The sequence below is a fragment of the Mirounga leonina genome, unplaced genomic scaffold (assembly GCF_011800145.1).
Source record: "Mirounga leonina isolate KUSES-001 unplaced genomic scaffold, KU_Mleo_1.0 Mir_154, whole genome shotgun sequence".
NCBI classification, from domain to species: Eukaryota; Metazoa; Chordata; class Mammalia; order Carnivora; family Phocidae; genus Mirounga; species Mirounga leonina.
In genome coordinates, this window is record NW_023270389.1 from 51922 (window position 1) to 120026 (window position 68105).

The 68105-nt window shown below is 49.9% G+C and overlaps 6 protein-coding genes across 16 annotated transcripts in view; all 6 read right to left on the reverse strand.

Moving 5' to 3' along the window:
• Positions 1 to 14361: 14361 nt before the first annotated feature.
• Positions 14362 to 15522, reverse strand: S100A6 (S100 calcium binding protein A6). 2 transcript variants are annotated; one of them, XM_035009600.1, is made up of 3 exons: positions 15424 to 15522; positions 14930 to 15088; positions 14362 to 14591 (listed from the first exon to the last, which is right to left on the reverse strand). In XM_035009600.1, exons 2-3 carry the CDS (start codon positions 15065 to 15067, stop codon positions 14457 to 14459), a joined length of 273 nt encoding a protein of 90 aa, XP_034865491.1. In that variant the 5' UTR covers positions 15068 to 15088; positions 15424 to 15522; the 3' UTR covers positions 14362 to 14456. The 2 variants fall into 2 exon arrangements, with proteins under 2 accessions (XP_034865491.1, XP_034865490.1); XM_035009599.1 differs by lacking the exon at positions 15424 to 15522 and adding an exon at positions 15227 to 15349.
• A 703-nt stretch (positions 15523 to 16225) lies between these two features.
• S100A5 (S100 calcium binding protein A5) lies at positions 16226 to 22128 on the reverse strand. 3 transcript variants are annotated; one of them, XM_035009465.1, is made up of 4 exons: positions 21873 to 22128; positions 21464 to 21569; positions 18678 to 18827; positions 16226 to 16778 (listed from the first exon to the last, which is right to left on the reverse strand). In XM_035009465.1, exons 3-4 carry the CDS (start codon positions 18813 to 18815, stop codon positions 16635 to 16637), a joined length of 282 nt encoding a protein of 93 aa, XP_034865356.1. In that variant the 5' UTR covers positions 18816 to 18827; positions 21464 to 21569; positions 21873 to 22128; the 3' UTR covers positions 16226 to 16634. The 3 variants fall into 3 exon arrangements, with proteins under 3 accessions (XP_034865356.1, XP_034865354.1, XP_034865355.1); XM_035009463.1 differs by lacking the exon at positions 21464 to 21569; XM_035009464.1 differs by lacking the exons at positions 21464 to 21569; positions 21873 to 22128 and adding an exon at positions 20035 to 20135.
• A 145-nt stretch (positions 22129 to 22273) lies between these two features.
• S100A4 (S100 calcium binding protein A4) lies at positions 22274 to 24436 on the reverse strand. Of its 2 annotated transcripts, none has more exons than XM_035009466.1 (3): positions 24338 to 24436; positions 23332 to 23487; positions 22274 to 22559 (listed from the first exon to the last, which is right to left on the reverse strand). In XM_035009466.1, exons 2-3 carry the CDS (start codon positions 23470 to 23472, stop codon positions 22395 to 22397), a joined length of 306 nt encoding a protein of 101 aa, XP_034865357.1. In that variant the 5' UTR covers positions 23473 to 23487; positions 24338 to 24436; the 3' UTR covers positions 22274 to 22394. The 2 variants fall into 2 exon arrangements, with proteins under 2 accessions (XP_034865357.1, XP_034865358.1); XM_035009467.1 differs by lacking the exon at positions 24338 to 24436 and adding an exon at positions 23595 to 23712.
• A 1611-nt stretch (positions 24437 to 26047) lies between these two features.
• S100A3 (S100 calcium binding protein A3) lies at positions 26048 to 26762 on the reverse strand. The gene is made up of 2 exons (XM_035009468.1): positions 26622 to 26762; positions 26048 to 26209 (listed from the first exon to the last, which is right to left on the reverse strand). The coding sequence occupies exons 1-2, from the start codon at positions 26760 to 26762 to the stop codon at positions 26048 to 26050; spliced, it is 303 nt and encodes a 100-aa protein (XP_034865359.1).
• Positions 26763 to 38036: 11274 nt separating this feature from the next.
• Positions 38037 to 42826, reverse strand: S100A2 (S100 calcium binding protein A2). Of its 6 annotated transcripts, none has more exons than XM_035009606.1 (3): positions 42477 to 42826; positions 39107 to 39254; positions 38037 to 38277 (listed from the first exon to the last, which is right to left on the reverse strand). In XM_035009606.1, exons 2-3 carry the CDS (start codon positions 39245 to 39247, stop codon positions 38125 to 38127), a joined length of 294 nt encoding a protein of 97 aa, XP_034865497.1. In that variant the 5' UTR covers positions 39248 to 39254; positions 42477 to 42826; the 3' UTR covers positions 38037 to 38124. The 6 variants fall into 6 exon arrangements, with proteins under 6 accessions (XP_034865497.1, XP_034865495.1, XP_034865496.1 ...); XM_035009604.1 differs by lacking the exon at positions 42477 to 42826 and adding an exon at positions 41337 to 41520; XM_035009605.1 differs by lacking the exon at positions 42477 to 42826 and adding an exon at positions 40798 to 41069.
• A 23239-nt stretch (positions 42827 to 66065) lies between these two features.
• The window catches only part of S100A16 (S100 calcium binding protein A16), a 5862-nt gene continuing 3822 nt past the window's right edge, over positions 66066 to 68105 (reverse strand). Inside the window, exons 1-3 of one of the 2 annotated variants that reach the window (XM_035009607.1) lie at positions 67953 to 68070; positions 67103 to 67280; positions 66066 to 66820 (exon numbers count right to left, since the gene is read on the reverse strand). In XM_035009607.1, the coding sequence (XP_034865498.1) occupies positions 66662 to 66820; positions 67103 to 67255 (312 nt within the window). In that variant the 5' untranslated portion in view covers positions 67256 to 67280; positions 67953 to 68070 and the 3' untranslated portion in view covers positions 66066 to 66661. Of the gene's footprint in view, positions 66821 to 67102; positions 67281 to 67952; positions 68071 to 68105 lie in introns of those variants that run through there. The other variant, XM_035009608.1, reaches the window with a different exon arrangement.

Here is a 68105-nt window from a genome sequence, read left to right on the forward strand (position 1 = left end):
TCCAAGATATTTTCTGCAAACGAAATTGTATGCAGGAGCCAGAGATATTGTTAACCTTAAAAATAAAAGTAAAAATAAAAAATATTTCACCAGCCAAGGATGGGCTTATCTGGGATTAGCTGAGGTGGCATCATGGACAAGCAAGCTTGGACAGCAAAACCCAAAGCAGGTCTGCAGAATTAAGAAGAGAACTGCCCTTTTATACAAGAAATGGGGGAGTTGGGAGGGACCCTTGTAAAAAGTACACGTAAAATAGTGGCTTCTCAGTGGCTGGGCTGTGGCAGCCTCTCGGTGGCTGGGCTGTGACAGTCTCTTTCCCTGCTCCCACAGGCCCTGAGCACTCCTTCTAGAAAAAGCAAAGAAGCAGGTACAGACTTACCAGAGTTGAGAAGGCATCCCTGAGGAGAAGGATGAGTGAGATGTGTGCACCTGGGCAAAGACTGATCCCTTTATGGGGTTCAGCCTGGCTCTTCCCAGGGGCTGGGAACCCTGAGTCCATATTTGCTATCTGCATCCTGGAGCATTACCCCACTCAGATGGGTGGAACATACCTAGGAGGGTGTGTTCAGCATTTTGCAGAATCCCAGGCCTCCAGGTCTTGCGCCTCCTAAGGGACCTCCCCTGAGCCTCTCCTGTTCCCAAATTGATCTGGGGCTGGGAGGCCAGTGGGACATGTCACAGCAGGACAGAAAATAGGTTAGAGAAAACTGGGTTTCTGGACCTAAGGAAGGTGGAATTTCAGACTCTGGAGGCAGCATGGTTTGTTTTGCTCGTCACCCATCCTTCTACAGATTTGCTCTGACAACTAACACTAACTTATTGAGTTCTTAAATGTGTCAGGCATTAAGGTACCTACTGTACCCACTTTCCTCCTTAACCCTTACCACCCTATAAGGTAGGTCTGTCAAATTCACAAAATACACAGAAAAGAGGACAAGGGAAGAATCCTGAAAGCATCAAGGGAAAAAAAGTCCTTAACCTAAAAGAGAAGACAGATCAGGTTCACAGCAGATCTGTCCACAGAAACTTGACAGGCGAGAAGAAAGTGGCAGGATATACCAATGTGCTGAATGGGAAAAATATGCAGCCAAGAATACTTGATCCAGCAAGCTGTCATTCAGAATAGAAGAAGAGATAAAGAGTTCCCCAGACAAACAAAAACTACAGGAGTTCATGACCACTAAACCAGCCCTGCAAGAAATATTAAAGGGGACTCTTTGACTGGGGGGATAAAGATCAAAAGCAACAAAGATAAGAAAGGAACAGAGAAAATCACCAGAAACACCAACTTTACAGGTAATACAATAGCACTAAATTCCTATCTAGCAATAATCACTCTGAATGTAAATGGACTAAATGCTCCAATCAAAAGACATAAGGTATCAGAATGGATTAAAAAAAAAAAAAAACAAGACCCATCTATATGCTGCCTACAAGAGACTCATTTTAGACCTACAGACACCTGCAGATTGAAAGTGAGGGGATGGAGAACCATCTATCATGCTAAAGGACAACCAAAAGAAAGCCAGAGTAGCCATACTTCTATCAGACAAACAAGACTTAAACCGAAGACTGTAACAAGAGATGAAGAAGGGCATTATATCAAAATTAAGAGATCTATCTATCAAGAATATCTAGCAACTGTAAATATTTATGCCCCCAATTTGGGAGCACCCAAATATATAAATCAATTAATAGCAAACACAAAGAAACTCATTGATAACAATACAATAATAGTAAGGGACTTTAATACCCCACTTACAACAATGGACAGATCATTTAAGCAGAAATTCAACAAGGAAACGATGGCTTTGAATGACACACTGGACCAGATAGACTTAACAGATATATTCAGAACATTTTCTCCTAAAACAGCAGAATACACATTATTTTTAAGTGCACATGGAATGTGCTCCAGAATAGATCATATATTGGATCACAAATCAGCCCCCAACAAGTACAAAAAGATTGAGATCATACCATGCATATTTTCAGACCAGAATGCTATGAAACTTGAAGTCAAACACAAGAAGACTTTTGGAAAGAACACAAATGCATGGAAATTAAAGAACATCCTACTAAAGAATGAATGAGTTAACCAGGAAATTAAGGAAGAAATTTTTAAAAATACATGGAAGCAAATGAAAATGAAAACATGACAGTCCAAAACCTTTGGGATGCATCAAAGGCAGTCTTAAGAGGAAAGTATAGAGCAATACAGGCCTACCTCAAGAAACAAGAAAAGTCTCAAATACACAGCCTAAACTTACACCTAAAGGAACTAGAAAAAGAACAGCAAACAAAGCCTAAAGCCAGCACAAGAAGGGAAATAATAAAGATTAGAGCAAAAATAAACAATATAGAAACAAACATACAAGCAAAAACAAACAGGGGAAAAAAAAAAACAGTAGAACAGATCAATGAAACTAAGAGCTGGTTCTTTGAAAGAATTAATAAAATTGATAAACCCCTAGCCAGATTTGGGACACCTGAGTGGCTCAGTTGCTTAATCATCTGCCTTCAGCTCAGGTCATGATTCCAGGGTCTTGGGATTGAGTCCCACATTGGGCTCCCTAGGAGCCTGTTTCTCCCTCTGCCTGCCTCTCTGCCTGCTTGCATGCTCTCTCTCTGACAAATAAAAATAAAATCTTAAAAAAAAAAAAAAACCTAGTCAGACTTATCAAAAAGAAAAGAGAAAGGACCCAAATAAATAAAATCATGAATGAAAGAGATCACAACCAACACCACAGAAATATAAACAATTATAAGAAAATATTATGAAAAATTATATGCCAGGGTGCCTGGGTGGCTCAGTCAATTAAGCATCTGCCTTCAGCTCAGGTCGTGATCCCAGGGTCCTGGGATCAAACCCCAAATCAATCAGGGTCCCTGATCAGTGGGGAGCCTATTTCTCCCTCTCCCTCTGCCTGCTGCTCCACTTACTTGTTCTCTCTCTCTCTCTGATAAATAAAATCTTTAAAAAAATTATGTGCCAACCAACTGGGCAATCTTGAAGAAATGGACAAATTCCTAGAAGCCTACAAACTACCAAAACTGATATAGGAAGAAATAGAAAATTTGAACAAACCGATAACCAGCAAAGAAATTGAATCATTAATCAAAAAATGTCCCAACAAACAAAAGTCCAGGGCCAGATGGCTTCCCAGGGGAATTCTACCAGATATTTAAAGAAGAGTTAATACCTATTCTCAAACTGTTCCAAAAACTTGAAATGGAAGAAAAACTTCCAAACTCATTCTACAAGGCCAGCATTACCTTGTTTCCAAAACCAGACAAAGACCCCACTAAAAAGGAGAATTACAAGCCAATATCCCTGATGAACATGGATGCAAAAGTTTTCAACAACATACTAGCAATTTAATTCCAACAGTACATTAAAAAGACATTCACCACAATTTATTCCTGGGCTACAGGGGGTGGTTCAATATTCACAAATCAATCAATGTGATATACTACATTAATAAAAGAAAGAACTGGGGCACCTGGGTGGCTCAGTCAGTTAAGCATCTGCCTTCAGCTCAGGTCATGATCCCAGGGTCTTGGGATGGAGCCCCACATTGGGCTCCCTGCTCAGAGGGGAGTCTGCTTCTCCCTCTGCCCCTCCCCACTGCTTGTGTTTTCTCTCTCTCTCTCAAATAAACAAATAAAATCTTTAAAAAAGAAAAAAGAAAAGAAAGGATAAGAACCATATGATCCTCTCAACAGATGTAGAAAAAGCATTTGACAAAATACAAGATCCATTCTTGATAAAACCCTCAAGAAAGTAGGTATAGAGGGAACATATCTCAACATCATAAAAGCCATATACAAAAGACCCACAGCTAATATCATCCTCAATGGGGAAAAACTGAGAGCTTTTCCTCTATGGTCAGGAACAAGACAGGGATGTCCACTCTCACCATTACTATTTAACATAGTACTGGAAGTCTTAGCCTCAGCAATCAATAATAAAAAGAAATAAAAGGCATCCAGGGGCGCCTGGGTGGCTCAGTTGGTTGGGCGACTGCCTTCGGCTCAGGTCATGATCCCGGAGTCCTGGGATCGAGCCCCACATCGGGCTTCCGGCTCAGCGGGGAGCCTGCTTCTCCCTCTGACCCTCTCCCCTCTCCCCTCTCATGCTGTTTCTCTCTCGCTTCCTCTCTAATAAATAAAGAAAGAAAGAAAGAAAGAAAGAAAAGAAATAAAAGGCATCCAAATGAACAAGGAAGAAGTCAAACTTTCATCGTTTGCAGATGACATGATACTCTATGTAGAAAACCCAAAAGACTCCACTAAAAAATTGCTACAACTAATACATGAATTCAGAAAAATCGCAGGATATAAAATCAATGTGCATAAATCTGTTGCTTTTCTATACACCAATAATGAAGCAACAGAAAAAAGAAATCAAGGAATTGATCCCATTTACAATTGCACCAAAAACAATATGATACCAAGGAATAAACCTAACCGAAGAGGTAAAAGAAATATACTGAAAACTACAAAACACTTATGAAAGAAATTGAAGAGGATACAAAGAAATGGGGAAAAAATTCCATGTTCATGGAAACAAAGAACAAAAACTGTTAATATGTCTATACTGCCCAAAGCAATTACACATTTAGTGCAATCCCTATCAAAATACCACCAGCATTTTTCACAGAGCTAGAACAAACAATCCTAAAATTTGTATGGAATCACAAAAGACCCTGAAAAACCAAAGCAATCCTGAAAAACAAAAGCAAAGCTGGAGGCTTCATGACCCCAGACTTCAAGCTATATTACAAAGCTGTAGTCATAGAGGCGCCTGGGTGGCTCAGTCGGTTAAGTATCTGCTTTCGGGTCAGGTCATGATCCTGGGGTCCTGGGATCGAGCACCACGTCGGGCTCCCTGCTCAGCCAGGAGTCTGCTTCTGCCTCCCCTCCCCTGCCCCCTCCTGCTCTCTCACTCACTCTCTCTCTCTCTTTCTCTCTCCAGTAAATAAATAAATTATTTAAAAACAAAAAAAACAAACAAAAAGCTGTAGTCATCAAGACAGTATGGTATTGGCACAAAAACAGACACATAGATCAATGGAAAGAGTAGAAAACCCAGAAATGGGCTCACAACTATATGGTTAACTAATCTTCAACAAAGCAGGAAAGAATATCCAATGGAAAAAAGACAGTCCTTTCAACAAGTGGTGTTGAGACAACTGGACAGCAACATGCAGAAGAATATAACTGGACCACTTTGTTATACCATACATAAAAATAAATTCAAAATGGATGAAAGACCTAAATGTGAGACATGAAACCATCAGAATCCTGGAGGAGAACACAGGCAGCACAGGCAGCAACCTCTTTGACCTTGACTGTAGCAACTTCTTACTAGACATGTTGCCAGAGGCAAGGGAATCAAAAGCAAAAATGAACTACTGGAACTTCATTAAGGTAAAATCTTCTGCACAGGGGAGAAAACAATCAACAAAACTAAAAGGCAGCCAACAGAATGGGAGAAGATATTTGCAAATGATATAGTTGATAAAGGGTTAGTATCCAAAATCTATAAAGAAACTTATCAAACTCAACACCCAAAAAACAAATAATCCAGTTAAGAAGTGGGCAGAAGATATGAATAGATATTTTTCCAAAGAAGACATCCAGATGACTAACAGACATGAAAAGATGCTCAACATCACTCATCATCAGAGAAACACAAATCAAAATCACAATGAGATACCACCTCACACCTGTCAGAATGACTAAAATTTACAACAGGGAACAACAGATGTTGGCAAGGATTTGGAGAAAGGGGAATCCTCTAACACTGTTGGTGGGAATGCAAGCTGGCACAGCCACTCTGGAAAACAGTATGGAGGTTCTTCAAAAAAAAAAAAATAGAATTACCATATGATCCAGCAATTGACTACTAGGCATTTACCCAAAGGATACAAAAATACTGATTTAAAGGGGTACATGCACCCCAATGTTTATAGCAGCATTATCAACAACAGCCAAACTGTGGAAAGAGCCCAAATGTCCATCGATTGATGAATGGATAAAGAAGATGTGGTATATATATACAATGGAATATTACTCAACCATCAAAAAGATGAAATCTTAACATTTGCAAAGACATGGAGTAGGAGGACCCTGGGTTCACCTCTTGCAGCATGGCCACCAAGAGAACACCCACGTCAGCACAAATAACCCAGAAAGTGACCGGAAGACTGGCAGAACAGACTCTCCACAGCCGGATATAGACAAGAGGCCACAACAAAGCAGATCCACCCACTCTGATAATGCTCTTGGCAGGATCCCATCCAAGCAGTGCCACAAGCCTAGCAGTGTGTGTGCAGCCCAGACAAGGGCCAGCACAACTCCCGAGTGAGTCCTGCTCCAGGGAGAGGGGAAGATACCACACACCAGGGGCGCCTGGGTGGCTCAGTCGGTTGAGTGTCTGCTTTTGGCTCAGGTCATGATTCCGGCATCCTGGGATCGAGCCCCGCATCGGGCTCCATTCTCAGCAGGGAGCCTGCTTCTCCCTCTCCCTCTGCCTGCCTGTCTGCCTACTTGTGATCTCTCTCTTTCTGTCAAATAAATAAATAAAATCTTAAAAAAAAAAGATAACCACACACCAGTCTGACTGTGACCCCAGCAGTGGGCTGGGGGCAGGCAGCTAGTCTGACAGCAGGCCCCACTCACCATCAAAAGCTTCTCAGGGGACAACACAGGGAAAGTGCCTGCAGTTTGCTGCTACTGCATCTCTGGCAAATGCCTGGTCTGACTCAAATTAAGCCCAAGGCAGCCCCAGACTGGCCCACTACCACCATGGGCACCAGACTCTGCCCACAACGGGCAGAGAGCCATCACAGGCTGCACTGAAAGCAAACACAGCTCCACCACAACAATAAGGCACCCCTGTAGCAACACACATAGGAGACACTCCTGAAGCACCATTTTCTGGTGAAAAGGAGACATTGCACTGTGGGGCACTACAGGACCTCTTCTTCATAAAGCCACTACTTTCAAGTGCAGGAGACATAGCTGACTTTCCTAACACAGAGAAACAGACACAGCAATAGATAGAATGAGGAGACAGAGGAATATGTCCCAAATGAAAGAACCAGAACAAAATCAGAGCAGGAGACCTAAGCAAAACAGAGATAAGTAATATGTCTGATAGAGAATTTAAAGTAATGCTCATAAAGATATTCACTAGAATTGAGAAAGGAGTGCAGGACCTCCATGAGACCCTCCACCAAGAGATAGGAGACCTAAAAAAAAGAACCATTTAGAGCTATTGGACTCACTAAATGAAAATAAAAATAGACCACCTGGAATAAATAGGAAACAAGAGGAAATAGAAGAACGGATCAGCCACCTGGAGGACAGAGTCATGGAAAGTAATCAAATTGAGCAGATGAGAGGGGAAAAAAAATACGCAAAATGAGAATAGACCCAGGAAAAAAAATACGCAAAATGAGAATAGACTCAGCGACACTGTCAAGCATAACAGTTGCATGACAGGGATCCCAGAAGAGAGAGAAAAGCAGGCAGAAGATTTGTCTGAATAAATAATAGCTAAAAACTTCCTGAATTTGGGGAAGGAAAGAGAAATCCAGATCAAGGAGGCAGAGAGCCCCCAACAAAACCAACCCAAAGAGGTCTGCACCAAGATACAAAGTAAATAAGATGGCCAAAAGCAGTGATAAAGAGAGAATTTTAAAAGCAGCAAAAGAAAGGAAAGCAGTGACGTACAAGGGAAACCCCACAAGGCTATCAGTGGATTTTTCAGCAGAAACTTTGCAGGCCAGAAGAGAGCGTCATGATAAATTCAAACACTAAAAAGGAAAAAATCTACAGTCAAGAATACTCTATCCAGCAAGGCTTTCATTCAGAATAGAAGGAGAGATCGAGTTTCCCAGAAAAACAAAAGTTAAAAGCAAAACCAGCCACATCCCTGTCACACATGATGCCATCGGCCTGTGGGTCCCAAATTCACAGTCCCACTGCCCTCCTGCCCAAGTCAGCATGTACTGCCTGCCACCTGCTCAATTTCAAGTCAACACGCCTTCACCTCAGATTGCCAATGGCTCCAACTGGCACTCTTCCCCTCAAATTCCAGCCCCTGTGCTCAAGTTTGTGCACAAAAGTGCTCATAATTTTAACAGCAGAATGAAGCAACCCAAATAGTGACATTAATTCTGTGGAATATATAATGGATAAAAGGAGTGTGCTAGGCTGAGAACATCTCAAACAAGCACATCAAAGAACAATACATACAGCATGATTCTGGTTACATTCTGGTTACAAAGGAAACAAACTCAGGAATAATAAAACAAGACAAAAGCAGAGAAGATGACAAACAATAAGAGACTCTTAATCATAGAAAACAAACAGAGGGTTGCTGGAGGGGAGGACGGTGGGGGGGCAGGGTAACTGGGTGATGGGCATTAAGGAGGGCATGTGATGTAATGAGCACTGGGTGTCATATAAGACTGATGAATCACTGAACTCTATCTCTGAAACTAATAATACACTATATGTTAATTAATTGAATTTAAATTAAAAAAAGAAACCCCTCCAAAATTAATTAATTACTTAATTAATTAATTAAAATGACCTCAGCATTGGGGTGCCTGGGTGGCTCAGTCAGTTAAGCATCCAACTCTTGATTTTGGTTCAGGTCGTGATCTCAGGGTTGTGAGACTGAGCCCTACATCAGGCCCTGCACTGGGTGTGGAGTCTGCTTAAAATTTTCTCTCTCCCTCTCCCTCTGCCATTCCCCCCACCCCCCATTCCCTCTCTAAAAGTATATATATATATATGTACTTATTTGTTTATATATAAATATCTCATATTAGATATTTATATGTATATATATCATATATATATAATGGCCTCAGAAGAGAGTACCCTAAGGCACCTGGTGGAAATGAATGCAAATTTGCTGTAGAAGAACCCATCTTTAACCTAGACACTTGAAAAATATCCACAGATAAAATTTCCAGAAACATGAGCTCACAGTCAAAAAATTACAAAACACACAAGGAAATTAGGCACCATGAACAAGAGCCAGAAGAAACAGAGACAAGAATTTGCCCCCAAAAAGATTCCAATATTGAAACATTAGCCACAGAACATAAAATAACTATGTGTAATATGTTTAACAATAAAATGAGTTGACGGCACCTGGGTGGCTCAGTTGGTTAAGCGACTGCCTTGGGCTCGGGTCATGATCCTGGAGTCCCCGGATCAAGTCCCACATCGGGCTCCCTGCTCAGCAGGGAGTCTGCTTCTCCCTCTGACCCTTCCCCCTCTCATGCTCTCTCTCTCTCATTCTCTCTCTCTCAAATAAATAAATAAAATCTTTAAAGAAAAAAAAATGAGTTGATATATTAGCAAAGAGCAAGAGACTATAAAAATACCAAGTATATTTGAAGAACTAAATAGAGAAATGAAATGAAATAAAATATAAATTAAAATAAAATATAGGGGAGCCTGGGTGGCTCAGTCGTTGGGCGTCTGCCTTCGGCTCAGGTCATGATCCCAGCGTTCTGGGATCGAGTCCCGCATCAGGCTCTCTGCTCCGTGGGAAGTCTGCTTCTCCCTCTCCCACTCCCCCTGCTTGTGCTCCTGCTCGCTCTCTCTCTCTCTGTCAAATAAATGGATGAAATCTTTAAAAAATAAAATAAAATAATTAAATTTTTAAAACTGGATGAATGGGTTTAACCACAAACAAGAGACAGTTGCAGAGACAATTAGTGAACTATAGAAGAAATTACCCAGAACGTAGTACAGAAAGACAGAGAGATGGAAAACATAAATGAGAGGTCAAGAGATAGGGAGGAGAGAATGAAAAGCTCTAACATGCAGAGTTCCAGAAAGAAAAGAAAGGAGAGGAGAGGAAGAAATAATAGAGCCAAGGAAATATTTACAGAAACAATGGATGAGAATTTTCCAAAACTGAGAAGAAACACCAATTCACAGCTTTGTAACAACTGAATGAACCCCAACTAATGAATCTCAAGCAGGTTAAATACAAACAAATCCAATTCTAGAGATGTAATAATGAAACTGTAGAAAAACAAAGACAAGAGCTTAAAAGTAGTAGAGCAAAAAGAGGAATAAAGGACTAAAAATTAGATGACAGCTGATTTTTTCAAAAACAAAAATAAACAACAGAAGAAGTGGATAATAAATGAGCAGGGAGAAAACTCAACCCACCAAAAATATCTTCCAAGAACAAGTGCATAATAAGGAAAAACAAAACCTAAGAGAATTTGCTACCAAAAGATAAGCAAATATTTAAGAATGAATTTCAAACATAAGGAAAATTGAACAAATGAGTGGTAAGATGTGTGGCTGAATATAAATATATATTAACTAGTGATGCTGACTTGTGGAGCCAAAAAGAGAAAAACAATGTACCTGACAAAGATGGTGCATAAACCAGGGAGAGGTGATCAGAATTAGGTATTTTAAGGTTCTTCCTTCAAGAGAAGGAAAAAATACTGAATACTTTACACTAATGAATCCAATATGCATGTGAATATATCCAAGGTAACCACCAAAATAACAGGAATAGGCTTACATACTAATTAGGACAAAAATGAAATGGGTGAAAAATCACTTCAGTCAATTATGATTGGAAATGGAAATATAGAAAATGAGGGGAAATAGAAAGCATAAAATAAAATGGTAGAAATAACAAATACATAGTAATTTCAATACATCTGAATGAATTCAATAATCTAGTTAAGAAAGAAAGACTATCTGATCAGATTTTTAAATTTCCATGTGCTGTTTACAAAAGACAAATCCAAAGCAAAAGGACTCTAGTCAATAATAGCAGAATGAAAAAAGATACACCATGCAAATATTAACCAAACAAAAGCTGATTAATATAAAATGCAACATGCAAAGAGCATTATTAGAAATAAAAAAGTCACATATTAATTTTAAAAATCCCCCAAAGATTAACAATTCTGAACTTGTTTGCATTTAATAATTTAATTTAATAAAACTCAAGGTTTTTGTGCCATGATTCTTAAATCTTAGATGTGTTCCGAAAATCATTTCGTATACTCTCAATATATAATTAAGACATGTAGGAAAAAAAGATGAAGAAATGGCCAAACTATGTCACGATAAGATGCACACTAGGGGTGCCTGGCTGGCTCAGTAGCAAGAGCATGCAACTCTTGATCTCTGGGTTGTGAGTTTGAGCCCCTGGTGGGGTGTAGAGATCACTTAAATAAAGAAAATTAAAAAAAAAAAAAAAAAAAAGATGCACACTAGTGAACTGGCAAAGGGATGGGAGGGCCCAGCTCTGATCTAATGCCCAAGTAGAGGCTCTTACCTCACCGTAACTCAGACTTTTCACTCATTAAATGGGGCTAACAATACATACTACACGCAGATCTTCTGAGGATCACAAAAGACAATGGATGTGAAAGTGTCTTGTAAAAATAAAAGTGCTACACAAATGTAAAGTGGCGTTATTCTTAATAATTTCAGATTTGCTGGGCAGGGAACAGAGAGCTACATCCTGTGACTCAGTCCTACCCCTCTTCCTGGGCCCACCCCAGCTTACAAAAATGGGCTTCACACCGTCAGGACCACAGGTTGAAGGATTAATACCAATTATGCATGGTGAGGGGGAAAAGAGTCTCAGCTAGGGGGATGGGGGTCACACAGCCTCTTCCACCGTCCCACCCGCAGGTGAACTGGCTCCCAGATCAGCCTCAGCAAAGGGACAGAGTATGAATGAAGCAACCCCCCCCCCCCCCCCCCCGCCTCACATCTGAACCTCTCTCTCTCCTCTAAGCCCAGACCCCTACTCCACAGAGTGAGCTCAAAGGGTTCACTTCAACTTTACATCAATTGGAGTCAAACACAATAAAAATGAACGGTCCGTGCACCTCTCCACCCCCAATTCCACCCACCAGATTCCATTGGAAATGCTGCTTCCTCCCACCACCACCACCCCCCAAAAAAACCTTTAAAATCATACCTTGGGGGCACCTGGCTGGCTCAGTCAGTAGAGCCTGGGACGCTTGGTCTCGGGATTGTGAGTTGGAGACCCACACTGGGTGTAGAGATTACTTAAAAATAAAATCTTTAAAAAAAAAAAAATCACACTCTCAAAGCAAACAGAAAGACTTGCTATTTATTTGGGATTTGTTTTATTTTTTTAAATCCATGTTCCACTACTGCGGAGAAGCAGAAGCTAAAGGACAAGCCTCTTTATTTAGCAGGTGGACTATGCACGTTTGTGGATTCACTTCAGCCTCCAGAGCTCGCCTGGCCAGAGCAGCTCCTCCCTCGGTGGAGGGGGAGGGGGTCTTCACCTGCTGAGACAGCTCCTCCTTCCTCTTTGCACCGAGGTCTTTTCGCCCCTGAAAGGGGGTTAGAGGTTCAAATTCTAATTGTCTTTGCAAACCGCCTTCCTTTCATCCACTCGCTCACGCTGGTGTGTCTTAGACAAAGTTGAGTTGCTTTATGGAGCCAAAAGATCCCCCTGCTGACATTCCCTGGGCGGGCAAATCCTGTCTCCCCCCTTCATAAGAAGAGCTCCCTGAGAACCAGAGCTGCGGGTTCCATCAAGACGGGCCCCTCCCCAGGGGTTCAAGAAAACCAATGCCATTCTCCCCCCAGCATTCTGCTCTCTGCCCACACGAGGGCGCACGCTCCACGCCCCAAATTGCCCACCACTGTCGGCGGGGAAGGTACTTTGCCAGAGGGAGTTAAATAGAGCCGACCAAGGCTTTGGACAAGGCTCTTCGGCCTGGGAGCAGGAAGCCCTGGGTCTCTCCTGCTTCCCGTCAGGGCCAGTTCCTACTCCCTGCGGGGCAGGAGGGGCAACTGGGGAGGAGGGACTAGTTGCCCTTTCTCGACTGTTCACTCTTAGCAGCCCCATGGAGAAGGAAGACAATTCCACAAAGTTGGGCCCCCAGGAAGTGGGGAAGAAAGGGGGGAAGGAGGCTCTGGTCTCCCTCTGAGGTGTCCAGAACCTACAGAGGAGCTTGCCTGGCTCAGACTAGGCCTGGAGGGGAGAGAACAGTGACAAATGCTCCATTGCCCTGAGATAGAGTTTATCCCCATGCCCCGCACCCTGAAACCACAAATGCAAACAATGGATTCAGACAATAATTCAATTAGTCATCCTCCCTGATGGGGGCTGAGAGCCAGGCTTGGTTCCCATGAAATAACTGGGATGATTCATTCTGAGGCTGCAGGGATGGGCCAGCTCAATATTGACTGAAAGGCTTGAAGCTGTGGTTGGCCCAGCCCCAGGGACCCCACCCTGCCCCCATCAAGAGCACCCCATGATTCTCATGTTCCTGCAGCTGCCAGCTACTCAGACCACCACCCCCAACACAAAATACAGAGACAGGATCCTAAAGTAGGCCCCCCACCTTCAACTGGGCCATGGGCAGCTGCTGTGGACTCAGCCCTACAGTGGCCGCAGTGGCCTCAGAACCCTCTCCAGCCGGGCTTTGGGCACTCCGGACGTGCCCTCTCTGCCTCCACTCCACGGAAGGAAGAAAGTGGACCGGCCCCACCCCACAGCCCTTCTGTCAGCACACCCAGAGCAAAACAGGTCTTTGTCTTCAGGGACCCTGCCAATGATGTGGGAAACAAAGGCAGAAGGAAATGTAAATTTAAATGTCCTTATAGTCTGCAGCCCGTTGACAAAATACTCGAGGCAAGCAGAGTAGACCTTCCTCCAGGAAGCTCCCAACTGTCTTAATGTAAATACTTTGCTAGAGGGAAAAACCTTAGCTTGACAATAGCAAGGCCTCCAGTATCTTGAGAGTCGGCTTTAACATATGAAAGTCCTTCTGGATCTTCCCTTATCTTTACTTCCCCCAACCCACAGGTATATAATCAGTTGCTCCTTACAATCCCGAGACAGCAGCTCTTTTCTGCCCACGTATCCTGTCCCCGAGCTTTAATAAAACCACCTTTTTGCACCAAGGACGTCTCAAGAATTCTTGGCCGTCGGCTCCAGCCCTCACCAACCTCACCAATATTGAAAAACTACATCGCATCACCAGGACTATCTCTGCCCCCCATTGGACCCATCCCAGCCTGGCTCAGGCACCATTTCCTTCCCCACCCACATCCTAAAACCCTCTTTCCTGGGGACCACCTGATTGTCCCTTAAGATGCCTTCGTCCAGGGCGAGACCCTTTTCTAATTCATGTAAAGGCACCTTACGAGCTAGCGGTGGCCTGGTCAGGGTGGCCCCAGGTGTGGGTCATTGCTGAGTCACTCCCAGAGATGACCATGAGCAAACTCTGATGGCTGGCACAGCACCACGAAGAGGAGGGAACAGAAGTCACTAGAAGCCAGGACACGGAGGCAGACTTGACCAAAAAAAGATATTTATTGAACAGTTACCCACCACTGGAGCTGACTTAGGCAGGCCCGATGGAGGGTGTCTCCACCTTCCTGATTTATTTTCAGCCCTTGAGGGCATCATTGTAGATCAAAGCCAAGGCTCCCAGGAAGGTGACATATTCCTGGAAGTTCACCACCTGGTCCTTGTTCCGGTCCAGGTCGTCCATCAGCTTTGCAATGTCAGCATCCTGCAGCTTCTAGCATGTCAGAAAGGGAAATCCAGACTCAACGTGATGAGAACCTTGGGTTCTCTCCCTTTCCCCCTTCCAGGCAGCCCTCCCTCACACAAGTGGCTGTGCACTCTCTTTGTCAAAGACAGAGTCCACCTTGGGTTCACTTGGCTTTACTTCTCCTCCGCTCCTGCTCCTCACTAGGGAGAGTACCAGGCTGAGAGTATTAGGAATTGACCAATGGTCCCAGTAAGCTATGTGGACTTGGGCCCCAGAATGTGGATAATTGTGAGCCAGATACACCTGGCACCTCTCCCTCTCCTCACCCTGCTTCTAAAGGGCAGAGGACGGGGGGCCTTACTCACCGCACCAATGGTGAGCTCTTTCTGGATCAGCTCCTTCAGCTCCTTCTTGCTCAGAGTGTTCTTGTCACCTTCCCTGCCCGAGTATTTATGGAAGATGGCCACGAGAAGGCCAATGGCCTGATCCAGGGGGCACGCCATGGCTGGGCACTGGGCTCAGAGCTGGGGGCGGAAAGGCTGGTCAGTGCCCAACGGCCTCCCCACCCACCCACATTCACATTCCCCAAGTGCTCTGTCCCCACCCGCATCCTGTCACCATCGGGAGTCAGCCCAGGGCTTGAGGGGGAGGGAGAGGCAGACCTGAAGGCCCAGAAGAGAGAGGTGGTCAAGGAGCAAATAGGACCACAGCTGGGAGCTAGCCTCCAGGGGTTCCAGAAGTCGGGGAGTACGAGGCGGGCCGCGCTGACACACCCGGGGCACACCCCTCCCGCAGCCCGGGGGCCGATCCACCCCAGGGCGGGCGGCCACGGGGACCCGGCGGCCCCGCAAAGACTCACCGCTTGGCCGGGAGAGCGTCCAGGGGCCGGCAGGGCGGTGGCCAGCGCGCCTTTTAGCGGCCGCCGAGCGGAGGCCGGGCGAGCCAGAGCCCACCCCTCCCGCCGCCAGGCCCCCAACCCCGCCCCGCCCATCCCAGCCAACTTCCGCCCCCCACCCCCAGGCCAGCCCCACCCCGACCTCCGCCCCGCCCTCAGGCCCGCCCCGTCCAGGCCCGCTGGGCGCACGACACACTCAGGGGGCCTCCAGCCCTCCGCGCCTCCTGCGCCGGGCTGTTCCGGGTTCCGGGATGGAACCGGGATCCCAGGGGAGACCGTTGCAAGTCAGGGACATGGAGCTCCGGCAGCTCCTTGGCCCGGGGGGCTCCCCAGAGCGTATTCAGGGTCAACCCCCGAGGAAGGAGAGGGATCAGCCAGTGGTCTATAGGATATGATTTAAAGGACATCTGGAACACCCACCCCTCAGCAAAAACAAATTCCCACCACCACCCTCACAACCGTTCCTCCCCACCCACACCCCCACACCCCAGCCTGGAATTCCGCCTTCAGCCTCTTGCCGGGCAATGTGCACCCTGGCGCTTGCCTGAGTTATGTACCCTCCAGTGAAAAGGTTTTCCAGATCCTCTCCTGAGACAGGAATTTCTCAGGGGGAAGTGGAGACAGCGGAAGCACTGAACCCCACAGATGATCGTGGTGAGGTGGGTAGGGCTAGCTGCCGAGGGGGAAAGGGGGCTGGCATGGGGTGTCGTCCCGGTGGCCTCCTGTGGCCTCAGACTGGCTTGTCCACCACTGCCCTCAGGAGCCTCCCCCAGCTCCCTCACTGCGTATGCTCTATCAGAGCACTTCCTCTTCGCTTTCTCTGGGAGGCAAGTGAAAGCCTGGCCCAACTTCCCCATTTTCCGGAGAGGCAAAACTAAACCCAGCAAGCTCAGTGACATCCACACTGAAGAAGGGCAGGAAGTGGGGTGGAAGCCGAGGACCCTAACTCCCAGAGGCTCTCAACACACTCAAGGAGAAGTTCTGCCTTGCCCCACCCACCCCCAGGCAAGGTGGACAAGACATCTTCAAAACCAGCCAGGAATGGAAAATCTTTATTTCCTCTGCTGGAAGGGAAGGCTGAAGCAGGGTCCATCCAGAAGGGAGAGGAGGACAAGGGGCCAGAGAGGAGCTGTGAGAGAAGTTGCAGAGACCAGGGGGAAGGGGCTGAGCCCCGGTCATTCGCTGTCCTCCAGGAAGAAGTCGTTGTAGGCCATGCACAGCGTGGTCAGGAACACCGAGTACTCCTTGAAGTCGATCTCCTGGTCACTGTTCTTGTCCAGGCTTTTCATTAGGTCATCAGTGCTGCTCTCCTTCATCTTCTTCAAGGGCCTAGGAAGAGGGACGGGTCAGCCACCCCACCTAGCCCTGCCTCACCACTGCACGGTGCCACCCACCCCCTGGGAAGGCAGTCTCAGCGTGATCCTCATCTGGGTCAGCAACATTCTGAACATCTCAACCCCCAGCATCTCCCCCAGCCCACACCCAGCCTGGGGCCTGGCCCCATGCAGTGACCTGACTCCTGAATCTAAGCAAATGTCTGTAGGAAAGCTGGTCCAATCTCCCTTCCTCAGCACTTTCCACCATCCAAAGAAATAATCATCTAGATTTTATACAGTGTCCAACAGAAACGCCTTGGTGACTATGTGGCACTGAGCATGATTCAGACTTCTGTCTCTGTAGAGGATAGTTGAGAACTGACCCAGACAACACGCCATGAGAGCAGTGTGCCAGAGGCCAGAAGCCACCAGAGCCTCCCTTTCTGGGAGAGCCTGCGGCACACCTGTGTAAGGATGAGGACCCGGCTCAGCCATACTCTGTCTGTCCCCTGCTCTCCCAGCCCAGCTCCACCAAGAGGATGGAAACAGGGCCCTCTGGTGGGACAGGAAGAAAACACAGACCTGGGCGCCTGGGTGGCTCAGTTGGTTAAGCGACTGCCTTCGGCTCAGGTCATGATCCAGGGTCCTGGGATCGAGTCCCGCATCGGGCTCCCTGCTCTGCGGGGAGCCTGCTTCTCCCTCTCCCACTCCCCCTGCTTGTGTTCCCTCTCTCGCTGTGTCTCTCTCTGTCAAATAAATAAATAACATCTTTAAAAAAAAAAAAAAACACACAGACCTATTCTGCCCTCCTCTCTTCACTGCCCTCAGCTCCCACTTTTCCACAGGAGACAGACGTCAGGACAAAGGGAGATGGAAACAGCTTCTCTGTGACACGGTCCTTGCCCCCTGTCTGGGCTCCTGTTAAAGTCAGGCCTTCCCCAGGGCCTCTGTTCCCCTGTAATTAACCCCTAGGGGACCCGCCACCCCTCCCTTTGCCCTTGTTAACTCCAGGATGCAGAGAGCCTGGCAGGAAAGCCAGAGGGCAGGCTTGGTGAAACCCACACCTGCTCCAGTCCGAAGCCCAAAGGGGAGGTTCTCTCTGGGGAGGCCCACCAAGGTTCACAATGTGACTGGAGAGGCCCCCAAGACTGGATTTTCAAGGGAAAAAGGACTCTGCCTCTTACTAGCTGGGTGTCTTTAGACAAGTTAGATAATGTTTCTGAGCCTCTATTTTTTTGAACTGTAAAAATAACATAACTTCCTCATAGGCCTTCCCTTTGGTCAGCCGCCTCCCACCATCTCCATCTGGCAAGAAACAATCTGTCTCCTTCCAACCTTGTGTTCACAAACTAGAAGAATGATCCTTTTTGTTCCCATGTCAGCGCCAGCTGAGAGCCCTGGATGTACCAGGCACACAGGTGAAGGCCCTGCCCTTGAGCCGTGCACAGCTCAAGCTGGGCACCCTGGTGCCTTGTTCCCCAGATTCCTCACACAGGCTCTTCCACGGCTGTGTGGGCCTGGCCTCAACAAAGAAGGCTCCCTGACCTCTAAACCTTCACACAGGCTATAATTCACCCTCTGGATGCTGCCCTTACTCCTTCCCAGTGAAACCCAACTCGTCCCTCATCACAGAGGTCTTGCATCTGGTGGCCCAAGATGTCCACCTTCTTCATTAGGTCTCTGTCAGTTGCCTTTGGCCATCCTGCTCCTGGCTGAGACTAGAGCACTCGGAGGGCAGATGTGTGTCCCCTATTCTGGGTCTCTACAGATGCAGAACTGGGGCTTCCTACCTCACAGAAGGGGAGCCCCTGACAGTGGTATGGTGCTTCCTCTGTTTTCCTCCTCCCCCAAGGTGTGCACAGGGAGAATTCAGGCTTTGGGGTGGGGGTGACAGTCACCTACCTCTCCAAGATACAGCTCCTTCTTGATCAGCTCCTTTAGTTCCTTCCTGCTCAGGATCAGTTTGCTGCCTTCTCTCCCCGAATATTGATGGAAAGTGGTGACCATAGTGGTCAGGGCCTTCTCAAGAGGTGTCTCCATCAGTGTGTGGCTCTGGAGGGTGAAGGGAGAGGGAAGGATCACCATCCCAGGGAAGCCAGGCCTTCTGCTTCCCCTATCACTAGCCCAGCCTCGAGGCTGTCTCTCAAGGACCAGAAATTAGAACCCAGATGACACAGAATCTACCAACAAGTGGACCCAAATGTATCAGAACAAGTTGTAGTAAGACCCGAGGCAAACGTGGAACAGCCAGAGCCATGAGACCAGCCAGCCCCCAAAGGAGCCTACACACTCTCCTGCTTAGGAGATGCTGGAAAAGGGCTCTAGGGGCAGATGACAAGATGACCTCCCCAAAGATGAACTGGTGGCAGATGATGGAGCCGAGAAAGGGCCCCTGGCCCATCTAGCTTGGACACTCATCTCCCAGAGGCAGCCCTCACCCCAATCTCCCTCCTTTGCCCCAGTGCCTGAATCACCTGATAGTGGGGAGTGTCCCATTATAGAAGTAGAGGACAGGGCAAAGAGAGAGTCCAGGGTTTGGAGGGGCCTGGGGCTGGAACTGGGAGATAAGGTCTCAGCAGGAAACAGAGCAGAGGTTGCTGGACTTGTCCAGCTGGTCTCAGTCTCTGGCCCAGAGAACTGCACGCAACTGGCACCAAGAGGGGTGGGCCTATCAAAATCTCCAGGGCCCCTCTGAGAGCTGGATCCAGAGGTTGGATTTGAATGTGGCCCCCCATGTCCATCAGCACAGCCACACCCACCCAAGGGAAGAGGGAGCTCCCATGACTCAGACTTGAAAACCACTTCCCCTTAGGAAGGAGGCAACACCCAAGAAACTTGGGTGCTCCAGGTTAATCTGTGTGGAGTCCAGAGCAAGAAGGAAGAAGCAGCTGGCTCTCACCTTCAGCCCAAAGCCCCCCTAGTGATTCTTGAACTGGATCTGTCATTCACCTCTCACCACCCCAAAACCTCAGCATCACCTGCCCCCCTCCCCCACTCCAGGAGACTCAGCCAGGACCACAGGGGAGGGAAGGTTCTCTGGGCATCTGCAACAGCATCCTGGCTGGTTCTGATCACAACTCCGTGCCTAGAGCCACTTGTCAAGAAATTCTGATAACCACAGCTCCACACTCAGCCCTCCTTCCTGGGCGCATGCCCACTCATCACGCCAGGCCTTCCACAAGGCTTGTCATGGACTGGCCTCATTGCCCTCCTTGCCCCAGCGTATACATGAGCAGGGAGGTGAGAAGGAAGGACTCACCAGGGAAGGAAGCAGCAGACAACCCACACAGCAGAAACAGGCTCCCTCCCACCACTCCCTGCCTTTGTTCCCTTGCTCTGGTCCCCAGGAAACCAGGGGAGGGAAAGAGCCAATGAGAAGGAGAGGGACCTGAGAAGGCCCAGGTCAGAGCCTCATGGGACGGGGCTTGGGAGAAACCCCTCTGCCAATCTTGCCTTCCTTGTTTCCAAACAGAGGGGAAGGGGGCACATTGAGTTCACTGCGGCACACACATCTTCAGTTCCAGAAGCTTTATTTTCCCAACCAAAAACCAGCACTCAATCTGATGGGACAACAGGGTAGAAGAGAAACCAGCTGCACTGGGGAGAAAAGACCCAGGAAATGTGGGCCAAACACAGGGTATCTTCTCTCACCCTAGGCCACTCTCCACACTGGGGCCCTCCCATCCACACCAAGAGTAGAGCAAACACACCTTGAGATGGGAATCCATGAGGGAAGATGTTTCCTGCCAAGGGCGTGAAAGTCAAGGTCAAGGTCATTAGCAAGTATGGAGCCTGTTTTTAAAGGGCTTTTCTTTTTTATTTATTTTTTATTTATTTATTTATTTATTTGACAGAGAGAGACACAGAGAGAGAGGGAACACAGCAGAGGGAGTGGGAGAGGGAGAAGCAGGCTTCCCGCTGAGTAGGGAGCCCGATGTGGAACTCCATCCCAGGCCCCTGAGATCATGACCTGAGCCGAAGGCAGACGCTTAACGACTGAGCCACCCAGGTGCCCCTAAAGGGCTTTTAAAAGTGATTTCTTCTAAGCCTCACTCATCTTCATGGGAAAAAATTGTCAGAGACTTGGAATGGTAGCTTGGGAATCAGGGACCGGGAAGGGGCCCAGGAAGGGTAGGGCCAGGTGATGGTGTAGAGGTTGTGGATTGGGGAAGCAGGTTCGGGGGGCAGGAAGGAATGGGGCCGGGGGCAGGGAGAGTTGCCTGAATCCCAGGAGAGACATTGTTCTACTACCAAGTAGTTCAAGTATGAGAACAGAGCTGGTTAGGGGCTTGCACCTAGAGGTACTGCAGCCCCACCTGGCCTGCTTGGGCACTCCCCCCTGCACCCACTCTGCCCCACCCCCAGTGGCAAGGTTAGAGAAGCAGCAGGGACTGGTCGCTGAGCAACAGGAGTTTCTGAGATAGAGTGATGCAGGAGCAGTCCCTAGGGGAGGGCACTCCCTTGGAAGATGGGTGGCCAGGGGCCAGACAGAAGGGGAGGAGGCAGGCTTTTTCCTGGACCAAAATCCTACCCAGGCCTCTGCAGTCACACTCTGAGGGAACATCTGAGTCACCTGCCCCACTGCTCTGACACTTGAGAGAAAAACAGTATATAATGAGAAGGAAGGGGGAAAGCTTGAAAGGTCAAGGGACCAAAACCCCCTGCTGCCGGACACCACATTTACTCACCTCCTTCCTAAAGGCCCCCACACCACCAGGGCCTGGCCTGGAAGTCTAACTTCAATCACCCACCAGCCTTTAACCTGACGGGATGCAAAATCCTGCCTGATATTTTCTGGGGAAAGAAAAATCTCAATTTCATTTATCAGATCATGTGTCTGGAATTTCATCTCCAAAATTATGGCCACCTCCCGCCATCTCCCTCATTTCCACCCCAGCTACTATCCTCCACTCATCCCTTGGAGGTCCTTTTGTCCTTCTCTGAAGGACCATGACCCTAACTGATAACAGCCCTCATTCCTGGGTCTCTGGGGCAGGGACAACAAAGGTTGAGAGGGTGATATTCTCAGGCTGCTGCAACAGTGTGGCCTCCTTCCACGCGGCCTCCCTGATCTAACCATGGACAGGATGGACTCACCCATCCCTGGGTTGGAAACCAGGGCACTGGAAGGGGCCCACAGGGTAGGGTCCTCCTGATTCAGCTCCCTGCTCCAAGGCGCCCAAACTCCATTCCAGGCCCCAGCCAGGAGCAGATACGAACTTCAATCCCTCCAGAGGCAAGGCTGAGGTGGGAGGGGCAATTCTGCTGGCAAAGACCCCACAGCTGGGGCTTTCCAAGCCTTTGGGTGTTCTTTTCCCTGCCCTCGGCCCCATCAGTCAACTCCATCATGCACACACAAGGACAGTCTTCCATTCACCCCTTCCCCCCCACCTTCACTAGTCTGCTCTCCACAGAACCGCTGCCCACTGCCTGTGCTCCCCACCCCCACATGTCCCTCAGCCCCCACCCCAGACCCAGAGTCTCTCAGACCATCAGCCTCAAAGCTTCCAAGGATCTTTATTGAACTTGGTCCACATCGTGCACACATCTGGTGGAGCCGGGGTGAGGTCCTGTGCCCTCTACCAACAGGTAAGTTACCCCCCACCCACACGGGGGCCTTCACTTCTTCCGGGGCTGCTTATCGGGGAACCCTTCGAAGAACTCATTGCACATCATGGCAACGCAGGACAGGAAGACACAGTACTCCTGGAAGTCCACCTCTTTGTCCTTGTTGCTGTCCAAGTTGCTCATCAGCTTCTGGAAGGCAGCTTCATCCATCCTTTTCTGCAGGGAAGAGGCGACAGGTAGAACCACAAAGTCTGGGGATGGAGCCAAGACTACACCAGGTTTCCATCTTCAGATGGGAGCTCAAGAAGGCACGGCCACTCCCTGGGGGCCCGCCCTGGGGGCCCCGCTTTGGAACCCCAGCTCTCAGGGGCTAGGCTGGGGCCACAGAAGATCACCCCAAGGGGTGAGGAACTCTGAGTACCTGCACACAGCTGGAGAAGGGGACCACGATGTCTTCCCCCAAGGTTGTTCCAAGAACCCAACTAGACAATGGTCATGAAGGTAACATACAAACTGCATAAAGTTTGATATAAATGGGAGCTGTGAGTGCTCGGGAGCATAGGCATGTGTCTCCATAACTGTGTCTTCACATGCACAGAGACTCAAAAATTATTCGTTGCTGGACTGATGGTAAACATCCCGGTTTGTGGATCTCAGCTTTGCACTTTCACTACCTTAGGAAGTTCCTTAGCCTCTCTCAACTTTTGTTGCCCTTCAGCTGAGTTGGACAAAGCACCTGGCGAAGTCCGGCGGGCGTCCTACCTGTTCGTTCCCAGCCCTCTTCCTGCTGGGCTCCAGGAAATGAGCGGCGGGTGCTCACTGTGTTTCCAACTAGAGCAAGCCCTCTGCCCGGACGTCCCCATCTCGGTGACAGATGCCAGCTGTCACAGACTCTGCCAAACCACTGGTGCCCTCCCACCCAGACCTTGCCCCTCCTCTGCGGAGAAGGGGGCACACAGGGGCATACTCCCAGGCAGTAGCCACTCACCCCCAAGAAGCTGGGCAGCTCCTGGGTCAGCAGCTCCTTTAGCTCTGACCTGTTGAGCTTGAACTTGTCACCCTCCTTGCCCGAGTACTTGTGGAAGGTGGACACCATCACATCCAGAGCCTTCTCCAGGGGGCATGCCATGGTGGCAGTCAGGATCTGAGGACAGGGTCCCAGAGACACCCTTATCTTCCCCAGCCCCACCCTCAGAATGCCCCACCCCACTCCCATCCCTCAGGGACCACCTGGTGAGACTCTGCTCTCACCAGAGGGGGGCCCCAGAAAGGTGGGGCTCAGCTCCTGGTGGAAAGTGTGTGCTTCGGGCCACCAACACTGGCCAGGACCGCTGCACAGGCTCTGGATTTCAGGCAGCCTTGCTCAGGCTGGGCCTCACCAACTATTCCCCACCCCCCAGTACTCCCACGGCCACAGCAGCCCCGCCCTGCCCCATTCTCCCCCTCCAAGGGGCCTGCAGCGGAAAAAACCAGCGGCCTAGCCCTAGACAGGGAGGGGCAGGGTGAGGTGGCAGGGGCAGAGACGCAAGGGAGGGGTGGGGAGGCAAGCTCCCTTTGGCTGGGCTGCTGGGTGCAGAGCAGAGGCCCATAGGACACAACCAGACGAAAGGCCAGTTGCCTTCAGTTTTCTTCCCACACCCGAGTGTGCATACACAGGCTTGTGCAACCCAGCAAACACAAGCCAGTGTGCAGACCCACAGGTCACACACACTACAGCAACAGCATGTGCAAAGCCCAGCATCTCATCACCACCCAGCTAGGTCAAATCCAGCCACCTGCATGCTTCTTGTTTTGTTGGGTTTTTTCTCTTGCATGTGCATGCAGGTGCGCAAACACACACACACACATCCCACCACAGGGCCTCCTCATCAGAATCTCACGCTGGACCCAGTTAGCACATCTGGCCCCCACCAGCCACTCCTTCCTCTGCCCTGAGCCTGACCCCAGCTTCAACCTGACAGCCCTTGTGTGCTAGTCAGGAGACCACGACTCACCAGGCCAAGAGGGAGGAGGAGATGAGGAGAGAGGGTGCGAAGAGAGAAAGAGTGGGGAAAACCCAGCGGTCTGTCCTATTTATACCCTGGCCAGGCCCTGCCCATAGCAGGAGCTGGGGAAGAGTGAGAGACAGTCCTCCTGTGGGCCCCTCCACCAGCCCAGCTGGAAACCCAGCTTCCTGTCCTGGGCAGGCACACTGGACAATGGGAGAGCCCACAGAAGCAGGGGGCTCAGTGGGCTGGGCACTCCCCAGTGGGCACAGCTCAACCTGAATTTTAGGGAGCTAGAGGAAGTCTGTGCCTTGGGTATGGGAGACAGGGAGGAAGTGGTCCCACTGGGCAGCTAGAAAGGGGGATACAGGGGAGGTGAGTGATGGGTGAGAAACTGCCCTGGAAATGCCCGTGCTGGCTTAGTTGGTAGAGCATGCTACTCTTGATCTCTGAATCTCTTGAGTTCAAGCCCCACGTTGGGCATGGAGCCTACTTAAAAAATAAAATAAAATAAAATCTTGAAAAAAAGAAATTGCCCTGGAAATGTGGCTGCCCAAGCACTAAGAAGGGGACCCCAGGCTCAGTGTTGTGGTACGGCTCTTGCTGCCCTTTTCCCCTCCCCAAAGGGCGCTCTGCCATGCTGAGTGAGGTCCAGGGCAGGAGCTGGGGGTCTGGAGGAGGAGCAAACCAACAGCCGAAGCTGATGCTAGGACCACCCCAGGCATGTCAGTGGATGAAGGTCCTGGGTGCAGTAGTGATGGAGTAGGGAGTAGGAGTCAAGTGTGGGGCTCAGGGATGGACAGCAGGTACCCATAGGACTGGGGAGAGGGAGGGTATCAGGAGGGGCTATCCAGAGTTGGGAAAGAATTAAAATGAAGAGCGCAGGTTGGGGTGGAAAGTTAGAGAAGAAATGGCACAAAATGGGGAAGGCAGGGATCAGGGTCACCCTCTCAGAGTGGGGTATGAACTCAGGTTGACTGGGATCAGGAGTGGGGGGCTAAGGCCCTCAGCTGGTTATGGCTTCAGGGATGGGTTCTGGCTCAAGGTGCCCCCTTCCCCCTCTGATGCAGGGTACCCCTCCCTGGCCAGGAGCAATACCCTAGTCAGACCTCAGACACCCTAATCCTATTAGTTCTGCTCTCTGGGCTCCCACAGCCAGGCCAACAAGCCCGCCCCACCCCTACACCCCACCCTCCTCCTCAGAACAGCCTTGCTGAGGACCGAGCACCATCCCCAGGGAATCTCGGGCTGCCCTGGTGTCCTCCTTGCCAGCCCAGGGGAGCTTCTCCTTCTTCTCCCCAGAGAGAGAAAGAGACACCCCCAAAGCCCCTAGACATTGTCCTCATATTGACCCCACCCCTCCCACCGGAGGTGGAGACCATATGTTTCCGCTGGGTTGACACCGCCCTTGGCCTCCTGCTCTCCAGCACAAAAGACCAGAGAGGAGTGAGGACTCTGCCCCGAGACCCGAACTATCAGAAGAAGCAAGCCAAACCAAGAGACACCAGTTCTTTATTAGGAGTTAAAAGGGCCTTGTGTGTGCAGGGCAGCCTCCCCCCCTCCCGTCACAGCCTCAGTGGGGAGGCAGCAACTGACTGCTCTGTGTTTTTCTAGCTGTGATCCTGGGGAGGTCCCCTCACGTCCCCAGCCTCATGGGTAGGCCCGGCCAACGTATCAGGTCCTGCCCCAGCAGACCCCTGCCCATGGGAGCAGAGCCTACTAGGAGCAGGGGGGGTCAGGGGGACAGTCCTTGAAGTAGTCGTGACAGTAGGTGCAGAGACAGGCAAGGGAGCGCACGTACTCCACGAAGTCCACCTCACAGTCCTTGTTGGTGTCCAGAACACTCATGAACTTATTGTAGTCACACTCTCGCAGCTCGGTCTGTGTAGGGGGAGGGGGAGGGGGCAGGTTGAGGAGGGAGCATGCCACTTCCCGCCCTCCACTCCTGGGCGGTCCCACGCCTCCCACACCCCTCTGGGGGCCAGCCTCAGCCTCCTGTCCTGGTCATTCGCCCATGTCCGTGCCCCCCACACCGTCCTTCTCAGATCCCACTGTCTGCCACTGAGTGTCTCTCCCTCTGTCCTCCGAGGAGCCCTGCAAAGCAGCAGGTGTAGCGACTCTCCTTCCCGTCTCACAGATGAGGACACCGGGACTCCTGCCACGTCCGTTCCCTTTCTGGTGTCCCCTCCTCACAGCCTCGCCTGTACCCCACTTGCTCAGAGCTTGCCCCCGGGTCTGTCTCTGCAGAGTCCAGGCAGTGCTCCCCTGCAGACTGGCCACCCCAGGTGCTCACCGGGGTCCAGGTGGGCAGCTCCTTCTGCAGCAGCTCCTTGAGCTCTGCCTGACAGAGCTTGTGCTTGTCCCCGCAGCGCCCCGAATATTCCTGGAAGGTGCACACGATGGCAGCCACCGCCTGCTCCAGAGGCCTGGCCATCCTCACTGTCAGAGAACAAGGGTGTGAGACTCATGCCAGAGGCCCAGGGCACCTCTGCCCAGGGCGTTTCCCAGGGACTGCTCCCAGACCTTAGTCTCCACCAGGCTTCGGGCAGGCCCCACAAGCTCCCCTCTGAGCAGCCCTCCCTGACCACTCCGGCCCCTTCTAATTTATTTCCCTACTACCCCATTGTTATTTTCCTGGATGGAGGTCTTCTTTCCCTAACATCATTGCAAATTCCTCAGGGAGAGTGCCCCACCCGCCAACTACACCCCCACACTGGGGATCCTTGAGGACTCCCTGACTGTCTACCTTCTCTTGTCCCTGACACCCAGGAAGGGCTCAGTCCCACTGTGCACCCCATGAGATACAGCCTCCTGACCTTTAGGACCCAAACTCCTTCCGTAGGAAATAGCACAAGGAGACCCTTGCCCTGTGTGCCCCATCTTCAGGCCCTTGGAGAAGCTAGGCATTCTCAGGGAGGGGTCAGGTCTGAGAGGAACCCCCACCACCTCACCACCACCACCGTCACCCAACCCTCCTCCCGTGAACTCTGCTTGGGATCCCCTGTGCATCGAACCAGCCACGCAACCTCAGATGAGCCACTGACACTGGGTGTCAGGGGCCTTAGCTGTAAACTGGGGTTCATTCCGCCTCTCAGGCCTACTCAGGGACCTGAACCGGCAGTCCACAGAAAGAGTCAGCTCAGGTATTTACCGGTCTGTGATTTGCCCCACCTGAAGCTGTCCCCCTGCTCCCTGGGGTCGTGAGATAGAAGGCTCTGCATAGGACCACCCTGTTCTGTCAGAGGGGCAGGCTTTCCTGGAAGTGCCCGCCTCCCCCCAATCCCACCGCCTTCTGGGAGGCTGCCTCCAGCCTGGGGAAACCCTGAGGCAGTCGGGAAGGCAGTACTATTCCCCTGTGAGCCTAGGCCCTTGTTCCCCCAGGGGACAGGAGTGTGCAGCAAGGCTGCCCGGCCGTGGCTCTGTCCCTGATGCCCCTCCGCTGGGCCCTGTGGAGCAGAAGGCTGGCAGGGCTGCGGGCGGGGCGATGGGGCAAAGCACTGCCTGTGGTCTCCCCGTGACAGCCCAGCGTTGGGGCAAGGTGTCTGTGTTCCCAGCAGAGGAAAAGGCCACACACGCAGGGAATAAGGAAACTCCGAGGTGCTCAGAGGCCCTTCTGGGCTCCTGCCAGCCTGGCTGGCACCACCGCGGTTGCTCTTTCAGAAGCTGGGTCCCTGGAGACTGGAGGGAATCCTCTCTTCCCCGTGAAGCCCTGACCCCTGCCAGATCTCAGCGCTCCACACCCCTAACCCAAGCTTCCAGACAGCCCTTCGCTGTACAAAGGACCCCTGAGCCAACCATATCTGACATCCCTCACCAGGCCAGTCCCTGCTGTGCTCATCCCTCTGCACCCATGCCCAGACCCTGAGCTGCCCTGCCTCCCAATCCAGGCAGCACCCAAGCAGCTGGTACTCACCGCTGGTGTTGGTTTCAGCTGTAAGAGGCTAGAGACAGGACATCCCTATTTGTAGCTTCCCAGTGAAGGAAGGGAGCAATTATGGGGGCCCAAGTAGGTCAAGCTGAGGATGCCCCCAGGGGCTCCCCTGCCTCCTTCCCTGGCGGCCCTTATTATAGGCCCCACCAGCCCACCCACCCATGCATACATCAAAGGCCCATTCGGGGCCACAGACACAACCCCCTTATTGTCCGCCCCCAGAGCTGGGAACTGGGCACAGCAACCCCCCCAACCCCTTCCAGCACAGTTGGAGGAGACAGGCTGATCCATCACATCCACCCCCACCTCTTCACTCTAGAAGCACACATAGCTTCACCCTTAGAGAATCCCTGTGCCAGAGGGGATCTTGGAGAGCAAGGTCTCACCTGCTTAGCCCCCCATCTGCAGGTGAGAACACTGAGGCCTGAGATATCCTCTCTGCCTGACCAGCTCAATGGTTCTTGGTCACTTTGGGCTGTGGACTGCTCTCTCCCCTGAGGAGACCATCTGCAGGGTGTCTGGAAGAATAGGAGGAAGGAAGGCAAACTCTCCGAGGGGCCCTTCCACAGTCAGGCTGACTTCTCTGCGGCCCGCACCCCACTGCCCTAAGGGCCGTAAGTGGGCCATAAAACCTGCGGGCTTCCCTGTGCATACAGCCCCTAGGTCTGTGTCCTGTCCTCTGTTCCCTGAGGTCTGATGGGATGGGGCCTGGTTTCCTCTGGCCTTTAGCTGGAGTATGTAGCCCTTTGGGGTCCCAGCATTATGGGGGCTGTCCCCCTTGTCTCCCCTCCTCAATAAGGCCTGGGCGTCAGCTTCTGTCTTCCTCACCCCACAGACTATGAAAGCCAAAGGTCGTTTGGGCTCAGCTTGGCCAATGGTCTTGGGGCATGAGGGGCCCTGGTGCCCTGCTCACCCCCTGGAGTTGGCTTTCTCTTAGATTTTGGTCTCCTCATTCCCTACTGCCCTGTGAGCTCCTCATTGCTTTGGAACATGTTTTTTAATTCTGTCCAACATTTTTTGTTGTTTTTAGTGGGAACAGGCAGAGACCACCATATTACCAGAAGTGGAAATCCCTCCATATCACTATGACTCTATTCCCTCTCTCATGCCCCCCAGCCTGAGAGACCCTTCCCCATTTCATAGCAGGAGAACCCAAGACCCAGAAGAGTGTGTGGAAAGTGGAAGAGGAGGTCAGCACCCAGGCCTCTGAGGAAGCTTGTTGCTGATGGAGGCAAACAGAGAGCTCATGATACCTTGATCCCAGCCCTTCCCCAGAACCCAAACCTTGCCTCTGCATCCTCTCCATGAGGGCTCAGCCCCTGTGGGTGAGGGGGCTGAGCAGGGGGCGGGTAGGGAAAGGAGAGCTGTGATTAGCCCTGTTTTATAGGCAAAAGGTTACAAGGAGGAGGGGACAGAAGTGGGGGCCAGCAGTTACTTCACTTCTAGGCCAAGTACCTGTTCCGGCCTGTGATTTCGCGGCTCTGCTACCAGCCACCTCCCTGCTACAGGTCACCCCACCCTCCGGGCCTCACTTCCCTCATCTGTCAATGATCAGGGATAATAATGGTGACCACTTCATAGGATTCCTGTGGAGCTTATACGAGTTGATGTGTATAAAGCTCACAGATAAATAGTGCCTGGCACATAGTAAGGGCATAAATGTTAGCTGAGAGGTGGGTAACTTGTCCGATGTCACACAGCTAATAAGTGGCCAGCCTAAGAGCCATTCATTATTCATGCAGATATTTAAAGGCACCTGTCCAAGGCATTATGGGCATAGTCATAAGCAAGACACATCAAGCCTGGCTCTGTGGAGATGACAACCTAGTGGGGGACACAGGCAGTAACAAATAAATGGACGCTCGGCTGGTGGTGTCAGTGCAAGAGCCAGAGCCAGGGCCAAGGGAGAGAGGGTGGTGGCGGGCTGGCATTGTATGTGGTGGTCTGCTGAGTGGCAACCTGCTTCTCAGAGGTCCTTCACATTCCTCAGCCTGCTGCACCTTTCCGGAAGGATGCTGCCCCTTTGTCGGCCTGCTGCAGGCGAGGGGCAGGAGCTCACCCAGGAGAGACAGGCACTCTGGGGTTGGAGGACCGTCGTGGAAAGAGCCCTTCACCAGACCTCCCCTGCAAGCTCCACCACCCTCTTGCCACCTGGCCTCGAGCTTATCCTTTGCCTGGTTTGGGCCTAATTTCCTTGCCTCCAAAATGGGTTTGGAGAATTCCTACCCTAGGACCTCCGTGTGAAAGTGCTTTATGTCACTCACTGTTACAGCCTGCCAGCCCACTGAGACCCCTCAATGGAGGCGTCAGGGAGAGGGGAAGCGGAAGGAGGGAACAAGGCCCTCCTCACCGGGTCATTTTGGGCAGCCTTCTTCGGCCTCCACACAGGGCGTGGGTAAAGCTGCAAACCCTCCTCCCCTGCTTTCCTGAGTTCTGGCAGTGACGGGAATCTGCCTGCCCGTTGGAAGGCCTTCCCAAGCAGCTGCCCTGAACCCCGCTTTCTGCAGTGGTTCCAAATGGACCTCACGCTAACCATCCCTCTGAGGCCAGTCGGGGGCTGCCGTCGTCCTGTCCCACCCTCCGCTGTCCGCTACCTCCTCTTGCCTCTCTACCCTTGGGCTCTCACCGGAGCTCCCCTGCTGTGGGTGCCGGAGCTAAATGCTGAGGTGTGCACCTCATCTGGAAGGTGAGGGTCTCTCCCTGGCCTGTGGGTGTGAGGGTGGGAGTAGATGCATTCTGCCTTGACAGGATTTCCTACAGTACTGACCCTCCCGCCTCGCCTTCCCCCTCTCCCTCTCCTTCCTGCCCCTCCTCTCTCCACTGCCCCCACCATCACCACCAGGGCCTTTGAAAGGCTCCTGGGAAGCTGTGTTGCCCTTTCAAGGTCAGTGTCTGGTTCTGCACCTCAGGGAGAAATAAAATGAAGTGTCCTAGAGCACCTGGACATTCATGTACTTGTTCCAAAAGGACCTGGGCCCAGGGATCAGGGTGAGCACCCCCAATCCCATAGCCCCATGGGGCCAATGAACTGCTGTCAGATTGATCCACCTTCTTTCTCATCATCTAAGTCCCATAAGGGGAGGTGAGAAGGGGGGATTTAATTACTGGGGCTGGAGCCGGGAGGTCTTTGCTGGGGAGAGGGTCTGAACTGAGACCAAGGAGAGCCTGTGGAGCTTAGAATACTACCTCTTTTGATGGCCGAGCCAGTTATGCCCATTTCCCAGATGGGATCGGTGAGTCAGTGGAGAGCTCATGTGACTTGAAGACAGGAGCACAGGGAGCCCTAGTTCAGTCTTTCCCCTGTCTCAGAAGCCACCTTTGACGTCAATATTTCTTTTCTTGGAGGGTTAATAGGCTGCCAAGGGTAGACCCTAAAGAGCAAAGGCCAAGGGGACAGCAAGCCCTGATGGGAGGCACGGCTGTCCTAAGGAGGGTCTCCCAGCTGCAGCTCCAGGAGAAGGGAGGAAGCAACCTGTCCGACATTCCTTTGAATGATGCCATTTTCTGGACTCTTCTGCTCTCTGCTTCAGCAGAGATTTTGTGGGAGGACTGTTAAGACCAGCTAGGTAAGTCTGGTGTTTGTTAAGTCTGTCAAATGCACAGAAGGAAAAGAAATTAGCCCCATTCCGGGGCACCTGGGTGACTCAGTCGGAAGGGGGTGGGAGACGCCTGGCTGGCTCAGTCAAAAGAGTATGCAACTCTTAATCTCGGCGTTATGAGTTCAAGCCCCACTGGGCACCGAACCTACTCTAATAATAATAATAATAATAATAATAATTTTTTAGGGGTGTCTGGGTGGTGCAGTCAGTTGAGCGTCCAACTCTTGATTTTGGCTCAGGTCATGGTCTCAAGGTTGTCGGATCCAGCCCCATGGCAGGCTCCAACTCGGCAGGACTTTGCTTGGGATTCTCTTTCCCTCTGCCCCTCCTCTCCCCCACTCCACAGAAGCATGCACACACACTCTCTCTCTTTCTCTCTCTCTAAAATAAATAAATAAATAAATCTTTAAAAAGAGAGAGAGATACAAAGTTCAAAGAAAAGATTATAAGGCAAAAGAAGGTGGAGAAAGGAGAATTAGAAGAATTCCAAAATGAAACAAAAGGGAAGGATTAAAATGTCACATAGGGGGCGCCTGGGTGGCTCAGTCAGTTAAGGTCTGCCTTCAGCTCAGGTCATGATCCCAGGGTCCTGGAATCAAGTCCCACATCGGGCTCCTGGCTCAGCAAGGAGCCTACTTCTCCCTCTCCCTCTGCTGCTCCCCCTGCTTGTGCTCTCTCTCTCTCTCTCTTTCTCTCTGTCAAATAAATAAAAACATATTTTTTCAAAAAATTAGCCCCATTCAGCGCCCACCAGTTGAGGCCAGTCTCCACCAGCCAAAACAGTCCAGGAATGGGGAACTGAGCCCCAGCAGAAGCCAGGATCCATTGTGAGTATCCAGACCACCAGCAAGTGAGCCAGGTTTCCCCTTGATTCATCAAGAGACCAAGAACATCTGGACTGTGCTCACCCGGGTCCCCTTCCTTCCCACAAAGCCTAAGGCTGTGGAGGTGGCCAGGGGAAAGGAGGGAGGCCCACACTGCTCCTCCGTATCCCATGTTCCATAGAGGTGAGGTGTTTTCTTACAGACCTGGGTCAAGTCCCAACACTGCTCCTTATTCAACGTCTCCCGGCCCGTTTCCTCTTCCGTGAGGTGCAGTTACCACCAGCACACCCATCATCTAACTGTTCTGGTGATGCAAGGAGACAGTGCTCCACAGGCCCAGCAGAGAGCCCGGCCAGAGGGAGATGTCCAGGAACGCCAATGCTGCCCCCTCCCTGTTTCCTCTCTGTGATGAGGGTCTAAGGACAGACCCTCTCCAGGGAATCCAGAGGCCAAGTGACACTGCATGGAGTTGCTGAGAGAGCTGCTTTGGGCCGTGAATCACCATCAGCACCACTCCCTGACCTACTTCTCCTGGCTCTGTCTCCTATAGGACATTAGGGAGGTGGGCTTCTCTCATTGCTAGGCCTGCCCAGCCTGCCTCACCAGCCCCAGATGTGCAGTTAAGCAGAACAGTGAGAACAAGCAGGTTGTCCAGGCACCCCCGCACTCGGGTCCCATCCATCTCTGGGCAGGTCTAGTCTGAGGTATTCTGAAAGTGGTCACCAAGCATCAGGGTTTCCCAGGGAAGTAAGAAAACAATTCAGGAAAATATTATATTGTCTATTGCTTGTCTACTATCCATCCCCTCTTTCCTTATTATGAAAACCCATTTTGGGGGTACCTGGGTGATGCAGTGGGTTGAGTGGCCAGCTCTTGGTCTCAGCTCAGGTCATGATTTCAGGGTCCTGAGATCGAGCCTTGCATTGGGCTCTATGATCAGCGCAGAGGCAGCTTGTCCCTCTCCCTCCACCTCAGCCCCACCCTCTGCTCCTGCACACGCGCGCCTGTGTGTGCACTCTCTCTCTCAAATAAATAAATAAATAGAATCTTAAAAAAAAAATTTTTTTTTCCTTTCAAAGTGTCATTATGCCCAGGTAAAAATACTTGGTTGCAGCTAGGTCCAGTCTTATTACATCCCTAAGACCAAAGAGCTGCAAGTGGAAATCCCTGGAGAGAGCACTTTTTGCATAATTAAAAGGCAAAGTCTGAAGGAAAGCTTTTTGCACCTTCCAGACTGGAACATGGACAGTGAAACCTGGAGGTACAGCAGCCATCTTGTGATCACGAAGCAGCATGCATGAGGGGAAAAGCATATATACTATAGGTTACAGAGCAAAAAAAATTGAAAAGGCACTTGGTGTCATATAGCATCTCTGCGCCCCTGAACGAACCCTGAACTGCCCACCCCAGACTTCTTGTTATGCAAGACAATTAAGCACCATGGAAATAACCATGCAACTCATAGCTGAATACATTCCAAACTGGTAGAGAATTTTACATCTGAAAGTGGAGTCCTCAAGTAAAAGAATCTAAAAAATACAATTGGCTAAGTGGAGGAGGAAAGACAGAGAGATACAAGAGCCAAATACGTCCAGGCTGGAAAGCCAAAGACCCTTGTTACGAAATGACAAAATATTTGGTTGAACTGTTCATTGATGTATCTTGGGATGCAGACCAAAGAGAATCCTAAATGTAGTGATAGAGGAAGTGGTAGGAAAAGTTTAGAAAGTTAACATGAGCTGGTTCCTTGCAAGAGGGGGATGCTGCTATTACAAAAACCAAGAAGGTGCCATTGGCTTTGGGATCAGGTAATAAGTGAAAGCTAGAAGGACCTCAGGAGGTTAGCAGTAATAATTTGGAGGGTAGTGAGGAAATTGTTACTGAAGGCTGAAGAAAAGGTGACCCCTAGGGACACCTGGGTGGCACAGTCGGTTAACCGTCTGCCTTCAGCTCAGGTCATGGTCCCAGGGTCCTGGGATCGAGTCCCACATCGGGCTCCCTGCTCGGCGAGGAGTCTGCTTCTCCCTCTCCCTCAGCTGCTCCCCCTACTTGTGCTCTCTGTGTCAAATAAATAAATAGAATCTTAAAAAAAGAAAGAAAAAGAAAGAGAAAGAAGAAAGAAAGAAAAAGAAAGAAAAAGAAAGAAAGAAAGAGAGAAAGAAAGAAAGAAAAGACCCTAGTATGTAGTCGTGGAATGTCTGGGGACATTACAGTCTATGGTAATGGGAAAATAGAAAGCGTACCTAATGAACTCATGGATCCAGCTGAGGAGATGTTTAGATGGAATACTGAAAGTGCCTACTTCTTCTGATGCCCATGATAAAACAGGAGAAGAAAGAGATGACCTAAGAAGGAACTGCTCAGGTTTTTTAATATAATATAGAAATATAGATGGCCCAGAACAGTCTTTACAGCCAGCACATGGCTCTCAAAGTAATAAATGGCTTCAGGGCAAAGGTCAAATCCAGGGCCTTGCCAATAGAGAGGGACTCCGGGTAAAAACAAAGTCAAAGGTAGAGACTTGGAAAGATTTAAAGGCAAGTCTCACAGATCTCAGATAAGCAAGTTGGCTTCTAACAATTTTGGAAGTGTGCCTCTCAGATGCTTTCAGACAAGAGGGCCTTTCTCCCAGCTCCCTGATTCTCAGTCTAAGGTAGGGAGGGGCCGGTCTCAGAGAGATTTCTAAGTGTGGCATTAGTCTAATTAAGTGAATTATAAGTTGATACACAGGAAGCCCACAACATTTTTTTTTTAAAGATTTTATTTATTTATTTGACAGAGAGACAGCGAGAGAGGGAACACAAGCGGGGGGAGAGGGAGAAGCAGGCTTCCCGCTGAGCAGGGAGCCTGACGTGGGGCTCTATCCCAGGACTCTGGGATCATGACTTGAGCCAAAGGCAGACGCTTAATGACTGAGCCACCCAGGCGCCCCTAGCCCACAACATTTTTAAAGGAATTACATAATCCTGGGCTGAAAGGGATAGAGACAGTTCAAACAAAAGAAGCTTTGGGTTGTCAACTTCCTTTGGGCAGGGGGCAGCTGAGAAACCTACAAACACAGACATTCCTTATAGAAAATAAAGAGTTAAAGAGAATGAAACCAACAACCTAGAGCATGGACCCAAGAAGAACCACTTATAGGGAGCAGAACTGGGCCCTAATCAAGAATCTGGTGGCATGTGTCTGACTCAATTTCAGAATTGCTATGGACCAATGACACTTTTGTGCCTTTGATCCACCACCACCCCTTTCTGACTAGGAGTGTTTATTATCTGTCTGTCTCACTTTTGTGCATTGAATGTATTGTTCATAGATCTTCAGGTCAAGGGAATTGTTCTTGAGGAGCTGATTAGGGCCTGACATAGATAACAAGACCCTGGACCCCACGTTGATGCCTTAACAGGGTGAAACATGGTGGGTCTTGGGAAGGAGGTGACTACATTCTGCACATGGTTGCTAGAAGTCAGACTATGGTATACAGTCTCCCAAGATGGCCACGTCAGTTTTGTGCTACTGCTCCTCACATGAACAGATGGAGCCTAATTCTCTTCCCCTTGAATCTGGGCCAGCCTGATGACTTGCTTGATCAATAGAATGCAGCAGAAGTGATGTTCTTGGATTGCTGAGGTAAATCCTAAGAAGCCTCACAGCCCCCATTGGGACCCCTTGGGATGCTCACTTGGGGGATCCTCCCTATCAGAACCTAGCTGCCATGCTCTGAGAAGCCCAAGCTACATAGAGAGGTAATAGGTAGGCATTCCAGATGAAAGTTCCAGCCGAGCTCCCAGCTTACAACTGGCACCAATTGCCAAGCATATCGAGTAAGCTACTTTGGAAGTTGAATTGATTTGAACTTTCAGATGACTCCAGCTCCAACATCCGTCTGCAACCGCATGAAAAGTCCCAAATGAGAACTTCATTGACTGACTGCAGTCTCCATACAGAAACTTGACAGATAAATCTGTTTTAATTTACCAAGTGTTGGGTGATTTGTAATGCAACAATAGGTAACCAGAACAGCATCTCTAAGTCACTGAACCAAACCTGAATTCCATACCTCAGACTTATTTTATAAGACATTTAAATGCCAATTCATTTATGCCATTCTTAGTCGGGTTTCCTGTATCTTACAACTGAATACATTCCTAACTGGTAGAGAATTTGGTAACTAAAAGTGGGATCCATTAAAGAGAGAGAGAGAGAGAATCTAACATGTGTAATTACTTGAGGAGAGGAAAGAATAAAATATGAGGACCTCACCTTTGCTGGCTGGAAAGTCAGTGACTTTGTTAGGAGGTGGCAAGGTGTTCGGGCATGTTGTCACCTGATGGACCGTAGGGTGCAGAACAGATGGCAACCTCGCTACAAGTTTAGGGAAAATGGTAGAAAAAAATCAGGATGCCGATATGAACTTAGTGCCTGATAGCTTCCAACAGGAGAAGAATGAACTCAAACTGGAGCCCATCTGAAAGCAGATATCAAAAGAAATACAGCTTTGCTAAAACAGGGCCTAAAGCCGGCAACCTGATAAGAAGTCTTTACTGAGGGCGCCTGGGTGGCTCAGTCGGTTCAGCGACTGCCTTCAGCTCAGGTCATGATCCTGGAGTCCCGGGATCAAGTCCCGCATTGGGCTCCCTGCTCAGTGAGGAGCCTGCTTCTCCCTCTGACCCTCCCCCACTCTCATGTACTCTCTCTCATTCTCGCTCTCTCAAATAAATAAATAAATCTTTAAAAAAAAAAAGAAGTCTTTACTGAGCAGGTCTGCTGGGTTGGTTAGACCACCTTACGCCTCTGGAGCAGATCCTAGTACAGCTAATTGTTCACAGCACTGAATGTCAAGGTCTGTCCTTCGTTCGGAGTGTATCCTTCCTTCTTTGTTAGACTTATCTCTTTTTATGAAATGACAGTGATGGTGGATGGTATTTGCCTTTTTTAATATCTTTATTGGGAAAAAAAAAGTTAGCAAACTATCTCAAATTTTTACTGGTACTTGAAATCCCAAAGTCTGGGACTTAAGGCACAGCTCTGGCCTTGGGGAGATTTCCAGAAGAGTCAGAGCCTAGAGGGGGTAGGATCTAAGGAGGCTCTCATTTTCCAGCACCCCAACTGAGCCAGCCAGGGTATGGGGCATCACTGAGCTATTAAAATATGATCAACAGGGGCGCCTGGGTGGCTCAGATGGTTGGGCATCTGCCTTCGGCTCGGGTCATGATCCCAGGGTCCTGGGATCGGGCCCCACATCGGGCTCCCTGCTCCTTGGGAGCCTGCTTCTCCCTCTGCCTCTCTCTCTCTCTGTCTCTCATGAATAAATAAATAAAATCTTAAAAAAAATAATAAAATAAAATAAAATAAAATATGATCAACAGATAAGTTTATTGAGTACAAAGGATAGCTAGAGTCCCCGTGGGTCCAAGAGGCCCACAGCAAAGCAAGAGCTCTGCTTCAGGGCCGGTCTGGGGAGTCCTGGAAGAACTCATTGCACATGATAGTGACAAGAGCCAGAAAAACAGCATACTCCTGGAAGTCCACCTGCTGGTCACTGTTCTCATCCAGATTGCCCATCAGCTTCTTCAGGCCCTCCTCATCCACCTTCTCCTGAAAGTGAAAAAGAATGGTTCAGCAGGCTGCTCTCCACCCACCCCCACACCAATCACACACCTACTGGTCAGAGCCTAGCCCTCACTCCGCACTGGGCAGTGGGTACGTGGTGGGCAGGGACCTCCCGGGAGCTACAGAGAGGCTCTGGGAATGAGGACAGGTAGACGTTCACTGGGGAGGGTCTCCAGCTGTCCCTGCTGGGAGTGAGGAGCACCCAGGTACTCCCTGAGCCCAACAAGGTGGGCATCACTACCCCCACTGTGCTGATGAACAAATTAAAAATTTCTGAATTCAGAAAAGGCAAACTTTTTAATACCAGCCAAAATGAAACCAAATTAGAAAAGCTTAACCAAAAAAAATTTTTTTAAAGGAATAAAGGACATGCCCCATAAGTTCAAAGCCTGAGAACTGACTTTGAATTCTTCAGGAGTCAATATGAGGCAGGTGAGGGGCAAACTGAAAGTTGACTGCATTTTTCTGCCAACTGTCCCAGGGCGCATGTGTTAGCTGGGCTCTTCTCTCCCTACATACCTTCTTAGTTTGGCATATAACATGGAAACTAAGAGCAAGAGAGCTGTGTGCTCTTGGGCAGTCACTTCCCCTCTCTGGGCTTTGGTTTGCTCAACTCAGTGAGGGGATCGGACAGATGGACCCTGAGGGCCCTGACAGCCATCCATCCTCTGGAGAGCCGCAGGGGCGGCAGTGACAGGGCACTCACACGTGGGTGGGCCTCGGCCCCCTCTGTGAGGCTGCGCCCTGTGTCTGCATCAGCAGGCAGCCCCCACACATACATCAGGACCCTCCCACCCCAACCAGCCCCACTCACCCCAACAAAGCTGGGCAGCTCCTTGTGCAGAAGGGCCTTCATCTCCCCCTTACTCAGCTTGAACTTGTCACCCTCTTGGCCAGAGTACTTGTGGAAGGTGGTGACCATCACAGCCAGTGCCTGCTCCAGGGGACTGGACATCTTGGATCTGGGGCCACAGGGGTGGCAGGTGATGGAGACACTTCATCCCAGCCCGCAGGACACTCTGCCCTTGTGCCCCAAAGTGCCTCTCCAAACCCCCCTCTGCATCTCCCGAGACTATTCCTCCCTGAGGAGTCATCTCCCCCATAGACGAGGGACCCCCAAGGCCAGAGAAGTATCCTTGGGCAAGTATGTTTCCTCCACTGGACTAAGGACTCTCAGAGGATAGGGATGAATCTTCCCTCCCAGTAGAGACCTCTGAGCCGGGAGGGGGAGAGGGGTACTGTCTCTATCAGACAGGTGAAGGCCACTGAGCAACCCTCCCCACCAGGAAGGATCCTACTGAGATTGGTACTAAAGGAATTACATGTCCTGGGTCCTGGGAACAGCAGGACAGAACTCAGAGGCCATCTTTTCCACGGCTCTGCCTCTGAGAATGCTCTGAGCAGCCCCGGGATGCTTAGGGGGGAGTCCTGGGGTAAGGCCTCAGTACCTGGTGTCAGGGGCAAGTAAAGTTCTGGGCCCATCCGCTAGCTCTGCCTTCTCAAGGGGGAGGAGATGGGAAGCGGCAAAGGGCAGGGCATTATGCAGCTATGCAGGGCAGGGACCCAGGCAGGCCCACGCACTTGAGATCCCTGGCTCTTGTCCCTTAGTCCTGCTAGAATCCAGGACTTTGCAAAAACAAAAACCAAACTCAAGACTCTTGTTAAAGCACCACCCTCCACACCTCATATTCCTAGGCCTAGGCCCCCAAGAAGGGTCTCTAGATTGAGATGCCTAGACTGTGAGACCCAAGAGAAGGTCTCAGAGCAACCCCTAAACTAAGACCTCACAGAGGAGCCTGGAAAAAACTCTCAGTCGGACACTTCACACAAGGTCCCCCAAAGGGAGAGACCCAGAATGAGGAAACTATGGAGACAAAGATTAAGAAAGAAGAATAAGGCAGAGACCCCTGGGGTCCCCCCACCCAGCCCTCAGAAGACTGAGGCACTCACCAGACCAGATGACAGAGGCTCTGGAAGGAAAGCAAAGGGCCAGGCTCCCACACTGGGGTTTATATGCCTGCCCCACTGGCCCCCAGCCTGGCATTTTAAGGAAATCAAACCTGCCCCAACCTGATCCCGCTGAAGCCTGGCCTCCTGCCACCCCCACCCACTCCCTGCCAGCCCCCACCCCAGACTCTGCCGCCCCCCCTCCCCCCCACCGACTCTGCCAGCCCCACCACCAGCTGGACGAGAAGGCCCCGGAGGGGAGTGGGAGGTGTCATGGGGAAGCAGGGTAAGGGGCCGTCACCCCTGTTTGCACGACTAGAGTCTCGTGCCAGGCCTTGCTCGTTTGACACATGCCTGCGGGCCGCAGCTCATTTGTGAGTCAGAGGATACAGGCACCCAGGGACTTCCCAGGCCTGTGCGTGCGTGCGTGCGGGCGTGCGTGTGCGTGTGCGTGCGGGCGTGTGTGCGCGGGCGTGTGCGGGCGTGTGCGTGCGTGTGGGTGCGTGTGTGTGCGTGCGCGCGCGCGCACACGCTTGCAAGCTGACTTTAGGGACTCACGGGGGGAAGCTTCGTGGCTGGCAACGGAATTCCTCTCGGTGAGGTAATGAGGGAAGCGTGTGCCTAAAAACTGCTTGAAAGGCCCCCGTGGGTAGGAAGGCATCTGGAAGGAGGCAGGGAGGCCCTGAGAGACCCTCGCAGTGGGGGCGAGCAAGTCAGTGGGAACTGTAAGGACGCCCCTGGAGGTTCGAAACGGAGAAGGGAAGGCTTGGGGGTGGGCAAGCGAGGAGGGGCTGGACAGCTCCCCCAGCGGAGGCCTGGGCTGGGGCAGGCCACAGCCCTGGCCCTCCTCACCCCATCCCGCCAGGCTCCTCCCCATGCCCGGAGGAAGGCCAAACTGCAGCCACTAGGACCCAGCCCAGGGCGGGGCTTTCAGAGAAGAGCGGGCTTCATGCTGCCCCCTCCCAGGCGCCGGGCCTACTGCTCTTTCTACCTCCACCAGTCTGGGCACCGCCCTTCCGGCCGCAAGCTCCCCTCCCCCTTCCAGAGGTCCAGCAGCTTCTTTCCCCTCCCCCAGCGCCCAGCCCTCGGTGACTCACCCACTGTTCCAGGCCCAGATGCCCGGGCAATGACTCAGCGGCGCCCGCCTCCTCCCTGGAGGCCAGGGCAGCACTTGGAAACCCCAACCCAGCCTGGGAGGAGAGGATGCTGGCACCGAGACCCTTCATGGGCCCCCGTCTGGGAGCTTTGAGTTAGACACCGCAGAGGAGCTGGGACTGAGAACTGACAGGGTCAGATGGAAGCCAGGCTGCCCTCTCCTGGGGTCACCGTGGGACTCAGGGCAGCCTGAACAGTGCAGAGGGCGTCAGGCCTCGGAGCCCCCGGTGTCCCCTCCTGTCCGAGGCACATGGACCCCTCATGCTACTGCTCCTCCCTGTCAAACCCCGTTTCATGTAGAGCTTGAAATAAAAGTCCTTCCCCCTGAGGGTAAAGCCCAATGGGTGCAACGCACTGCTTTTCGAAGCACTTCCTCCATTTTGCCTCAGGACGTGAGAGAAGGCCTCTCAGGCTCAGATATCGCAGCCGTGCCCATGGCTCCTCCACGAAGCCTGGCAGCGAGGTGCTTGGACCCTGGCCCCAGCCTGCTTTCCAAGCCTCTCTACACACACCCTAACTGCCTGGCTCACCGCGTCTTGAGCACATCATGCATGGACCCGGTGCGCTGGGACCCCCTGCTTGTCCTGACCCCTGCTCCCCACATCTCTTCCTGTTGAAATCCCAGCTATCCTTCAAAGGCTGGGTAAATGCCACCTACTTCATGGAGCCTTCCCCGGGCCCAGCCAGATTCCATCTCTACCTGCTGTGTCCCATACAAGGACTCCTTTTGTCCTTGTGCGCTAGAGCATCTGCCCTGGGCTGAATCATTCGAGTGCTTGTCTTCTCTTGCCCTCACCCCCACACGGTGAGCTCACTGGGCAGGGTCTTACTCGTTTCTGCATGAACAAAGGGTCTCACACACACCCCGTGCCAATGCAGTGGGCACTGGGGATGGTAGTTAGGAGCCAAGGGGCCTTCTGGTCTCCCAAATCACACCACGGACTCTGTTACCAAATCCTAACTTCCCCAGGTCCCAGAAGTGGCACTTAGACCCCGGGCTGGAAAACAGCTGGCAACCCCTGAGGGAACACCCGCTCTAGCCCTGGGGTCCAGGGAGGGAGGGAGCTGAGGGAGTGCCTCACCAGCAGGGATGGACAAAAGGTCAGAGACCACAGGAACAGAAGGACTGTGAAGGGAATGAGAGAGCAGAGAGAGAGCCACTGACTACCAGGGGCAGCTCCGGGAGACCTGTCCCTCGCCGGGGACTGAGGCCCCGATGGCGCCCTCAAGTGGCCATATCCCTGAGACGGGCGAAAATCACATTAGTTTGCCACTCACTCGCAGTGTGAGTCAGCAGAGCAGGAGGGCTGGACAGAATGACTCCAGCGTCCAATCCCAGTCCACATTCTCCACTTGGCCGTGAAGGCAGAGAAGCTGGGGCACAGCGGGGCCATGGGCACGTCCCTAGCAATGACTCTGCCCATGCCCAGCCTGAGAAGCTGGGTCATGGCTCTCTGTCCCCCGGGGCTGCTGGGGCCAGAGGCGTGCGGCCTAGGTGGCTGTTTCCCCGCCTGGTTCCTGCCCCCTGGTGGTTGAGACCTGTGGTTGCCAGCCAGCCCCACCTCCTCCCTGCCGCCCTGCCCGGTCCCCAGCCCGGGCCCCGCCCGGCCCCTGACTCACGAAGGCGGAGGCGGTGCTGACTCACCTCCAAGGGGCCTTCCCACACCCACACCTTCACACCTGCCTGACACAGAAGGTGTTTCCTGGACAGTGCCTGCTGAGCAGCACAAGCAGAGCTTGGAGACGGAAGCCCATGTCTAGAAGCTGTTAGGAGCCTTAAGGACAGGGGCAGAAGGGAACGAGGTGGCCTGAGTGAGGGACTGAACACCGCCAAGCTCTGCCCACACACCGCTTTCCCCAGGACAATTCGGCAGAAAGAGAAATGGCCCCAGTGTTGGGGCCCCAGGTTGAAGCCCTGGCATTCCCTCTGGCTCACCATGCGACCCTGGCCAGTTGCACTGCGCCCTTGACCTACTTTTCACTACAGGAATCCCTTTTATTAGTCCTCTACCCTCCAAAATATGCTTTGAAATATTTTCTTTTGGGGCGCCTGGGTGGCTCAGTCGTTAAGCGTCTGCCTTCGGCTCAGGTCATGATCTCGGGGTCCTGGGATCGAGCCCCACATCAGGCTCCCTGTTCGGCAGGAAGCCTGCTTCTCCCTCTCCCACTCCCCCTGCTTGTGATCCCTCTCTCGCTGTGTCTCTGTCAAATAAATAAACAAAAAATCTAAAAAATATATTTTTTTCTTTTTTTTTTTTTGCGATTTTATTTGAGAGAGAGAGAGAACACAAACTGTGGGGGATGGGCAAAGGGAGAGGGAGGAGCAGACTCCCTGCTGAGCAGGGAGCCTGAGACTTGGAGACTTGGGGCTCAGGCTCGTTCCAGAACTCCAGGATCATGACCTGAGCAGAAGGCAGACGCTTAACCGACTGAGCTACGCAGGTGCCCTGCTTTGAAATATTTTCTCATAACAAACTGCATTAAATAATTTATCTAACTGCCCCCTGATTGCATGATCAGCACAAGAAAACCTGCTGATATCACCGTGCAATGAGCAAATGCATTCCCAGTGCTGGGAGGCTACGTGGCTGACATTACGGCGTACCTACTGTGTGTTAAGTGATCTCTGTATGTTATTCCATTTAATTTACACAACTATCCCCGGAAGTTGGTACAATCTCACCCACTCTACAGAGGAGGAAATCGAGGCTCGGGCAAGTTTGCCCAGGTTCACAGTTAACGAGGCATGACAAACATGGGTAGTCACAATGGTAACACTCCTCTATAAGCCCCAATCCCTGCGAATCCCTGAGAGCTCTAACCTTCCCACTCAGATCGCGACGCTCTGCCATTCTCTCCCCACACCCCCACCTGGCCTCTTGGACTCCTTTCTCAACTTCACCAGGGCCTAGGGGAGCATCTCCTCCACCTGCTCTGCTCTGGCATCTTCAACCACCAGCCCCTTTCCCCTTGCCTTCCAACTGCATTCTGCCTGCATTTAAAGCAGACTTAAAAATAACCTTCCTCGGATCTTCACGTCCCTTAGTACCCCTCTCTGCCACAAATAACACCACCATCCACCTAATGACCCAAACCAGAAACTTGGCTGTCCTCCCAGCCTCCTGCTTCCCCGTCACTGCCCTCCGCCTGCCTTCTCCATGCCACTCATCTCTGTCAGACTGCCTGAGCTGCCGCCGTCCCTGTGCCCCTGGGTGGTTGTAAACACAGCTGGACTCTTCTCTCACCCCAACCTTGCCCCCACTCCAACCCCTTCTCAGCTCTGCCACCAGAGTGATCTCCCTAAATCCAAATCTGAGCATGTCACCCCTCAGGTGAAAGCACCGTGATGTCTCATAACTTTGAGGAGAAGGCTACCAAACGTGACACACCTTCCTAGGCACCAACCTCACTGATGCACAGGCCACGCCTCCCATGCCTCAAAGCCCCACCTAAGCCATTCATTCTCTCCGAGAGCACTTCCTCAGTTTGTTCCCTGTCGACCTCCTAATCACCCTTTCAACTCAACTCTAAGATCATCTCTGTGCCGCACCCTGAATCTACTCCCCAGCCTCCCCACATACTAGAGCACACACACGAACATAGTTAGGTCCTCATGGACCTCACTAGCCCCCTGCCCTATAACAGCAACTTTTATGAGACTATTTCTTTATGTGTCTCCCCCACTAGACTCTGCTGCTGAGAAATAGACACTGAGTATTGGTCATTCCCAGTGTCCCCAGTGCCTGACACAGTGCAGGTGTTTGGAGAATGGCCAGTGTTGTCCCTCATTGCCACCATCCTCCCCCCTCCCTTCAATACCACATTTCCAGACCAGGCTCTACCCCCACCCCAAACCTTCTAGAAGCTGACTTGCTACCATTGCATCCACCCAACTCTCTCCATTGTCACCAGATGCTTCCTTCCTGCCCCTGCCAGTGCTCTGGGGAGGAGGCAATTAAACACCCCACTCCCCAGAAGGGCTTCTAGGGGAGCGGAGCCCTTCCACTCCTCTCTCTGTCAACAAGGAAGAGGTGAGAGTCCACACTATGCTTCTCTCTTTCTCAACCAGCTGGCTGCACCCTCCTCACCTCCCCGGTGAGCCCACCCCGCAGGGCAGGGTACAGCTGGGCAGCGGCTCTCTGTGAGAAGGCAGGGAAGGTCAGTTTGGGAAGCAGCAGGAGAAGAATGCACCATTAACTGGGGTCAATCCTCAGGGGATGTGGTCAGGAACAAACCACTCCTTGTGCCCCCAACCTCCAGCCACCCCCACCAGCATCCATGTCCTCGTGAAGAAAGCAGGCCATCCCCTGGCACTGCAGGACTTCAGGTTTGGGGACTTGCTTCCCCTACCCACAACTCCTTACAGAGGCTTGTAGTGCCTGAGGTCTAGTGTCTGACTCAGAACCCTGAGACACTCCCCCCCCCCCCTCACTCCGCCACCCGAAGGTTCCTCATGGCCTCGCTCAGCCAGCCAGCCAGCAAGCACCCAGGCCTGGGGAGCAGGTTTTTACCATTTGCCAGAATGGAGGTTCCAAGGATGGAAAATGTCATTTGGTAAAACTGGTGCTAACAGGAATCAACATAAAGCAGAAAGAATAGCCATTTTCCCAGAAACACCCAACATGAGAGATGCATTTTGATGTGTTCTAATAAACCCAGGCAACTTCCCAAATCTCAGAAAGGGACTAAGCGCAGCTTCAAAAAAAGAAAGTTGACCCAGGAAGGTGAGCAGTGATTTAAAAAATTACAGGGTGTTGCTCATGAGGAAGCGGTTTAAAGAGAGATGTTTTAAGAAATCGATGTGTAGGGGCGCCTGGGTGGCTCAGTCGTTAAGCGTCTGCCTTCGGCTCAGGTCATGATCCCAGGGTCCTGGGATCGAGCCCCGCGTCGGGCTCCCTGCTCAGCGGGGAGCCTGCTTCTCCCTCTCCCACTCCCCCTGCTTGTGTTCCCTCTCTCGCTGTCTCTCTCTGTGAAATAAATAAAATCTTAAAAAAAAAAAAAAAAAGAGTGTGTAATGTGTAATACTAGGAAATGGTGACAGGAGAGAAGACAGATTCTGGGTTCTAACCTTGACCTCTCCATGTTCTCGTTCTATCAGACAGGATCTTCCAGCTGTAAGAAGCTCCATGCAAGCTCACTGAAGCAAAAAAGGGAATGTGTTGTGTTATATAACTGGTAATCTCACTGAGATAATGCAAAGGGTCAATGAACCATAGCCTTGGGGCTAGAAAGGGGAACTCAACACCATCCATCCATCCATCCATCCAAACATCTGTCCATCCTTGCCACATCACTGTTCGCTGTTCATCTCTTTGATGCCGTATTTACTCTTACCGCAGCAGGAACAAGGAACATGGCCAAAGGCCGTCCTAGCTTTGGAAAACCCAGTGTCCATCTATCCCAGGAAGAGCCCTGATTAGCCCTTACTTGGTTCACACACTCAGCCATGAACCAATCCCTGTGTCCAGGGAGCAGGGTGCTATGACTGGCCACTGCGGGTCAGGTTCCCAGCCCTGTGGTCAAGGGACTCTTACCAGAAGAAGAAAGTTATCACAGTCACTACACTAGCCATTTGGCCTTACAGGTGGTCCTTAATCTCCCTCTAAACATCAGTTTCCTCTTCTGCATTGTGAGGATGCTATGGCCCCCTCCTCACAGATCAAATGAGATGATACACATAAAGCACATAGTGAGGACTCAGTGAATGCTCTAGATGCAACAGTAGCAGAAACCATGACGTACAGTAAGAACAGCGTCACTGACGAGATGGGGTTGTTTGACATCTCAGCAACATGAAAGTACAATCAAACCCCGTACATACCCCCAACATTAGAACAATAATTTATTCCTGGTTTCCTTGTCAATATTTATTTGTCCTTTGAACCTTTATTTGGTCATCTGCTAGTATCAGATGTTAACAGCTTAGGAAAAAATAATAAAGTAAATCTTAAAATTGAGAAAAATCTGTTCATTTGCTGGATTCTTTCTCCTAGCTTGGAAATGATCGTATTTTCCCCATTATAATTGGCAAAACACCCAGGTCTGGCTTCAAAAATAGTGGAGTTTGGTGACAGCCTAGCCTGATCCAGTTCAATGCCTCCCTACACCCTGTGTCATAGATAAGGGAACTGATTCCCTGCATAGGGGTAGACACACCATCACGCCAGCTTACTCATGTGACCTGCTAAGATCACCCAACTCCATGTACCCTGGCTCTCTATCCACCAACCAGCCTCTGGTTTGCATTTGGATTCTCAAAGGGACTTTCCTCCTGGGAAGAAATTGAGCTGATTTCTGGAATGTTTGGGTTTGCCAGGCAGTCATAAGAATGAAGAAGAATTATAAAGTAGGGCGCCTGGGTGGCTCAGTTGGTTAAGCGACTGCCTTCGGCTCAGGTCATGATCCTGGAGTCCCGGGATCGAGTCCTGCATCGGGCTCCCTGCTCGGCAGGGAGTCTGCTTCTCCCTCTGACCCTCACCCTTCTCCTTCTCTCTCTCTCTCAAAAATAAATTAAAAAAAAAAAAAAAAGAATGAAGAAGAATTAATCTCTCAGAACAAGACCATCACTAAGTGAAGTGATAAAAAATGTCTTTCTGAACCTAGATAAACATCTGCTTTTAAGAAGGAAAGAGGGCAGCTGGCAGGTAGGAAGGAAGAAACTAAAGTTTACTGAGTGCTTACTCTTTGTAGACGTTGTTTAAGTACAATGCATACACCACCTAATTCAATCCTCCCAACCACCCTATAATGTGGGCAATGTCTGTGATTAATAGATCAGGAAACAGAAGCTCAGGAGATTTGGTATAGAGCCAGGATTTAAACTCGGGAGCCCTGCTGCTGAGCACCACTCCTCAGTCACCCTCACTGCCACCTCTCCACCCCAAGTTCCAGCCCTGGCCACTTCCTGAGCCCTCTTCTTATCCCTATGTCTGCTGGTGGGGCTGTCATTAGTCTCTACCCTTTTCTCTCTTGCTTGCTTCCAGTTATCTCCTCTCTGTTTCCCCCTCTTTCTCATAGCATCCTTCAGTTTAGACAACTCCTAAAATGAAAGGATTTGAATCTGCACTCAGGCAGCCCCACCAGCCCAGCCCCAGGTTCTGGTTGCTGCCCCAGTTGTCCCAGCCCCAACGTGGGCATTGTCTCTGCCTTGCTCTGTAGAACCTTAGGCCCAGCCAGGCAGCCTTGCCAGCCACGAGTGCTGCTGGGCTTCCCTGGGGAAACCTGCCTCGATCACAGCTGTCCATTCTGTCACTCACTTGCTCAAAAACCTCTGAGTCTCTCTACTGACCACGACATCTTTTTTTTTTTTAAGATTTATTTATTCATTTGCGAGAGAGAGAGCACGAGCAAGAGGGGCAGAAAGAGACGGAGAGAGAATCCGAAGCAGACCCCACAGTGAGTGCAGAGCCCGATGCAGGGCTCGATCTCAAGACCCTGAGCCAAAACCAAGAGAAGGACACTTAACTGACTGCACCACCCAGGCGCCCCAACCACCACATCACTTAGACTCTTCAGTGTGGCTCTCAAGGACCCAACACTCCGCTTCATTCTTTATGCATACACTCAGCAAATATTTATTCAGTAGTGACACCGCACTAGGCCTAGGGATACACTAGTGAACAAGACAGACATAGCCCTTGCCCTGGTGGAGCATGTAATCAAATGGGGAAGATGGGACATAAATGTAAAGTACAGGTTGTAGGAAGGGTTATGAACAACAACGAACAGGTATAATGACAGAATTGTCACCTGGGCAGGTGGTCAGGGAAGGACTCACTAAGGAGAAGGGTTGAAGGATGAGGAGTCGTCCACACAGGGAGGGGAGGGTGTGTTCCAGGCATGGCCCAGGGATGGGAAGGAGTTTGGGGTGGGAAAGGAGAAAAGAGCAGTGTGGGTGGACCATGGATGGTGAGGGGGAGAAGGGCATGAGATGGAATTAGGAAGGTCAGGAAGGGTCAAATCATGCAGGGCCTTGTAAGGCCAGTGTAAGGAGTTTGGATTTTGTTCTAAGTAAAACAGGAAGCCATTGGAAGGGGGTGGGAGACACCTGGCTGGCTCAGTCAAAAGAGTATGCAACTCTTAATCTCGGCGTTATGAGTTCAAGCCCCACTGGGCACCGAACCTACTCAAATAATAATAATAATAATAATAATAATAATTTTTTAGGGGCACCTGGGTGGTGCAGTCAGTTGAGCGTCCAACTCTTGATTTTGGCTCAGGTCATGGTCTCAAGGTTGTCGGATCCAGCCCCATGGCAGGCTCCAACTCGGCAGGACTTTGCTTGGGATCTGCCCCTCCTCTCCCCCACTCCACAGAAGCATGCACACACACTCTCTCTCTTTCTCTCTCTCTAAAATAAATAAATAAATAAATCTTTAAAAAGAGAGAGAGATACAAAGTTCAAAGAAAAGATTATAAGGCAAAAGAAGGTGGAGAAAGGAGAATTAGAAGAATTCCAAAATGAAACAAAAGGGAAGGATTAAAATGTCACATAGGGGGCGCCTGGGTGGCTCAGTCAGTTAAGGTCTGCCTTCAGCTCAGGTCATGATCCCAGGGTCCTGGAATCAAGCCCCATATCGGGCTCCTTGCTCAGCAGGGAGTCTGCTTCTCCCTCTCCCTCTGCCTGCTGCTCCCCCTGCTTGTGTTCTCTCTCTCTCTCACTCTCTGTCAAATAAATAAAATCTTAAAAAAAAGAAAAGAAGTGTTACTATCAGGATAATAGGGTTCCCCAAAGAGAGGGGCATAAAGGGAAAGAGGAGAAAACAGCTGAAGAAACAATGGTGACAAATTTCTCAGAATTTCAGATGAAAGGGCTCAGAGTGTGAAATGGGGTAACTGGGCACCTGGGTGGCTCAGTCGGTGAAGCATCTGCCTTTGGCTCAGGTCATGATCTCAGGGTCCTGGGATCGAGCCCCACGTCAGGCTCCCTGCTCAGTGGGGAGTCTGCTTCTCCCTCTGACCCTCTTCCCAGCTCATGCTCTCTCTCTCTCTCAAATAAATAAATAAAAATCTAAAAAAAAAAAAGAATAGCTTTTTAAAAAATGGGGTAACTGAGGGGAAACACATCCAGATTCATTATATGGAAGTCTAAGAACATCAAAGTCAGATAAAATTCTGAACACCTCCAAAAGCAACGCACAGGGACAAGAATCAAATTGACATCAGACTTCTCAGTAGAAACACTAGACACAGGAAGACAAAGTAGCAAATGTTTTTAAAACTGAAAGAAATCTTGCCTATAGCCAAAGAGTCACTCAAATGTGAAGGTATTAAAAAATATCCTCAGATATAGTAGGCCGAAGCTGTTTTACCACACAAAGACCTACATTAAAAACACTCGGTGGGGGGGCGCCTGGGAGTGCAGTCAGTTAAGCATACATATCTTGATTTCAGCTCAGATCATGATCTCAGGGTCATGAGATTGAGCCCCACGTCAGGCTCCATGCTCAGCACAGAGTCTGCTTGAGATTCTCTCTCTCCCTCTCCCTCTGCCCCTCTCCGCCCCTGCCCCCCCATGCTCACTTGCACAAGCACGCTCGCTCTCTCTCTCTCAAATAAATAAACAAATCTTTAAAAAAAAAAAAAAAACACTCTGAGAGAAGGTACTCAAATAAGAAGAGGAACAAACCCAAGAGAAATAAATCAGGATGATTCCTGAGATATGAGGCACAAAATTGGCTAAATATAATAAAACTGATTATCTATGGGCTCCTGGATGGCTCAGTCAGTTAAAATGTCTGCCTTCGGCTCAGCTCATGATCCCAGGGTCCTGGGATTGAGTCTCAAATAGGGCTTCCTGCTTGACAGGGAGTCTGCTTCTCCCTCTCCCTCTGCATGCAGCTCCCCCTGCTTGTGCTCTCTCTGTCAAATAAATAAATAAATAAAATTTAAAAAATATATATCAGGGAAGTAATTTTGATATTTGATAAAGGAGAATTCAAGATGAAAAAGATGAGACAAATAGAAACATAATACAAGAAAATATAAATATCATAAACACAAAAGGACCAATAATATAGCCTCAAAATATATAAAGCAACAACTATCAAATCTTTTGGAAGAAATAAATAAATAATGGTTAGAGATTTTAACACACTCTTCTCAGAAACTGAACAATCAAGGAGATAAAAATAGAGATATAAAATAGCTGAATAATCTTATTTATCAATAAGATTGACTGGCAAGTTACTGGCAAATATAGACTTCTACACCCAAGAAAGAGAAAATACACATTCTTTTCTAACACATGTGGCTCATGTAATATTGAATATGCTCTAGGACACAAAAGAAGTCTCAATAAATTCCAAAGAATCATTATTATATGGACTATAATTATAATTATGCTTTCTTACTCTTATGTAATAAAAATTTCTAATTAATAGATGTTTTAAAAGAAGGAGAAAAAAACTGAAACAGTCCTAATGTCTATCAATAGGTGTATGGATAAATAAATTAGAGCATATTCAAGCACTGAAATATGATACAATAGTGAAAATTAATGAACTCCATCAATATGGATAAATCTCTTATTTTAAGCAAGAAAAGAATTTGCAGAAGAACCTATACATTGTGATAGCACTTATGTAAAGTGCAAAAACATAAAATACTAAATAATATATTGCTTAGGAATATGTACATATGTGACCAAAATTATCTTTTTCAATTGAGGGAATCATAAACACACAATTCAAGATGGTGGCTATGGCTCTCAAGGGGGCCAATGCGATATAGGGTTGCACAGGAAGGCCTTTAACTAGATCTGTAAGTTTCGTTTGTTTTATTTTAAGTGATCTACAGCAAATATTTTTTAAGTGGTCAAATTCAACAAAGCCTATAGCTGGATATTGTGCTATTTTCTATACTTTTCTGTAATATTCTGAAATAGTTCATCATTTATTTCATCATTAAAATAGTAGGGAAAGGAAAAAAAAGGAAGAGAGAGCATCCATGCAGAAAAAGCAAGCCACATATAAGGTAGGAAAAACCAGTTAGCCTGAGACTTTCCCACGGCCCCCACAAGGGCACAAGCAGTTGAGCTAGTCTACAGGGCTCAGAGAGAGTGCATGGCCAAGGAGTCTCTGCTGCTAAGCAGCAACCACCTCAAGCTGAAAGAACTCAGGAAATACAAAAGCCCAGAGCCCTTTGAAATCCCACCAACGAAATGAATCAAATAAAGGCTGCAGGAAAGAAGCAGCCATGCCGAAAGGTCTGTTTGTGAGCACAGGATTCACAGAACTAAGACTAACATTGCGTTGGGGATCGCAGTTACAAAACAGAATGTAAATACCATAAACATCCACATTTTAAAATTAACTAGTGTAACTATCAGAGATTGGTAGATTGGGGCAGGGGAAATGGAAGTGTAAAAGTACTATTTTCCTCATCCTTCCAGCAGAGTCCAAAGATGTTGTCTAAAATGAAAATGTGGCAAGTTGTTTTTTAATCTCTAGAATCTTTTACAAATTAATATTTCTCATGATGAAAAATATTTATCTGAAGTTCAGTAATTCCTTCTCCGTTTGACATTTTTCCCCTTTGTCATCAGCAAGTAAAACGTAAATAATACTTTTTATTATAAGTAACATGTATTATGGTCCATTTTTGTGGCTCTTTTCCTGTAAGTCCCTCTCTCAGTCTTTCTAGCTGTATATACTGCAAGAGATCTAAATGGCGCTCATCCAATGCTAGTGCTTATTTCTGGGTGGTGGGATAGTGATTACTCTGTTGCATCAGTATTTGCTGCATTGCTTAATTTTTTGTTGTTGCTGTTGGGGCTAATGGATATGGGTCATGGACACTCTAAAAAAGAAGCAAAAAACAAACAACTAGCAGTTGTCTCTAAGAAGAGGTTGAAACAGGACAAGTGGGAAGCAGGAGACTGGCCCCTGTGGGGTGGGGGTGGCAGGGGTCTGAAATGATGGGAGGAGCATTAGAGAGGGAAAGAAACAGAGAGACTTGAGACTGATTTTTGAGGTAGAACTTGCTGATGAACTGGATATGGGGAGTGAGGGGAAGGAAGACGTCCAGAACTGACCTGAGGGCCTGAGTAGATGGTGGCACCATTACTATGTGGGGGGTAGCGTGGATTTGGAGGGAAAACCAGGAGGGTTTTTTGGGGGGGGGTTGGTCGTTTTTCAGAAACTGCAAGTCATACTGTACCCTTTCTGTGTGCTGGGCCCTGAGGACATCCCCAGAAAACAGAACAGACAGGGCGACCTTCCCTCCTGGAGCTTGGCTGGTGGTGAGGAAAAGCCAGACACCATGAGAGAAGAACAAGGTATTTCAAAAGTTACAAGTGCAATGCAACGGGGGAAAGCCGAAAGGAGGAAGGGCTCAATTTAAAGGAAAATGGTCACCGAAGGCTCCACGGGAACAGCCACGTTAAAGCAAAGGCCTCAAGTGGAAGAGATGGGGTCGCAGGGGAGAATGTGGGGAGGTGGGGGGCAGGTTCCAGGGCTAACGTGGGCCTCAGAGCCACTGAAGGACTTTGGCTTTCACTCTGAGGCAAATGGGGAGCCACTGGGAGATTTTGAGCATAAGAGGGACATGATCTGATTCACATTTTTTTAAAAGAATCTCTCTAGCTGCTGCATGAGTATATAAGATGAAGACATAATGCTGTCATCCCCTGATCTGTGCAGGGTGTGTTTCCAGACCCCCAGGGGATGGCTGAAACTGCCCGTAGTAGCCAACCCTATACGTACTGTTTTTTCCTAGACATGCGTAATTTATGATAAAGTCTAACTTACAAACTAGGCTCGGTAAGAAATGAACATGATGCCATGAAGGAGGTGGATGACGCAGACACGCAACCCACCATGAGGCTCCTACTGACCTTCTGAACACACACATTTTGAACCTGAATTGACCACAGGTAAGGGGGACTGCTGTATATGTCCTTCTAAAGGGGCAGGGGGAGACGCTGGGAAATAATTAGAGAACTATTACGGGAGGCACCTGGGTGGCTCAGTGGGTTAAGTGTCTGCCTTCCGCTCTGGTCGTGATCCCGGGGTCCTGGGATTGAGCCCCGCATCGGGCTCCCTGCTCAGCGGGGAGCCTGCTTCTCCCTCTGCCTGCAGCTCTCCCTGCTTGTGCTCTCTCTCTCTCTCTGTCAAATAAACAAATAAAATCTTTAAAAAGAAAAGAAAAGGGGCGCCTGGGTGGCTCAGTTGGTTAAGCGACTGCCTTCGGCTCAGGTCATGATCCTGGAGTCCCGGAATCGAGTCCCGCATCGGGCTCCCTGCTCGGCAGGGAGTCTGCTTCTCCCTCTGATCCTCCTCCCTCTCATGCTCTCTGTCTCTCATTCTCTCTGTCTCAAAATAAATAAATAAAAATCTTTAAAAAAAAAAGAAAAGAAAAGAAAGACCAAGTGAGAGAGGACAGGATTCCGATGGATGTGGCTGCAGTGGAGGGGGAGAGATGACAATGATTCTGGACGCATTTTGAAGACAGAACTAGCAAGATTTGAAGACAGACTAGATGTGCAATGTGAGATATGAAAGGGGGCAAGAACACTGCATGCTTCTGTCCTGAGAAGCCAGGAGAATGGGGGGGCAGGGGAGAGGCAGAGGGAGTGCAGGGAGAGGCCATCAGGAGGGTGTGCTTGGACATGGGAAGCTGAGCTGCCGGTTGGACAGGCCTCTTCTCGTCTCTTCTCGTTCCAGCTCTACCCCTTGGCTAGCTCATGGGTACCCAGCCCCTTACAGAACTCACTGTTCCTCCTCTCTGTTTAAGGCTTTCTTTATACACCACATGATTTCCTGTTTGTTTGCTGATGGTGTCTCCAGCCAGGCAGACTACGAGCTCCATGAAGGCAGAGGCAGAAGAGTGCCTGGCAGGCAGTGAGCCCTCAGCAAGTCCGTGCTGACCTCAGAATGAGTCTGCACCACCGCCACCCCCGTTCAGGAGACAGTTGTACTTAGGGGCAGCGGCCCCATTATCAGACCACCTGGGTGCCACAGCTTACCAGTTCTAGATCTCCAGCAAGTTACGTAGCTTCTCTGTGCCTTGGTTTTCTCATCTGCAAAACGGAGATAACAGAAGGACTTACTTCATTGGGTTGTAGGGATTAGGGAGTTAATACATGCAAAATGCTCAGAATAGGGGTGCCTGGATGGCACGGTAGGTTGGGCGTCCAACTCCTGGTTTCCACTCAGGTCATGATCTCAGGGTCATGAGATCCAGCCCTGCATGGGGCCCTGCACTCAGCACGGAGTCTGCTTGGGATTGCCTCTCCCTCTGCCCTCCCCCCACATGCGCGCGCGCGCACGCGCGCTCTCTCTCTCTCTCTCTCTCTCATAAATAAATAAATCTTTAAAAAATAAATACTCAGACCAGCGCCTGGTATGGAATAAGTACTTGGTAAAATTTAGCTGTGGGCGCCTGGTTGGCTCAGTCATTGGGCGGCTGCCTTCGGCTCGGGTCATGATCTCGGGGTCCTGGGATCGAGCCCCACATCAGGCTCCTTGCTCAGCGGGAAGCCTGCTTCTCCCTCTCCTGCTCCCCCTGCTTGTATTCCCTCTCTCGCTGTATCTCTCTCTGTCAAATAAATAAAATAAAATAAAATAAAATAAAATAAAATAAAATTTAACTGTTATTTGCTATTACTTGTTAAAAATTACCTCCTCACTGGTCTCCTTGCATCCACTCTGCCCTTCTTCTCTCAATCTTTTCCATAATGCAGACTGTGATTATTCAAAATGCAACTCTGATCACATTACATGCACAAGTGCACACACACGCATACTTACATTGCTGAAAAAAACCATTCAGGAGCTCCTGGGTGGCTCAGTAGGTTAAGTGTCTGCTTCTTGATTTCAGCTGGGGTCATGATCTCAGGGTCATAAGATCAAGCCCCAGGTCGATCTCTGTGCACCGCATGGAGTCTGCTTGGGATTCTCTCTCTCCCTCTCCTTCTGCCCCTCCCCACCTCTAAAATAAAAAAACAAAACAAAACAAAAGCCCAACATTCAGGGGCTACCAATCCTTAACATGTTCCTTAAGTCCTACCCACCTCCCCAGCCTTGCCTTTTATCTCTGTCCATTTTGCTCTTGAGCTTCAGCCACACCCAGTTTCCCTCAGAAACAGGCTCACCATGCTCCCTCCTGCCTCAGGGCCTTTGCAAATGATGGTCCCTCTGTCTGGGAAGCCCTTCTTCCCTCAGGTCTGCCCTTTGCATGTCCTGCTCATCTTGCACATCTCAGCTCCAGCATGGCTTCCACAAAGGTGCTCCCCAATCCCAGACTAAGTTACATTTCTTTGTTAAAAATTACCACAAATGTGGGGTGCCTGGGTGGCTCAGACAGTTAAGCACCTGCCTTCAGCTCAGGTCCTAATCTTGAGGTCCTGGGATGGAGCCCTGCATCTGGCTTCCTGCTCAGCGAGGAGCTTGCTTCTCTCTCTCCCTCTGCCTGCCACTCTCCCTGCTTGTGTTCTCTCTGTCAAATAAATAAGTAAAATCTTTAAAGGAAAAAAATTACCGCAAATGTGATCCTTCAGAAGTTACCCCCATTCGTAATTATCCATTTGTTTGTGTGATCATGTGGTTATTTGCTGTCCTCCCCTCTAAACTGAAAGGCCTGTAAAATCAGGAAGCATATCTGTTCCTACTGTTTTTGTTGCAGCAAATCTACCTTGTCTGGCACATACAAGTACTATATTCTGAATGAGTGAATGAATGAATGAATGAATGGGTCTTCAGCAGAAGCAGCCAGGGCCAATATACAGGGTCCATAAGGGGGCACTCTTGGCCCTTCATAGTTCCTGGTGCCAAGCCACTGACTTTGGGCAGTCCACACAGAGGTAGTGAAAGACCTCTGGGCCGCAGGTGCACTGGTAACCGGCAGTGTGTCCTTGGCTAAGTCCTGTCACCTACATGAGCCTCCATGTCTTCATCTGTAAAATGTGGATCATGATTCCTATATCACAGGGTTGTCAGGAGGACCAAAGGAGCTTGGACTAGATAGTGGTTTGTTTGTTTTAAGATTTTTATTTATTTATTCATGAGAGACAGAGAGAGAGAGAGGCAGAGGGAGAAGCAGGCTCCCAAGGAGCAGAGAGCCCGATGCGGGACTCGATCCCAGGACCCTGGGATCATGACCTGAGCCGAAGGCAGACGCTTAACCATCTGAGCCACCCAGGCGCCCAGATAGTGGTTTTTTAAACTTTTAACATTAAACAGTGAAAAGTTGTTTAGTTTTTCAAAAGGAACTTTGCCAGGAACCTAAATGGAAAGAAAAACCAAATATACAAGAAGTATAAAGGCTGACACAGGCAGTTTTAGGCCCCTTACCCCAACTCGACACTTAAGCCAGGTTCTTACCCTGGACAATGACAAGTCTGGCTATAGATGGTTTTCACGGGCATGATTTGTTGGGACCACCTCAGTATCAAGTGGTTTAGACACAAGGCCAGGCCACTGTGAGGCCCTAACAGAGAGACCCATCTCAGCGCAACTCCGGGGCCCCCAAAGAAACCTGCTTCTGCCTGCCCTCCCACCCCCAGGGCTGCTCGGGTCCTGCTCTGGCTGTGTAGTGCAGTCCCTGGACCTCTGGGTGAGGGAGGAAGCACCCCAGCGGCTCAGTCCACACACCCCCCCACCCCGACCGGCCTCAGCCTGACACTGCCTGGAGAGGCCTCGGCTGAGCTGTCTGCCCCTGCAGTGGCTGTTTTCGTCCTCTGGGGCTTCTCTGGCCGGCCAAGCCCCGACTGGCCCCCACTAAAGCTCAGCATCCACTTCAGAGCTCTGGACTTAGTTTTAGACCCCTAGAAACAGACCTCCAACAGGGGTCACACACATAACTTTTCCCACCAGCTATCCTAAAGTCTTGGGGGGCGAGGTCTCCAAACACAAATCAGGGGCAGTGAAGGGAGCATAGCCCCTTCTTTCCAAGAAACAAGAGCCAATCCCAAGGAACAGGGATGGGATTGGCCCCCAGACCCTGGGCTTTCTCTGGTTTCTGACATGGAGATAACATTTCCCTCCGTCCCCAGTCTCCCCCTCCCTTTGGAAGAAGGATGGAAATGCTGAGTGTGTGGGATGGAACAGGCACAGCATAGAAAGTAGGAAATGACTGAGGAGCCGGTTGTCGGAAGAGAGGAGGCAGGCAGGGCTGTTCTATAATTGCCTAGGGCCAGGGTGCCTGGGTGGCTCAGCCGTTAAGCGTCTGCCTTCGGCTCAGGTCATGATCTCAGGGTCCTGGGATCGAGCCCCGCATCGGGCTCCCTGCTCGGCAGGGAGTCTGCCGCTCCTGCTCCCTCTGCTACTCTCTCTCTCTGTCAAGTAAATAAATAAAATATTTTTTAAAAATTGCCTAGGGCTATTCATGGCAAAACCTGGGGCTTCAACTCACGCCACACCTGATCATCATCAGACCTACCGACTAAGTCTGCCCCTCTCCTGCCTCCATTACAGCTCAGCCCACCTCTCCTCCAGAGCTGCCTCAAGTAGCATGCACTCCACACCCCACCTCAGGTGACACTGCGGCTCACGGGAGTAGCGGTCTGTCTTCGTAGGCTTCACTTCTGTGCTCCCTGAGGGAGTTTTGAAAAAAACTATGTACTACAGCATGTATTTTAAGTTGACAACTAAAATTGTTTTGTCATCAGTTTAGATCATCACAGAAGGTATTTCTGATGTTGTGACTTTTTTTTTTTTAAGTAGGCTCCATGCTCAGTGCGGAGCCCAACGGCAGGTCTTGAACTCACGACCCTGAGATCAAGACCTGAGCTGAGACCAACTGACTGAGCCACCCAGGTGCCCCTAAATGTTGTAACATTTTTTTTAATTCTCTTTTAAAATTTTGATTTATTTACTTGTCAGAGAGAGAGAGAGCCCGAGCACAAGCAGGGGGAGCGGCAGGCAGGGGAGAAGCAGGATCCCCACTGAGCAAGGAGCCCAATATGGGACTCGATCCCAGAACCCTGGGATCATGACTTGAGCCGAAGGCAGATGCTTAACGGACTGAGCCTCCCAGGTGTACCAATGTTGTAACATTTTTAATAAAACCATTAAGACTGTTTTATTTATTTTTTTAAGATTTATTTATTTGAGAGAGAGAAAGGGAGAGAGAGAGAGATCAGCAAGCTGGGGGGAGGGACAGAGGGAGAGTGAAATGCTGAATGTGGAGCCCGACATAGGGGCCGATCCCATGACCCCAAGATATTGACCTGAGCCAGATGCTCAACCGACTGAGCCACCCAGGCGCCCCCATTAAGACTGTTTTAAATGTGTGTTCAATGAAATCGAAACATCACAGTGGTCTGATACCATCCATTGTCTCTCTCTATACACATAATGGAACAACTGGACAGAAGATCAGTAAGGACACAGACACTTGGACAGCACTATACACCAATGCACCCATCAGACACACACAGACTACTCCACACAACAGTAGCAGAATACACATTCTTCTCAATCTCACATAGAACATTCTTCAGGACAGATCACATGTTAGGCCACAAAACAAGTCTTAACAAAATTAAGAAGATTGGAATCATACCAAATGTCTTTTCTAATCACAGTGGAATGAAACTAGAAATCAATAGCAATAGGAAATCTAGAAAATTCAAAAATACATAGAAATTGAACCACCAATGGACCAAAGAAGAAATCACAAGGGAAATTAGAAAATATCTCAAGACAAAAAAAATGAAAACACAGGGATGCTTGGCTGGCTCAGTCAGTAGAACATGTGACTCTTGATCTCGGAGTGGTAAGTTCAAACCTCACGCTGGAAAAAAAAAAAAAAAAACACCTCACGCTGGGTGTAGGGATTACCTAAAAATTTTTTTTAAATAAAAATAAAAAATAAAGGGGTGCCTGGGTGACTCAGTCGGTTGGGCATCTGCCTTCAGCTCAGGTCATGATCTCAGGATCCTGGGATCGAGTCCCACATCAGGCTCCCTGCTCATGGGGAACCTACATCTCCCTTTCCTCCCCACTCATGCTCTCTCACTCTCTCAAATAAATAAATAAATAAAATCTTTTAAAAAAATAAAAATATAAAAAATAAAGGGGCACCTGGGTGGCTCAGTCAGTTAAATGGCTGACTCTTGATCTTGGCTCAGGTCTTGATCGCAGGGTCATGAGTTCAAGTCCCACACTGAGCTCCACACTGGGCATGGAGCCTACTTTAATAATAATAATAATAAAATAAAAATGAAAACACAGCATACCAAAACATGGGATGCAGCAAAAGCAGTGCCTAAGGGGAAGTTTATAGCAGGAAGCATCTACATTAAAAAAGAAGAAAGAAGGGGCGCCTGGGTGGCTCAGTCGTTAAGCGTCTGCCTTCAGCTCGGGTCATGATCCCGGGGTCCTGGGATCGAGCCCCGCATCGGGCTCCCTGCTCAGCGGGGAGCCTGCTTCTCCCTCTCCCACTCCCCCTGCTTGTGTTCCCTCTCACTGTGTCTCTCTCTGTCAAATAAATAAATAAAATCTTAAAAAAAAAGAAAGAAAGAAAGAAGATTTGTAAGGCAGTGAAAATACTCTGCAACATATTATAATGAGAGATACGTGTCCTTACACATTTGTCCAAACCCATAGAAGGTACAACACCAACAGTGAACCGTAATTTAAACTGCGGACTTTGTGTGGTTGTGAGGTATCAGTGGAGGTTCATCAGTTGTAACAAAGGTACGGCTCTCGGGGCGCCTGGGTGGCTCGGATGGTTGGGTGTCTGCCTTCTGCTCAGGTCATGATCCCAGGGTCCTGGGATCAAGCCCCACATCGGGCTCCTGCTCAGCGGGGAGCCTGCTTCTCCCTCTGCCTCTGCCTCTCCCCCGGCTCATGCTCTCTCTCTATCTCTGTGTCTCAAATGAATAAATAAAATCTTTAATTAAAAAAAAAAAAAAGGTACGGCTCTGGTCCAGGATGTCACTAATGGGGAAAGGTGTGCATGTGTGGGTTCAATTTTGCTGAACATAAAAATGCTCTAAAAAAAAATCAAGGCTTAATAAAAAGAAAGAATTTCGAAGAAAAATAAACGAGGGGTGCTTGGGCGGCTCAGTCAGTTGGGCATCTGCCTTCAGCTCGGGTCATGATCCCAGAGTCCTGGAATTGAGCCCCGCGTCGGGCTCCCTGCTCAGCAAGGAGCCTGCTTCTCCCTCTCCCACTCCCCCAATTGTGCTCTTTCTCTCTCTATCAAATAAATAAATAAAATCTTAAAAAAAAAAGCAATAAACATAACACACCACATTAACAGAATAAAAGAAAAAAACACATGCTCATCACAATTGATGTAGAAAAAACATTTGACAAAATTCAATACCCTGGGGTACCTGGGTGGCTCAGTCGTTAAGCGTCTGTTTTTGGCTCTGGTCATGATCCCAGGGTCCTGGCATCGAGCCCCACTTCGGGCTCCTTGCTCACGGGGAGCCTGCTTCTCCCTCTCCCACTCCCCCTGCTTGTGTTCCCTCTCTCACTGTGTCTCTCTCTGTCAAATAAATAAATATATGAAAACCCACAGCTAACATCATACTCAACAGTGAAAAACTGAGAGCTTTTCCTCTAAGACTGGGAACAGAGCAAGGACACCCCCTCTCACCACTTCTGTTCAACAAAGTTCTGGAAGTCCTAGCCACAGCAATTAGGCAATGAAAAGAAATAAAAGACATCCAAACGGGAAAGGAAGATCATGTTTCCAGGCAACATGATCTTATACGTACAAAACCCTAAAGAAACTAATACATTCAGCAAAGTTGCTGGCACAGAATCAACACTCAAAAATCAGTTGTGTTTCTATACACTAGCACTGAACAGTCCAAAAAGGAAATTAAGAAAATAATCTCATTTACAACAGCATCAAAAAGAGTAATATAACTAGGAATTAGCCAAGCAGGCCAAAGACTCCTCTGCTGAAAACTACAGAACACACTGCTGAAAGCAAGAAGAGATGAATAGAAAGAAGCCCTATGTTCATGGATTGGAAAACTTCATATTGTTGAAATGTTGGTCTTACCCAAAGTGATCTACTGATTACATGCATCCCTATCAAAATCCTAAAGGTGGGGTTTTTTTTTGGCAGAAATAGAAAAAAACTATGCTAAAATTCATATTGAATCTCAAAGGACCCCAGGTAGCCAAAAAAATCTTGAGATAGAGGAACAAAGCTAGAGGCCTCACATATTCTGATTTTAAAACATATCACAAAACTACAGTAATCAAAGCACTATGGAAGTGGCATAAAGACAGACATACAGACTAATGGAATGGAATGAAGAGCCCAAAAATAAAGCCTTACGTACGTGGTCAAATGATTTCCAATAAGGTTGCCAAGACTACACAATGGGGAAAGACAGTCTCCTCAACAAATGGTATTGGGAAAACTGGACATCCACACGCAGAAGAAGTGGGACCCAGACCTTACACCGCAAACAAAAATCCATTCTAAATGGATTAAAATCCTAAACATAAGACCTAAAACCATAAAACTCCTAGAAGAAGACATAGGGGGAAATCATGACATTGTAATGCGCAATGATTTCTTGGATATGACACCAAAAGCAGCTAGCTAACAAAAGCAAAAATAGACAAATGGGACTACATCAAACTTCAAAACTTCTGCAGAAGAGAGGAAACAACGGGGTGAAAAGGTAGCCTACAAGAGGTGAGAAATACTTGCAAACTGTACATTGAACAAGAGGTTAATATTAAGAATACATAAAGGGACACCCGGCTGGTTCAGTCGGTGGAGCGTGCGACTCTTGATCTCGGGGTGGTGAGTTCAAGCCCCACACTGGGTGTAGACATTACTTAAAAAAAAAGTTTTAAAATTTAAACAATAAAATTTTTTTTTTAAATCTTAAAAAAAAATAATACAGGGGCGCCTGGGTGGCTCAGTCGTTGGGCGTCTGCCTTTGGCTCAGGTCATGATTCCAGGTCCTGGGATCGAGCCCCGCATCGGGCTCCCTGCTCCGTGGGAAGCCTACTTCTCCCTCTCCCACTTCCCCTGCTTGTGTTCCCTCTTTCGCTGTGTCTCTCTCTATCAAATAAATAAATAAAATCTTTAAAAAATAATAATAATAATAATAAGCACTTAGTAGTTTTAAGAAATAATAATAATAATACAAAAAGAACTACAACTCAATATTAACAACAACAACAAGACACAAATCACCCAGGGCGCCTGGATGGCTCAGTCGGTTGGGCGGCTGCCTTCAGCTCAGGTCATGATCCCAGCATCCTGGGATCGAGCCCCGCATCGGGCTCCCTGCTCAGCAGAGGGCCTGCTTCTCCCTTTCCCTCTGCCTGCCACTCTGCCTACTTGTGCTCTCTAACTCTCTGTCAAACAAATAAATTTTTTTTAAAAATCTTTAAAAAAAAAAAGAAAACAAGACACAAATCACCCAATTTAAAATGAGCAAATAGGGGTGCCTGAATGGCTCAGTTGGTTAAGCATCTAAGTCTTGACCTCGGCTCAGGTTATGACCTCAAAGTTGTGAGTTCAAGCCCCATGTTGGGCTCCACGCCCAGCATGGAGCCTACTCAAAAAAAAAAAAAAAAAAAGAGAGAGAGAGTAAATCGACATTGAATAGACATTTATGCAAAGCAGATATGCAGTCCACAGCACATGAAAAGATGCTCAACATCAGGGAAATGCAAATCAAAACCACTAGATATCACCTCACACCTGTTAGGATGGCCACTATCAAAAAAACAGAACATAAAGTCTTGGCAACAATGCGGAGAAATCAAAACCCTCGTGCACTGTCGGTGGGAATGCAAACTGGTGCAGCCACTGTGGAGGTTCCTCAAAAATTTGAAAAACAGAACTTACAGCAATCCCACTTCTGGGTGTATCTCAGAAGCATTGAAAATAGAATCTTGAAGAGATGTTAGTGCTCCCAAGAAGTAGAAGCAAATTACATGTCCGCCAACAGGTGAATGATAAGGAAAATGTGGTATACATAGAATGGAATATTACCCAGCCTTTAAAAAGAAGGAAATGGTGGTGTATGCAACAAGAGGGATAAACCGTGAGGACATTATACTACGTGATTTAAGCGAACCCTAAAGACAAATATGGCAGGATTCCACTTATCTGAGATATCTAAAGTCATCAAACTCATAGAAACACACAGTAGAATAGTGGTTTCCAGGGGCTGAGGGGTCTGCTGTTTGATGTACAGGGTCTGTCATGAAAGATGAAAAAGTTCTCGAGATCTGCAGTACGACAAAGTACGTGTAGTTAACAACCAGAATGTACCCTTAAAAGATGTTGACGGAGGCGCGCCTGGTGGCTCAGTCAGTGAAGCATCAGTCTTGGGCTCAGGTCATGATCCCAGGGTCCTGGGATAAAGCCCTGCATCGGGCTCCTTGCTCAATGCAGAGTCTGCTTCTCCCTCTGCCCGTAACCCTGCTCATTCTCTCTCTCAAATAAATAAAATCTTGGGGGGGGCAAAAAAAAGTTGTTGAGGGTGAAATTATGTTACATGTTTTTTACCACAATTTTTTTTATAAAGCTTTGTTCATTTATTTATTTTTTTAAAGATTTTATTTATTTGACAGAGAGAAACACAGCGAGAGAGGGAACACAAGCAGGGGGAGTGGGAGAGGGAGAAGCAGGCTTCCCACGGAGCAGGGAGCCCGATGTGGGGCTCGATCCCAGGACCCTGGGATCATGACCTGAGCCGAAGGCAGACGCTTAACCGACTGAGCCACCCAGGCGCCCCTTCACCTGCTATTATTATTTTTAAAGATTTTATTTATTTATTTGACAGAGAGACACAGCGAGAGAGGGAACACAAGCGGGGGGAATAGGAGAGGGAGAAGCAGGCCTCCCGCGGAGCAGGGAGCCGATTGCGGGGCTCAATTCCAGGACCCTGGGATCACGACCTGAGCCGAAGGCAGACGCTTAACGACTGAGCCACCCAGGCGCCCCTTTACCACAATTATATATAGAGACCCCCCCCCTCAAGAAATGTGAACAAGCTCTTCCCCACTTAGGGTAGCGCAGTGACCCTCAGGACAGGCAAAGGGTAACTGGGGAGGGGTCACTGTAAAGGGGAGTTGCGGAAGGGGACCGCTCACCGCCGTGACTACAGGCCTGTCCTGAGCAGGTTATCTGAAAAACTTGAGGATCTGTAAATGGATTTCAATAAAACTGCCTGCTTGTGCATCTTCGGAAAAGTCTGAAATTTCGGAACACACCATCCCAGGTGGAACACCCTCGATCTGCAGCCTGCTGGCTGGGTTTCCTGCCTTTATTGCTGGCCTTCCGGAGGGTCGGGGTTCTGGCTCACCCAGAGCAAGAACAGGGAGAAGCCAGCATTGTCCCCCCACCCCGCCCGCCGCAGGTCAGCTCTGGCCTCCCACACCCCTTTCCTTCACCCTTACTTTCCCATCCCACAAACTTCTCTGGGTATTAGAAGAATCTGTTGATGAGGATGAGTCAAGGCTGAGGGCTGCGGCTGCCCTCTTATGGAACCGGGAAGAGGCCCAGTGGGACACACTGTGTGCCCAGAAGTGGAACAGGAGTCTGAATGGGGGCTGTGAGGGCCCAGGGATGGTGACACATGGCTTTCGACCCTTCACTGAGCCAGATGGGGATTGCTCCTGGCCTAGGGCTAACAGCACCGGCCAGACCCAGGCATTCTGGCTTCTCTCTCTGGTGAGAGTCTCCCTTGCCTCAGGCCCCAGGGCAAAGACCACCAAGGAATGAGGAGGTTCCAGGGAGCGGAAAGGCTTTAATGAGCATCACAACGGGCCTGGGCGAGGGGTACAGACTCCAAATCCAGCCTCACTGCCATCGCTTCAGTGAGTAGGAAGGTGGGGGCCCAGCTCTGCTCAGCTGTCCCCTGACCCAGAGGCAGCTGGAGGGAAGTCCCTGGGAATCTTTTCTCCCCAGCAAAGGGGGTGAGAGAAAGGGGAGAGGTCTGCTGCTGCCGCCAGGAGCAGGAAGACCTCAAGCAGCAAGCTGACCTCCAGAGGTCAGGAGAGACTCCAAATCAGGCAGAACATCAGCCGCTGGAAGGGTTGATGGGCTAAGCAGGCGAGGAAACTCGTGGAACTCCCCAAACAGCATTGAAAACTCAGAGGGGGCCCCAGGGCCTGCTGGCTCCAGGGACTAAGACCCCTAGGGAGTCACCCCCAGACTGGGACATCACAAAGGGGCCCTTTGCCCTGTTCAGCAAGGGCCAGCAGATCTGGAGGGAGAAGCGAGGATGGGAGCCTGGGTGGGCGGAGGAGGCCGAGGGGAGCCTGGGAAGTGCACCAGGGGCTGGGTGGCAGGCGGCGCCATGAAGGGAAGGTGGGAGGGTCTTCTAGCTGCGGTCCTGCTGTTCCTGCTGGCGGATGAGGTTGGCAATGGGGCTGGTGATGCCGCCTATCAAGGTCCAGTACTCATCGAAGCTGATGCGCCCATCGTGGTTGGCGTCCAGGTTCTGGATGAGCTTGTCGGCAGCCTTTCGGTTCCCCGTGTCCTGGAGAGGAATGGGGTCAGCAGTGCTGAGGGCAGCGGCCCCACGGAGCCTAAGGCAGGACTCCTGGGGCTCTGGCCTGAGTAGCTGCTGCCTGGGAAGATTCGAACTGAGCCCTCCCTGGTCAGGCCTGGGTACCCTGAGAGGACAGAGGCCTGGGTGGGGAGGGGGGAGACCCTGGTTTGGGGGGTCACTCTGAAAAGACAGAAGGCACAGTGAGGGAGGGTACCATGTGAGGACAAAGGCTTGGGGGGTTGACAAGGCCCTTGGGTTGGGGGACCTCACCGTCAGCATATGGTTGAGCTCTTTCTGAAGCATCTTCCGGAAGCTGCTCTTGCTGATCTTGTTCTTGACCAGGCTGTGTTTAGGCACGTACTTGTAGAAGTTTTCCACCAGGACCACGACCGCCTTCTCCAGCTCCGTGTAGCAGTCTGCCATCTCACCGCCTCACTCCTAGGGGGGCCTGGGCACCATGAACAGGGGAGGTGAGGAGACCCCACAGTCCAAACCGCGTCCGGCCCCCTGCCCTCATCCTCCCCCTGGGCCCCCAGGCTGGCAGGAGGGATGCAGGAGAGATGAGGCAGGAAAAGGGGGGCACCAGGGTGGGCCTGGAATGCGAACTGTGTGGTTGCTGTAATCCAGATGCTCACCAGCTCAACCGCCCCAACAGGTTCCCCCAGCAGCTTCCCCAGGCCCTGCCCCAGCCCCAGGCACTTGGCCTGTCAGAGCCCCAGTGAGATCAGGAGGCTCCCGTGGGAAGGGGGTAGAGTAAGTGCCCATCCCTCTGCCCTCTCCACACCTGACCCACACAGGGCCCCTGCCCTGGGAGCAAGCACAGCTAGAAGGGGGCGGGGAGGCCAGAAGCCGTATCCCCCCAGCGGCAGGATTGGCAGAGACCCTGGTCCAGGCCACAGAGCAGGGGGCAGCGACCTAGGCCCTGCCCAGTCCCTTCAGCTGGGCACCAGGACAGGGACCTCAGGAGCCCAGGGAAGGCTGCCCCTCTCTGGGAAAGGGTGATATCCTCATCCATTGATTCAGACTTTCTGCAGACCCCCACCTACACCCTGCTAGGCTGCCCTCCCTCATATCCACCCCAAAATACATAGGAGGACCCAAAGACCCTCCAGCCCATTACCTAAGGAGGAGCTAGGCCTGGTTCTGCCCCAGCTGGAGACAGAGCTGCCGACAGAGGCCACATGCATCACCCCCTCACACCAGGACAAAAGGCACTCACAGTCCAAGCGGATACAGCCTTCTGAATAACAGGATATGAGGGGAACAGGCGGGT

Coding starts and splice junctions, on each gene's coding strand:
- S100A6 (XM_035009600.1), bottom strand. CDS start 15,067: ATGGCGTGCCCCCTGGATCAGGCCATTGGCCTTCTCGTGGCCATCTTC. Junction 14,592..14,929: donor AAGAGCTCACCATTGGTGCG/GTGAGTAAGGCC, acceptor CTGACATGCTAG/AAGCTGCAGGATGCTGACAT.
- S100A5 (XM_035009463.1), bottom strand. CDS start 18,815: ATGGAGACACCTCTTGAGAAGGCCCTGACCACTATGGTCACCACTTTC. Junction 16,779..18,677: donor AGGAGCTGTATCTTGGAGAG/GTAGGTGACTGT, acceptor AGGCCCTTGAAG/AAGATGAAGGAGAGCAGCAC.
- S100A4 (XM_035009466.1), bottom strand. CDS start 23,472: ATGGCATGCCCCCTGGAGAAGGCTCTGGATGTGATGGTGTCCACCTTC. Junction 22,560..23,331: donor AGCTGCCCAGCTTCTTGGGG/GTGAGTGGCTAC, acceptor TCTTCCCTGCAG/AAAAGGATGGATGAAGCTGC.
- S100A3 (XM_035009468.1), bottom strand. CDS start 26,762: ATGGCCAGGCCTCTGGAGCAGGCGGTGGCTGCCATCGTGTGCACCTTC. Junction 26,210..26,621: donor AGCTGCCCACCTGGACCCCG/GTGAGCACCTGG, acceptor CCCCCTACACAG/ACCGAGCTGCGAGAGTGTGA.
- S100A2 (XM_035009606.1), bottom strand. CDS start 39,247: ATGTCCAGTCCCCTGGAGCAGGCACTGGCTGTGATGGTCACCACCTTC. Junction 38,278..39,106: donor AGCTGCCCAGCTTTGTTGGG/GTGAGTGGGGCT, acceptor TTTCACTTTCAG/GAGAAGGTGGATGAGGAGGG.